The sequence below is a fragment of the Hordeum vulgare genome, chromosome 5H (genome assembly GCF_904849725.1).
Source record: "Hordeum vulgare subsp. vulgare chromosome 5H, MorexV3_pseudomolecules_assembly, whole genome shotgun sequence".
Lineage (NCBI taxonomy): Eukaryota > Viridiplantae > Streptophyta > Magnoliopsida > Poales > Poaceae > Hordeum > Hordeum vulgare.
The window spans coordinates 395,701,038-395,772,402 of record NC_058522.1 but is presented as its reverse complement, the minus strand read 5'-3'; the positions used below and the strand labels follow the sequence as shown (position 1 = coordinate 395,772,402).

General features: G+C 45.0%; 3 protein-coding genes, 1 long non-coding RNA gene and 1 other non-coding gene across 8 annotated transcripts; 1 reads left to right on the top strand and 4 right to left on the bottom strand.

Moving 5' to 3' along the window:
- Positions 1-26,611: 26,611 nt before the first annotated feature.
- Positions 26,612-29,850, top strand: LOC123398058 (ubiquitin domain-containing protein 2-like). The gene is made up of 4 exons (XM_045092569.1): positions 26,612-26,778; positions 28,943-29,065; positions 29,221-29,340; positions 29,423-29,850. Exons 1-4 carry the CDS (start codon positions 26,730-26,732, stop codon positions 29,485-29,487), a joined length of 357 nt encoding a protein of 118 aa, XP_044948504.1. The 5' UTR covers positions 26,612-26,729; the 3' UTR covers positions 29,488-29,850.
- A 1,585-nt stretch (positions 29,851-31,435) lies between these two features.
- On the bottom strand, positions 31,436-36,780 carry LOC123395537 (sulfite exporter TauE/SafE family protein 3). 2 transcript variants are annotated; one of them, XM_045090551.1, is made up of 13 exons: positions 36,519-36,780; positions 36,142-36,401; positions 35,673-35,832; positions 34,522-34,722; positions 34,365-34,429; positions 34,226-34,253; positions 34,070-34,146; positions 33,892-33,978; positions 33,015-33,065; positions 32,353-32,574; positions 32,167-32,260; positions 31,945-32,085; positions 31,436-31,851 (listed from the first exon to the last, which is right to left on the bottom strand). In XM_045090551.1, exons 2-13 carry the CDS (start codon positions 36,343-36,345, stop codon positions 31,766-31,768), a joined length of 1,416 nt encoding a protein of 471 aa, XP_044946486.1. In that variant the 5' UTR covers positions 36,346-36,401; positions 36,519-36,780; the 3' UTR covers positions 31,436-31,765. The 2 variants fall into 2 exon arrangements, with proteins under 2 accessions (XP_044946486.1, XP_044946485.1); XM_045090550.1 differs by having other exon boundaries at positions 36,142-36,398.
- Positions 36,781-41,255: 4,475 nt separating this feature from the next.
- LOC123395365 lies at positions 41,256-46,129 on the bottom strand. Of its 3 annotated transcripts, XR_006609713.1 has the most exons (5): positions 45,757-46,129; positions 42,248-42,306; positions 42,048-42,168; positions 41,814-41,886; positions 41,256-41,695 (listed from the first exon to the last, which is right to left on the bottom strand). It is a non-coding gene; the product is annotated as an uncharacterized LOC123395365 (long non-coding RNA). The 3 variants fall into 3 exon arrangements; XR_006609714.1 differs by lacking the exon at positions 42,248-42,306 and having other exon boundaries at positions 41,256-41,701; XR_006609712.1 differs by lacking the exon at positions 42,248-42,306.
- A 1,888-nt stretch (positions 46,130-48,017) lies between these two features.
- On the bottom strand, positions 48,018-48,804 carry LOC123395364. Its single transcript, XM_045090354.1, has one exon. It carries the CDS (start codon positions 48,761-48,763, stop codon positions 48,248-48,250), a length of 516 nt encoding a protein of 171 aa, XP_044946289.1. The 5' UTR covers positions 48,764-48,804; the 3' UTR covers positions 48,018-48,247.
- Positions 48,805-50,044: 1,240 nt separating this feature from the next.
- TRNAD-GUC lies at positions 50,045-50,116 on the bottom strand. The gene has a single exon. It is a non-coding gene; the product is annotated as a tRNA-Asp (tRNA).
- Between the last annotated feature and the right edge of the window lie 21,249 nt (positions 50,117-71,365).

The window sequence follows — 71,365 nt, the reverse complement described above, 5'->3', positions numbered from 1 at the left end:
CTGTTCTTTTCTATCTTATCTGTTGATTCATCGTGAAGATTCTCAGGAGATTCGTGTCATATTTGTTCATTCTTGTCATCCGTACTGGTGAATTTAATTCAGTTGTCCGTGTTCATCATATTCCTTTCGTCCTTGTAATTCTTTCGTGTGTTGGAAATTCTTATCTAGTCTTCTGTTGGCATTTATCTATATTCTTTCCGGAGCGTTGAAGATATCCCAGTAGTTTCTTGTTATCAATTCTTCCAATTATTTTGAGGTGCTCTACCTCATCTAGTTTTTATTTGTACCGGCGCAATATCTCCCTTTCTGAGCAATCTTTTCAACGGTGGTTTCTTTGAGTGGGCCCATAACCCACAGGTTTTCCCAGGATCTTATCTGACTCTTGTAATCTTTCCCGGAGATCTCTAATTCTTTCAACTATGACGTAAGTATGAATTTCATCAGTCTTATTCCTTCTTCAAAATCAATGTGAGTTAATTCTCATATTTGGCTCAACCTTGCATTCTTCTTTATTCCGGAGTGTCTACGTTATTCGTGGTGTTGTTTCTCGTCATCATTCTCAGCTTGGAAATCTGAAGGAGTGTTTCACTCAAATCTTGGTCCATTCTCTAGTAGATTCATCATTTCCGCCTTGTGCCATAATTTTAATTGTTTCTATCGTGAGTAATCCCTTTCTTGCTATCCGGTGCATTTCTGAGTTGTTTTTATTTCTCGTTCCTCCGAAGGCCATCATTTCAGAAGATTCTTCGTTCTCAGCTTTCAGCTTTCATCCTCAATTGCTGTCTCTTCGTTCGTCTCTCGATTATTCCGGTGCCTTATTCATGTTTTTTGTTAGGCGGATCATGATCTCTTCATTCTCATGTGTTTCCATGTATTCTTGGAATTCCCATTCAGTTGTGAATTCTTACTGGTGCGTCCTTCAATCATGCCTCAAGTGGTGCTTATCTCTCTGCCTCTTCAAGATTCATTTCTAGTAGAATAAGTGATATGCTAAATCCGTTGCTTGTCATCAATTAAACTTGATGAAGGATAAGTATAACGTAATTCTTATTCTTGTTCGTAGTAATCTGAATTCTTCTTCCGGAGTGACTCATGATATCAATTCTTTTCGCAAGTGCTTATCTTTCTTTTCCGAAGTTCCAAGTCTATAAAGTATCTCTTTGTGAGGCTTCATCTAAATCTTGGCAAGGTCATAATCTTATTCTTTTCTACCTTCATATCTTTGCATCATTCATTTGTATACGGTGGTCCTTCATGGTGGTTCATCAAGGTTTCAATTCATTCTCAAGTGTTCTTCAAGAATCTTATTGGAGAACCTCAAGTATTCTTTCACTTGCATTTCCAGTGCATTTGTTATTCCTTTATCATTTGAGATGGTATTATAGCATTCTTGTTAGTGTAGGAGCCTCGAAGAAAATTCCTTTCAAGAATGAGATAATTAAACCCACCAATTCTATGATCATGAGATATTTGCAACCCATGATTTCTTCATTGAGCTATATTGGTTTGGATTTCACCTAAAGCTTTTCCTATGGATGGTTGCTATCATGGTGTTTGTCATTAATCCAAGTTCTCAATGTATCCTCTTGGTGTAAGTAATTGTCCATATCTTGTTTCTCCCAATCAATCCTTGTTTCTGTTGGTGGCTGGTTGTCACTTCATTAGTTTGAAAAGGTTTCCATAAGCCCACTACTGTATTGTTCTTTTCGTTGTTGTTTTTCCAACAACTCCGTTCAATTCTTCTCGCAAGGATGCTTGCCAAGTTCATTTGAGATAGTAGTTGTCATTCTTTTCTTCATTCTCTTCTTCCGTATGAGCTAGTTCCTATTCTATTGTTCCGGAGGGATTGTGATGTTGCTCTTTTGGGTCTATTATGTTGTTCTACCAAGATCATGGTGCTCCCTTGTTATATTTAGTTGTTTGTTATGAATATTGTCTATTTCTTCCATCTTATCGAATTTTTTGTCCCATTTTCCTACCGAAGTGCTGCCGAAATTTTTCGTGAATTCTTGCTTCTTTCTCATATCATTCCTCATCGCCTTGCAACCTTCAAGGATCGTTGGTTTCACTCTTTTGTCAAAGAAGCTACTAAGTCTTTACCTCATGCTCTTTCTCATCCTCTGCCCCTTACATTCTTGGATCTCGGGGCGAGATCCTCTTGTAGTGTAAGAGAGCTGTGACAGCCCGATGCCGACGTTCCAGAAGATTCCCCCTTTATCCGTTTTCGTCGTGTGTCTATTTTGTTTTGTCGCATCATCATCGCATCATTCGCATCATCTGCATTGCATCGGCATTCCGTTGCCGCCAGTTTTCAAAAAGTGCATCCGTTGTTAGTTGCCGGTTCTCGTCGTTGTCCGTTCTGAGCCCGACCGCACACGCACGCGCCCGCGGCATCGTCAAATCCCTGTTTTTAAAAGTGTGCGTAAAACTTTCTCTGATCGGGGTGAAACTTGGCATGCGGTCGTGATTAGTTATAGCTAGGCCGCCTGTCGAATTTCGTCGCGATCGGAGTTCCTCTGGTACCCGAACGGTCGACCGTAGCGGCACCGTATTCGGTCTATCGTCGGACGTTTGTCGGTGTTTTAAAATGCATTGCCGCGCCGCCCGTTTTCCCTCTCGTCTCCGGTAAACCACCCTACACGGCCACTTACCCATTCCCGCGTTCGGAATTATCCGAATCCGACAGCATGGTTGGATCCGGAACGGAATTCCGGTTAACCTAGCCCCCCATATGTCTATATATAGACCCCGTGCTTATTTTAGACAGCCCCCTCTCCCCTACCTCGAAATCCGTGCCTACCCCCAAACCCTAGCCACTCTCTCTCCTCTCTCTCCTCGACCCCAGCCGTCGCGGGTCCCGTGAGCCCAGATCTGGCCCGCCGAGCCCACATCACCCGAGCCGCCGCCGCCGCCTCGCAGCGCCCTGCAGCCTTCGAGCCGCAGCTCCGAGGTGCCCCGTCGTGCCTCCCCGCCGCCTTCTGGAACCTCGCCCCGCCGCCTTCTGGAACCTCGCCCCGCCGCAGTTGAGCCTCGCTGGAGCCACGCGCCGCTTGCACTATCCTGCTCCCCGCCGCCAGCAGCTAGTCCCCAGCAGGCCGGAGGCCGCCGCCCTCGGGTGCCCGTACCCGTCGGATCCCGTCGTCGGGACCTGCCTCGCCGGATCCCGCTGCTTGGAGTTCAACCTTGTCGGATCCCGGTCAGATCTCGTGCTCCTCGACCGCCGCCGGCCGCCTCTGCTCGTGCGGGAGGGAGACGAGGCGAGCAGCTCGACCGGCTCCCCGTGACCCCAGCTAGGCCTCGCCAGGAGGCTCCCCAGCCGGCCCAGCACCGCGTGGGCTTCTCCAGCGCTAGGCAGGCCGGCCTCCTTCCCCAGCGCGAGGCTCGCCCCACGCCCAGCTCGGAGCCCACCTCCAGCACCTCTTCTCCAGGGCCCAAGGTGAGCAGCCCCGAGACCTTCTATTTTCGCCCGTGCGCCGTTTAGCTATCCAACGCCCACTGTTAGGCCCGTTGGTTAATAGGAATTTTTCGGGATTTAATTAAATTCCAGATTATAGATGATATTTAGAACCCCTGTAACTTTTAATCCATTAATCGGATCGCGATGTGTAGTATATAGTTTTGGCATAGCATTTCGCGTAGAATCTGTTTTTGCAACATGCATAATTGTTTGACGTCGTTTAGCGTGCCTAACGCTTAGTTTAGTGTGATGTCTCAATAGGTTTATTGTCGTAGTTATTTTTCGCGCAAGACCGGATAGCCCGAATGCCGTAGTAGAAATGTTCATGTTTTAGGAAACACTTTTCCATGTATTTTAGAGAAGACGTTGGTATTTTTGTGTGTAGGGATTGCCGCTAGTTTAGTTTTCCGTGTATAGGGTTTTATCTCGCATTTTCGTGTGGTAATAATTTTGAGTTGCAACCCCACATATTTTATATGTTTTCGGGGTAGGATTTTTCTGTGCAATTAGTTTTAGCATTAGAGCAAATTAGTTCGCACGATATTTTGCCATGTTGCCCTCTTGTCTATTTCGTATGATTTATTTCGTGCTTCGTTTGTAGGAGTTGTCAACTAGGTAGATGTTCTTTGATGTTTACTCTAGCCCCTGGTATTTTTGGTTGCAATAGAAATGCATGTTTAGGTGTGGTTTGCTTGCTCTCAAGTTGCTAGAAATAGTGCTGATTTGGAGGTGCTGAAATATTTCTAAGTCTGAGATCTGTTATATTTTGTTGTTGTCTTAGCTTGCTTCTATCTTGTGATCTGTAGCTCTTTTGAGGTTGGTCCAATGGAGTTAGTTGTAGCCCTTGTGATTCTCTAGCATGCTATGAATTTTCATGCCATTTGGAGTCCTGTAGCTTATGGTTTTGCTGCTGTCAATATGCCTTCAGATCGAAAACTGCAGCTTCATAGACTGCTATTTTCACTAAGTCTGAAATTGTGTGTGAGAAGCCATTTTGTGACTTCTTTCCCTAGTGATCCATGATGCCATGCTAGTTGTTGTTAGTTGTTTGTTGTAGTGCTTCTTGCCCTCTGTCGTGTCATGCCTTGCTTGAGCATATCGGAGTTGTGTAGCTTGTAGTTGTGGGGTGTAGAAAATGCTATGTGGCTGATTTTGGCAGATTGTAGTGATATCTTGTTGTTGCTCGTAGTTTTTGATCCGTAGCTCTGATTTGATTGTATCCTACATGAAACTTGCTTACAATCTCGTGTAGTTTCATTTTCTCTTGCTGGTTGTATGTTTTGAAGTGCTCCTGACCGTCGTCGCACACATTTTTCATTCATGCCATCATATCTTGCGGTGCTTGTATCTTTTGAACCGTAGCTCCGTTGGAGATGATCTCTATGTGTAAATTGCTTGTCTCGGCGCGTACAATCACGTGAACCTATTTGTTTTGATGTTTAACAACTAATTAAATGTGTTAGTTCAGATCTGGACAGAATTGTAAATTAACATGTGAGGTCGTCTAGGAGGTGCTATATGACATTTCCGACATCATTTAAAATGCCTAGATAGGTAGATTACTTGCGCTTCACCTCTTGCCATGTTTAACAACATTTAATATTGTTGTGTATCTAATCGGAATAGAACTAAATAATTAAACGTGGAGTTTCGTCAATATGCAACTCGTTGCATATTGAACTTCACTTAACGTGTAGTGTTTGATTGTGTGAATTGTCATGTCGTGACTTGCATGTATTCAGCTGCTCATGCATCATATGTGTTGTGCATCATGTGATGAATTCCGTGTGTTGATTTGTGTTTCCGATTTGCTTCGTCTCGATAGAGTTCCGCAGCGTGTCGGATTGTGAGGACCCGTTCGACTACGTCGGTTCGTCTGCTTCACGGAGGCATTCTTCTTCCAAGCGGGATCTCAGGCAAGATGACCATTTCCCCAGATACCATTACTATCATTGCCATGCTAGTTTATCACTTCTATCGATTATGTCTCGTTGCCTACCACATGTTAAATATCAGCCTCTCAACAATGCCATGAAACCTTCAACATGTTCAACCTAGCAAACCACTGATTGGCTATGTTATCGCTTGCTTAACCCTGTGTTAGCGTTGCTAGTTGCAGGTGCAGGTGCTTCCATGTGAAAACATGGGTTCCTTGTTATATCACCCTATTAATGTTATTTATTTAATGCACCTATATACTTGGTAAAAGGTGGAAGGCTCGGCCTTTCTAGCCTGGTGTTTTGTTCCACCTTTGCCCCCTTAGTTTCGGCTACCGGTGCTATGTTCCATAATTGAGCGCTCCTAACACGATCGGGGTTGTTATGGGGACCCCCTTGATAATTCGTTTTAGATTAAAGCTGGTCTGGCAAGGCCGAACATTGGTACTACATTTTCCCAACATAATAATTATGTTAAATTGAAATGCATAGGGAGTTAGCGCTACCCGAGGAGTAATTCTACATAATACAGGGAGGGCCAGTGCTAATGGTGCTGGTCCAACACAGAGCACCGTGCGGGGCCAACCCGGGGCAACTCGGGAGATTTCTATCAGGCCACCGTACACTTTGCTTATCCGTCGTGTCCTGAGAACGAGATACGCGGCTCCTATGGGGATCGTCGACACGTCAGGCGGCCTTGCTGGATTAGTTTTACCTTTAACGAGATATCTTGTGCATCGGGATTCCGGTGATGCTTTGGGTAATCTCAGAGTTGAGGTTTTCCACTAAGGAATCCGACGAGATCGCGAGTGTCGTGATCGAGGATTTCTATGCGGCTTGTGGTAATTTGTGATGGACTAGTTGGAGCACCCCTGCAGGGTTAAATCTTTCGGAAAGCCATGCCCGCGGTTATGTGGCAACGTGGAAACTTTGTTTAACACTGGTTCTAGATAACTTGAAGTTAACTTAACTAAAACTTGCCAACTGTGTGCGTAACTGTGACTGTCTCTTTCTTGAGTTCCTTCTCCGATCGAGGACACAGTGGGGTTATATCTGACGTAGGTAGGTGTTCAGGATCATTCATTTGATCATCAGTAGTCACGTCCGCTATGCGTAGACCTTCCCCCTCTTATTTCTTGTACTTGTAAGTGTAGCCTCCAAATAAATGCTTAGCCGCCGGTGCAACCTCACCACTTAACCATGCCTCACCCAGTAAGCTTTGCTAGTCTTGATATATTTAGAAATGAGATTGTTGAGTCCCATGTGGCTCACAGATTACTACAACGCCAGTTGCAGGTACAGGTAAAGGTTATTTGACGCGAGCGCGTTGATTGTTCATTTGGAGTTGCTTCTTCTTCTTCTTCTTCATCGATCTAGGATGGGTTCCAGGCCGGCAGCCTGGGATAGCAAGGATGGACGTCGTTCTTCTTTTCTCGTTTGTTTTCGTCCGTAGCCGGACCCTGCTCTTACTCGACGCACAAGTATAGGGTATCAATCATAGTCCTTTCGATAAGTAAGAGTGTCGAACCCAACGAGGAGCAGAAGGCTCTGATAAACGGATTTCAGCAAGGTAATAACTACAAGCACTGAAAGTAGCGGTAACAAGTGATTGTGTAGCAAGGTGAAACGTAGCGAGCAAAAAGTAACAAGTAACAAGTAGTAGCAACGGTGCAGCAAGTGGCCCAATCCCTTTTGTAGCAAGGGACAAACCTGAACAAAGTCGTGTAGGAGGAAAAACGCTCCCGAGGACACACGGGAATTTCTACCATGCTAGTTTCATCATGTTCATATGATTCACGTTCGTTACTTTGATAGTTTGATATGTGGGTGGACCGGCGCTTGGGTACTGCCCTTACTTGGACAAGCATCCCACTTATGATTAACCTCTCTCGCAAGCATCCGCAACTACAAAAGAAGAATTAAGACAAAGTCTAACCATAGCATTAAACTAGTGGATCCAAATCAGCCCCTCACGAAGCAACGCATAGACTGGGGTTTAAGCTTCTATCACTCCAGCAACCCATCATCTACTTACTACTTCCCAATGCCTTCCTCTAGGCCCAAATATGGTGAAGTGTTATGTAGTCGACGTTGACATAACACCACTAGAGGAAAAGACAACATACAGCATATCAAAATACCGAACGAATATCAAATTCACATGACTATTATTAACATGACTTATCCCATGTCCTCAGGAACAAAAGTAACTACTCACAAAACATAATCATAATCATGATCAGAGGTGTAATGAATAGCATCAAGGATCTGAACATAAACTGTTCCACCAAGTAATCCAACTAGCATCAACTACAAAGAGTAATCAACACTACTAGCAACCTTACAAGTACCAATTGGAGTTGTGAGACGAAGATTGGTTACAAGAGATGAACTAGGGATTGGAGAGGAGATGGTGCTGATGAAAATGTTGATGAAGATGCCTCCCCTCCGACGAGAGGAGTGTTGGTGATGACGATGGCGACGATTCCCCCCTCCGGGAGGGAAGTTTCCCCGGTAGGATCGTCCTGCCGGAGCTCTAGATTGGATCTGCTCAAGTTCCGCCTCGTGGCGGCAGTGAAACCACGAAAAAGCTCCCTCTTGATTTTTTTTCTGGACCAAAACACTTCATATAGAAAAAGGGGGGGAGCTAGTGGGCCGTCAGGCAGCCCACAAGCTTGCCCTGCGCCACCAGGGGGTGGTGGTGGTGGCAGGGCTTGTGGAGCCGTGGTGGCCCCCCTCCGGTAGTTCTTTCGCCCAGTATTTTTATATAATCCAGAAAAAATCCACGTAACTTTTCATGGCATTTGGAGATGTGCAGAATAGTGTACTAGGATTTGCTCCTTTTCCAGTCCAGAATTCCAGCTGCCTGAATTCTCCCTCTTCAAATAAACCTTGCAAAATAAGAGAGAAAAGGCATAAATATGGTACCACAAGTAATATAACAGCCCAAAAAGCAATAAATATCAACATGAAAGCATGATGCAAAATGAACGTATCAACTCCCCCAAGCTTAGACCTCGCTTGTCCTCAAGCGAAAACCAAGTTCCATAAACATGTCCACATGTTGAGGGACGAAGGTGTCGATAAAACATAATACGGACATGAGGGCATCATGATCACACATAGAACAGCAATACATCATAAAGATTCTTATGGGAAAGTAACAATTCATTCACAAAGCAAAGCATGAAGCAAAAACCTTACCGAGAAGTAACCAACAATAGTCCATAGTCATTGAAGCAATTGCAATTTATCACAACATCAGAAAGAGTCAAATAAGAGCTTGTAAGGCAAACCCGCATACTCAATCATCTATTTTGTTTTCCACAATTGTTACAACTCATGTGGTACCCATGGTGTCAAAGTTTCAGCTGGACACAGAGGAAGATAGGGGCTTATAGTTTTGCCTCCCAATGGTTTACCTCAAGGGTAAAGTCAACAACAATAAAGCATAAGTACTCAACTCCAAGTTGATATATGAATATAGATCTTTCCCAAGCATGTGACGGTATCCAAGACAAAGGCAAAAAGGGAATTGGTGAAGATCACCATGACTCTTACAAGGGCAAAAAGTAAAGGTACAAGATAGGCCCTTCGTAGAGGGAATCAGAGGTTGTCATGCGCTTTTGAGGTTTGAATGTGTGTCCTCTTAGTGCGGAGGAACGTCACTTTATATTGCCTCCTGTGATAAAGAACTTTATTATGCAGTCTGTCGCTTTTATGTCTTCCTCATCACAGGTTCGTACAAAGCTTATTTTCCACACACTAATAGACCATACATATTAGAGAGCAATTTGTATTGCTTGCACCGATGACAACTTACTTGAAGGATCTTATTTAATCCATAGGTAGGTATGGTGGACTCTCATGGCAAAACTAGGTTGGAGGTTTATGGATGCACAAGTAGTATCTCTACTTGGTGCGGGAGTTTTGGCTAATATGAGGTGGAAGCAATCGTCACATGCTAAGGGATCTCTAATCATATAACATTGTTTGTAACCAAGCAAACACAATTCATTATGTTGTCTTCCTTGTCCAACATCTACTCCTAGGCATGTAATAGTTTGGTGAGTGCTCACAATTGTAAAAAGTGTCTAAGATGATATATTTATATGTGAACCTATCTTTCCTTATTACTTCTTATTAATTGCAACAATGAGTGAGGTCTATGTTGATTTATTCTCAACAAGTTTCAATCATCATACGTGTCATAAGTGAAGTTATCGCTTTCCATAAGATCGTCTCATGATCTTTCATGCTATCGTCCTTTTCATACTTTTGATCAAGGCACAAAGCAAAGACCTTGACTAAGACACTCTTTATTATATAGCTCGTGAGCTCGAATACATCGGGGGAGAGACAAAAGCAAAAGACTCAAACTAAAAACTAAAGACTTATTCCTCTAAAAGAAGAAATAAAAATTGAAAAGGAAAGAACTAAAACAAAGGTAAAAACAAAAGATATAAAGGTGATACGATACCAGGGCAACTCCCCCAATCTTGGCAGAAGCCAAGGGGATTGCCCATACCAATGCTTAGTTGTCTTCCTTTGGTGGTGATGGTGGTGTTGTTGGAGCAGTCTTGAGCTTGTCTAATTTCCACTTGAACAAGAAGTTTTTCTCCCTTAGATCATCATTTTCCTCCTCAAGTTTCAAAACTCTATGGCAAAGCTCCTGCTTACTCTCCTGCAAGAAACGAGAAGGGATAAACAAGGTCTTAGGCTTCTTCCTTTGGTCGGGGAGGCTTGACTTCTTGAACTCCACATGGGTGTTTGCAGGTTGCGGTAAAGGAGCCTCCTCTTCATCGGAACTTGTTTTCTCCTTCCCTTTGGGTTCATAGTCCTCTTCCTCATCAGTGGTCCAGCCATAAGGTTCCAAGTCCCCATAGACCTTTGGGTTAGCAAGGTAGTCAGCCACATAACTCTCTCCCTCTGAATCTTGAGAAGACATCTTGACCTAAATCTGCGGCAGACAACAAGCTCGAAACAAAAACAGAGGAAAACTACGCGATACGGAGATCAAAACCTTCGGGCGACTATATATTGATTTTTTTTCTTGGCCAGAAGGAGTCCTCCGCAAGAAAACGGAGTCCGGGAGGCACACGAGGTGCCCACAAGCTTGCCCTCCGCCACCAGGGGGTAGGGGGCGGTGGCAGGGCTTGTGGCCGCCTCGTTCGCTCTCCGGACTGCTTTTTATTTTTCTAATTTTCCAAAAATTCCAAAACGGAAGAAAATTCCTATTGGAAAAGTATCGGAGTCCAATTTCTTACCGAAACAGATACATCTTCGTTTTCAAGGTCTGAAACAGGCTGATAAACATCCCTTATGTACTCCTCTGGAGTTATGACATTGATGATATTGGTCTCAATGTTTATGGGAGTACCAGAGATGTAATGCTTGATTCTTTTCCCATTTACCACTCTAGGAAAATTTCCTTCCGTCTTATTGATTTTGATGGCACCGAAACGATATACTTCCTCGACAACATAGGGACCTTCCCATTTAGGGAGAAGCTTGCCTGCAAAGAATCTCAAACGAGAATTGTATAGCAAGACATAATCACCTACATTGAACTCTCGTTTCTGTATTCGTTTGTCGTGCCATCTCTTAACCTTTTCCTTGAACAACCTGGCATTCTCGTATGCCTGGGCTCTCCATTCATCTAACGAGCTGATATCAAACAACCGCTTCTCACCAGCAAGTTTGAAATCAAAGTTGAGCTCTTTGATTGCCCAATAAGCTTTGTGTTCCAGCTCAAGAGGTAAATGACAGGCCTTACCGTAAACCATTTTATACGGTGACATGCCCATGGGATTCTTATAAGCAGTCCTATAAGCCCATAGTGCATCGTCAAGTTTGCTAGACCAGTTCTTTCGAGATCTATTGACGGTCTTTTGTAAGATCAACTTGATCTCCCTATTACTCAACTCAACTTGACCACTAGACTGAGGATGATAAGGAGATGCAACTCTATGGTTGACATCATACTTAGCTAGCATCTTGCGTAAAACACCATGAATGAAGTGTGAACCGCCATCAGTCATCAAGTATCTAGGGACTCCAAATCTTGGGAATATGACTTCTTTAAGCATCTTAATAGAGGTGTGGTGATCAACATTTTTAGTGGGGATAGCTTCTACCCACTTAGTAACGTAATCCACAGCAACTAAGATGTGAGTGTACCCATTGGAACTCGGTAAGGGTCCCATATAATCAAAGCCCCAGACATCAAATGGTTCAATGACAAGTGAATAGTTCATAGGAATTTCTTGACGCTTACTGATGTTCCCTATCCTTTGGCATTCGTCACAAGACAAGACAAACTTACGGGCATCCTTGAAGAGAGTGGGCCAATAGAAACCTGATTGCAATACCTTATGGGCAGTTCTATCTCCAGCATGGTGTCCTCCGTAGGCTTCGGAATGACACTTCTACAAGATCTGTCCCTGTTCATGTTCAGGCACACAACATATAATAACACCATCTACTTCTTCCTTATAAAGGTGAGGATCATCCCAAAAGTAGTGTCTCAAATCAAAGAAGAATTTCTACTTTTGCTGATAGGTGAAACTGGGTGGTATGTATTTGGCTACGATATAGTTTACATAATCGGCATACCACGGTGCACTATGTGAAGTGCGGATGACACTTAGTTGCTCATCAGGAAAGCTATCATCAATAGGTAGTGGGTCATAAAGGACATTCTCTAGCCTAGACAAGTTATTTGCTACAGGGTTATCAGCACCCTTTCGGTCAACGACGTGCAAATCAAATTCCTGTAGCAGGAGAACCCATCTGATCAGCCTAGGCTTAGCGTCCTTCTTCTCCATGAGGTACTTAATAGAAGCATGATCAGAGTGAATAGTGACTTTGGAGTCAACTATGTAAGATCTGAACTTTTCACATGCAAACATGACTGCTAAAAATTCCTTCTCCGTAGTGGCATAGTTTCTTTGGGCACTGTCTAGAGTTTTACTAGCGTAGTGAATGACATTCAACTTCTTGTCAACTCTTTGTCCTAGAACAGCACCAATAGCATAATCACTAGCGTCACACATGATTTCAAAGGGCAAGTTCCAGTCAGGTGGTTGAACAATAGGTGCGGTTATCAAAGCCTTCTTAAGTATTTCGAAAGCTTCCTCACAATCCTCATAAAAAACAAAAGGAACATCCTTCTGCAAGAGGTTGGTAAGAGGCCTAGAAATCTTAGAGAAGTCTTTAATGAACCTTCTATAGAAACCAACATGACCTAGGAAACTTCGTATACCTCTGATATCTGTGGGGCAAGGCATTTTCTCAATTGCATCAACCTTAGCCTTATCAACTTCAATGCCTCTTTCACAGATTTTGTGTCCTAAGATGATACCTTCATTAACCATAAAGTGGCACTTCTCCCAATTCAAGACGAGGTTGGTTTCTTCGCATCTCTGTAAGACTCGATCAAGGTTGCTGAGGCAATCATCAAAGGAAGACCCGTAAATGGAGAAGTCATCCATGAAAACCTCGACAATATTTTCACAAAATTCAGAGAATATAGCCATCATACATCTTTGGAAGGTGGCAGGTGCATTACATAAGCCAAAAGGCATACGTCTATAGGCAAAGGTACCGAAAGGGCAGGTGAAAGTGGTTTTCTCTTGATCAGATTGTGCAACAGGTATTTGCGAGAAACCTGAATAACCGTCTAGAAAGCAGAAGTGTGTGTGTTTTGATAGCCTTTCTAGCATTTGGTCGATAAACGGCAAAGGATAATGATCTTTCCTGGTTGCCTTGTTCAGTTTCCGGAAGTCTATCACCATTCTATAGCCGGTAATAATCCTTTGTGGGATTAGTTCATCCTTATCATTAGGAACGATGGTGATACCTCCCTTCTTAGGTACGCAATGTACTGGACTTACCCAATCACTATGAGCAACAGGATAAATGATTCCTGCTTCCAGAAGCTTTAATATTTCTTTTCTAATGACCTCTTTCATCTTAGGATTTAATCTCCTTTGATGATCAGCAACTGGTTTAAAGTCAGGATCAGTTTTAATCTTGTGCTGACATAGAGTAGGACTAATACCCTTAAGATCATCAAGAGTATATCCAATAGCAGCGCGGTGCTTCCTCGGAGTTTTTAGTAACTTCTTCTCTTCGCGCTCTGAGAGGAGAGCACTAATAATGACAGGATATATCTCCTTCTCATCAAGATAGGCATACTTAAGAGTATCAGGCAACTGTTTAAGCTCGAACACAGGATCACCCTTTAGTGGGGGAGGATCCCCAAGCAGTTCAACAGGCAGATTATTCTTGAGAATAGGATATTGTTCTAAGACAATTTTATCTATCTCATCTCTCTCCTCCATATGCATATCATTTTCATGCTCAAGCAGATACTGCTCTAAAGGATCCGTAGGAGGTACGGCAATAGAGGCAAGAGCAATGATTTCATCTCTACCAGACGACTCTCTTTCATGGGGTTGTCTTCTAAACTTGGAGAAGTTAAATCGATGAGACACACCCTCGAAACTTATTGTGATAGTCTGCTTAATGCAATCAATGTGAGCATTGACAGTGTTGAGAAAGGGTCTACCAAATATGATGGGACAAAAGCTATCTTATGCAGTACCAAGGACGAGGGAATCAGTAGGATACTTCGTCTTACCACACACGACTTCTACGTCTCTCACAATTCCAAGAGGGCAGATAGTGTCTCTATTAGCTAGCATAATAGTGACATCAATGGGTTCTAACTCAGCACGTGCAATCTCACCTTTGATTTCATCATATAGAGAACGGTGTATTGCACTAACACTAGCTCCCATATCACATAAACCATGGTAATAGTGATCTCCTATCTTAACAGAAACAATGGGTAGGCCAACTACAGGTCCGTGTTTGTCTTTCACGTGAGGTTTAGCAATTCTAGCGGAGTCCTCACAGAATTTGATAACATGCCCATCTATGTCTTCGACTAAGAGATCTTTGATAATAGCAACACTAGGTTTAACTCTAATCTCCTCATGGGGTGCAAGTGATCTAATGTAACCCCTACGTATCATAGTTGGAGCTTTAGAATAATCCTTTATCCTAGCAGGGTATGGTGGTTTCTCAGTGTAAGCACAAGGAACAACAGGATCACTAAAAGCAATGACTTTCTCCTAAACTAGATTGGTTTTGGCTATGTTGCTTTATACATGAGGATGATATTTAAATCACTTCTCTTTGGGAAGATCAACATGAGCAACAAAAGATTCACATAGAGAAGCTGCTATCTCAGAGTCAAGTCCATACTTAGCGCTAAAATCTCTAGAAGTGTTTGTCTCAACAAAAGATTTAACGCAGTCAAACTGGAAATTCATACCTGACTCCTTACCTTCCTCCAGCTCCCAATCTTCAGAGTTGCGTTTGATTCTCTCCAATAAATTCCACTTGTGATCAATATCCTTCTTCATAGAAGAACCGGCACAAGAAGTGTCAAGCATGGTACGATCTTCATGAGAAAGCCGAGCATAAAAGTTTTGAGTGATGAATTCTCTCGAGAGCTCATGATTGGGGCATGAATATAGAATTGATTTAAGCCTCCCCCAAGCTTGAGCTATGCTTTCCCTATCACGAGGCCAAAAGTTAGAAATAAAGTTCCGATCACGATGTACTAAATGCATAAGATAGAACTTTTGATGAAATTTCAATTTCAACCGATTGTAGCCCCATGATCCAGTATCATCACATAGCCTATACCATGTCAACGCCTTATCATGCAAAGATAAAGGAAAGAATTTCTTCTTTACCTCATCCTCAGGCAAACCTGCAAGCTTAAATAAACCACAAACTTCATCTACAAAGATCACATGCAAGTTTGGATGTGAAGATCCATCTCCTGTGAAAGGATTAGCCAGCAGTTTCTCAAGCATACCCGAAGGAATTTCATAAAAGATATTTTCAGTAGGTACCTCAGGTTGAGGATCAACTCCTCGTGCTTCCGTTCGTGGTGAAGATACCCCGAACAAACTCCTCAAAGGAACAGTTTCCATAGTGACAAGTGACAATATATTTCAGCACAGTATAAAAATGTTTCCTTACCAATTTCCACTTACCAAAGGCGCTTCACTCCCCGGCAACGGCGCCAGAAAAGAGTCTTGATGACCCACAAGTATAGGGGATCAATCGTAGTCCTTTCGATAAGTAAGAGTGTCGAACGCAACGAGGAGCAGAAGGCTGTGATAAACGGATTTCAGCAAGGTAATAACTACAAGCATTGAAAGTAGCGGTAACAAGTGATTGTGTAGTGAGGTGAAACGTAGCGAGCAAAAAGTAACAAGTAACAAGTAGTAGCAATGGTGCAGCAAGTGGCCCAATCCCTTTTGTAGCAAGGGACAAGCCTGAACAAAGTCTTATAGGAGGAAAAACGCTCCCGAGGACACACGAGAATTTCTGTCATGCTAGTTTCATCATGTTCATATGATTCGCGTTCGTTACTTTGATAGTTTGATATGTGGGTGGACCGGCGCTTGGGTACTGCCCTTACTTGGACAAGCATCCCACTTATGATTAACCTCTCTCGCAAGCATCCGCAACTACAAAAGAAGAATTAAGACAAAGTCTAACCATAGCATTAAACTAGTGGATCCAAATCAGCCCCTCACGAAGCAATGCATAGACTGGGGTTTAAGCTTCTGTCACTCCAGCAACCCATCATCTACTTACTACTTCCCAATGCCTTCCTCTAGGCCCAAATATGGTGAAGTGTTATGTAGTCGACGTTGACATAACACCACTAGAGGAAAAGACAACATACAACATATCAAAATACCGAACGAATATCAAATTCACATGACTATTATTAACATGACTTATCCCATGTCCTCAGGAACAAAAGTAACTACTCACAAAACATAATCATAATCATGATCAGAGGTGTGATGAATAGCATCAAGGATCTGAACATAAACTCTTCCACCAAGTAATCCAACTAGTATCAACTACAAAGAGTAATCAACACTACTAGCAACCTTACAAGTACCAATCGGAGTTGCGAGACGAAGATTGGTTACAAGAGATGAACTAGGGATTGGAGAGGAGATGGTGCTGATGAAGATGTTGATGAAGATGCCTACCCTCCGACGAGAGGAGTGTTGGTGATGACGATGGCGATGATTCCCCCCTCCGGGAGGGAAGTTTCCCCGGCAGGATCGTCCTGTCGGAGCTCTAGATTGGATCTGCTCAAGTTCCGCCTCGTGGCAGCGGCGAAACCATGAAAAAGCTCCCTCTTGATTTTTTTTCTGGACCAAAACCCTTCATATAGCAAAAGGGGGTAGCTAGTGGGCCGTCAGGCATCCCACAAGCTTGCCCTGCGCCACCAGGGGGTGGTGGCGGTGGCAGGGCTTGTGGAGCCCTGGTGGCCCCCCTCCGTTAGTTCTTTCGCCCAGTATTTTTTATATAATCCAGAAAAAATCCACGTAACTTTTCAGGGCATTTGGAGATGTGCAGAATTCCAACTGCCTGAATTCTCCCTCTTCAAACAAACCTTGCAAAATAAGAGAGAAAAGGCATAAATATGGTACCACAAGTAATATAACAGCCCAAAAAGCAATAAATATCAACATGAAAGCATGATGCAAAATGGACGTATCAAGTACGTTGGCCGAGTGTCCTAGTCCCGATAGCTCGGATGCTTATTAATCCATAACTTGTCTCGTACGCCTCGTCCTCGGCTGTGGCCACCAAACACACTTGAACTTCTCAAGCTGAACCGAAAACTCAAGGGTTCCGATGAAGAGCTCAGCCGACTTAATAGTCGGCTCGATGAGAAGCAGGGTAAGCTTGATACGTGCCGCTAAGACTCTTGTTGTCCTTGATAGCTTAGAATCATCTTGCTTTTGTATATGACATCTTGATTCCAATTATGTCAGCAGCTATGGATGTAGAGTTTGAGAAACTCAAGGCCAAATTGGAGAAGGCCAAGCACGAGCCCGCCACTCATAAGATGGTGGCCGAACAGGCAGCCGCCGAGCTAAGCTCGCTGCAGGTTGAGAGCGGCAGGTACGAGGCTAGAGTGGCCGAGCTAAAATAGGAGCTTCAAGATGGGAGCGCTAAGAGCGAGGCCTTGGAACAAAAATCCAAAAAACAAGTGACTGAGCTATCCAAGCTATCATCCGAGCTCAAATCGGAGCGGGTAGACAGGCGATTTTTCGAAGAAGTGTGTCAAGCCAAGAAGATTGCAGATGGTAAGCCATACTTACTGCAATATGCCTTTGGTGGAAACAGGTTTGCCTTTCTTACACGGCTATGGTGTTCCCCACGCGCCTTCACGGACCTCCCATGGAGTGTAGCAGATGCGGCCAAGCACCGCGCGGCCCAAGACGGGGACGCCGAGCAGAGGCTTTTCTGGGCACAGTTTCACACTCCCGAGATCAACCCCCCACTCATCTACCAGATGAAACAACTAATGGAATTGCACTCGGTGGTGGAGCCAACAATGAAGGACCTTTGCATCCGGCTGTGGCCTGTCGAGCCTCTTCTGAGCAGTTACTTGGACTTAGTGCGGAAGTTGTACAACGTCGTGCCTCAAATCGAGGTTCTGAAGCACTCTATTGGCATAGAAGGAGCTCGGATGGCTTTTGCGAGGACCATGATGCACTGGCTAGGGGTGAAGCCCCTTACGATGGCAACCGCACCTGCGCCTCTTGGAAACGAGCACACGCGTCCAGAGCTTTATTTCTCTACCGCAACGAAGGGTACTCGGCCATAGAATCCTGGTGTTCCAAAGATGTAATTTATGAGTGAGGGTATTGTCGTGTGCCCTGGAACAATTTCTTTTAGTGATGCTTGTCCCAAGTGTAATGCGCTTTATATTATTTTGACTTGTGTTCGGTTATTTAATCTGAACGTTTCCAGTCATCTGCTTCAGTCCCCATGTAGAGACTACAAGGGGTGTTTCGACATCCACACTGTGACCCTTAGTCGATATATCGGTGCCCAGAGGCGGCAGTGTGTGAAGGAAAGAAGGCAATTGGACTATGCGGCTTTAGTGCCTTCACTTAACCTTGGGAGCTTGAATTCGAGGGATGGTTAAGAGCACCCAGTTTTTTGTGATACTCGGATAAACCGGATTTTGAAATTGTTACCACAAGGTTTGCAAAGGTACAAACCCCTCGTATGACACGAAATAACCTCCATCGATTTTTTGTACTTATGCTCAGATTGCAGACCACTTCTCGCTTATTATGACACACAGTTTTCGGCTTTATCCACTCAGGTGTTTTAGCCAGGCCAGCTGGGAATACAATCACAGTGTTTCTCCCTTTACCCCTTTAGCTGAATTAGCGGAACGTAAGGGGGTAAGCACAGGAGCGGGGCAACCCAACTATTAACCCAAGACATAATTCAAAACCGATGCATATAAAGCAATATTTGAGAAACCGTACACTTAAAAAAAGTAGTGATGAGGTAGTGCTCGAGGGAGGTGGTATTTTCATCCAAGCCCTCGGTCTATTAGTCGGTCGCACTTGATATGTATTGAACAAATTTACCTTTGGGCGCCAATGAGCAAGAAACATATATATATATATATATATATATATATATATATATATAACTACTATAAAAGAGTATATAAATAATATTTGCTAGGAATTTTTATGATTTGTGGCGCCAAGGCAGCTGTTACAGGTAACTATTGTTTTTCAACAACATATTTCAAAGCAACTTTTTCCCCACGAAATTCCACGGGTGACTTGACGTCCACCCTGTTTCTATCTGCGCAATTTCTCCTATGCTTTTTAGAAGTGAGGGGTAGTATCCTTTAGAGGTGGTTGCTGTTGGCAGACGGACCTTCAGTAGAGGGTCTTGACAAGTTGTCGTGGTGGGGGTGAGCTGGACGCTTGGGAGATCCTTAATGGTATCTCGTTTTTGTCTGTGAAGACGTTTGGACCATAGTTTGGTCGAACCAAACATATGGTCCTTGGTGGTGGATCCCCACAGCTGCCCATGGTATTTTATGAGAAAAGTTGTGTCTACCAGGGACATACCTTAAGGGTGACCGGGCCATGTGGTCCCAAACGTATCTATAATTTCTGCTTGTTCCATGATCTTTTGGGTGACCTTGTTATATGTTTTGCTACACTTTTATATCTTTTTACACATATTTGGACTAACCTACTAACTCAGTGCACCTAGTGCCAATTTCTGTCTGTTGATGTCTTTTTTGCAGGGACTTATACCCAAATTTCCATAGTCCCAAAAATCCTGAGAAAAATATATAAAAATCAGCGTGACGGAAACTTCCGGAGCACCAAAGATGGGCCAGAGGGGAGCCAGGGGCTGCCCAGGCGGCCTCCCTGCGTGGCCTGGCCCCTGGCCGCGCCCACAGGTCACCTGGGTGAGTCCCACATCCTCTGACGCCCTCCTTTGGCCTATATTTACCCCTCCGATCGGAAACCCTTCCATCATATCCAGAATCGCGAATTTCTCCATTGTTCCGCCGCTGCAGCGCTTCCGAGTTTGGGAGCGTCAGGAGACCTCTTCCCGGCACCCTGCCGAAAGGAGGATTGACCTCCGGGAGCTTCTCCACCGCCATGGACGCTTCCCAGACATGCCGTGAGTAGTCCTCCTTGGACCATGAGTCCATGATCAGTAGCTATGTGATGTCTTCTCTCCAATCTTTTGCTTCAATGATTAGCCCTTGTGAGCTGCCCTACATGATCAAGGCACCTATGTAATTTTCCTGCTATTGCTATGCTTGGTTTGTTGGGATCCGATGGATTATGAGATTATGTTCAGATTGTGATGAGTTATATATTTGATTATCCTTTTATATTATGTTCTGTAGTGATTCATGCATGTTCTCTGTTGCTCTTTATTGCTTTGGCCGAGTAGTAGATTGTAACTCCAAGAGGGAGCGTTATGCATGATTGTGGGTTCATGCCCCCTGATGTCTAGCTTGAGTGACAGAAACATGAGACTAGGGGATGTGTTGTTGCCACCAGGGAGAAAACAATGGTGCTTGTGACCGCGGTTGCAAGGATTGTTTACCTTACGCAAAGTTCGTTAATGCAGTTGTCCGTTGCTTTGAGTTTACACTTTGGGTGGAGCTCGCAACTTAATACCAGTGAGATGTTCTGGATAGATATCTCAAGTGGATGATTAGTAAGTAGATGTTGATGAATAAACGGTCTACTTGTCTTGGCATACTGCCCATTACTATTGAGCCTCTAACTTTCAAGTAGCATAATTAGCATTGCGGTGCGTTTATAATTCTGTCAATTTCCTAGCTGTAATTTGTTTACCCATGCATAGTTGTTTATCGTCTTTTGGGAGAGAGACATCACTAGTGAACATCATGTGACTCAGGTCCATATTACCACCATTGCTTACACCTCCATCATTTACTACTTTTATTTACTTTTCCATTGCAATCACTATCACTTTCCCCGCTTGTGTTTTGATCCTTTGCAAACTACAAGGTCGGAGAGATTGACAACCTCTTTGTACTCGTTGGGAGCAAAGCTATTTGTTATGTGTGCGGGTCCACGTCTTCTGCTAGCGCCAGAGCAACGGACACCTACTTGTTGATCCTTAGAGTCCTCCTAGTTCGATAAACCTTACAGTCCCCGTGTAATGGAAATTTGATGCTGACTACATCTCCACCTTCCACTTGGGGTAACCAACGAGGGGCGAGAAGTATATCCATCAATTCATCATCAACAATGTCGTGGGGAGCGTATCCCTATTTTCTTTGAGCCGGAGATGTCTCTGGGGGATCCGGTTGAGCTCAGGATCACTTGCCCACCTGTCTCGCCTTGATGGCTAGCTTGTGGCTTGATGCTTCGATGTCATATCCGGAGGGAGCGTTTTATGTTGTCATTGACGACGATAACTCCCCTGGGTCCGGGCATCTTGAGCTTTAGGTAGGCGTAATGAGGCACAAAGTTGAAGCGGGCGAATGTTGTGCGGCCGAGTAGTGCGTGATTCCCGCTGCGGAAGGGGACTATGTCGAAGATTAAGTCTTCACTGCGGAAGTTGTTGAGTGAGCCGAACACGACCTCCAGCGTTACCGTGCTGGAGCAGCAGGCTTCAACGCCTGGGATCACTCCTTTAAAGTTAGTGTTGCTCGGTTTGATCCTTGATGGGTCTATGCCCATCTTTTTCACTATATCTGAGTAAATCAGGTTAAGGCTACTTCCTCCATCCATAAGAACTCTAGTGAGGTGGTACCCATCTATGATGGGTTCTAGGACAAGGGCGATTGAACCTCCATGATGGATACTAGTCGGATGATCCCTACAGTCGAAGGTGATCGGACAAGCCGACCATGGGTTGCACTTCGGGGCTATGGGCTCTACTGCGTATACCCCCCGAAGGGCTCGCTTCCTCTCCTTCTTTGGTATGTGAGTAACATATATCATATTAACAGTTTTTACCTCTGGGAGGAACTGTTTCTGGCCCCCGGTGTTCGGACCGCGGGGCACGTCGTCGTCTTCGCTTCATGGGCCATTCCCTTGTTACTCGGCTGCTAGTTTGTCGGCCTGTTTAAACACCCAACAGTTACGGTTGGTGTGGGTGGCGGCCTTGTCTTGGGTCCCATGGACCTGGCACGACCCTTCCATAATTTTATCTAATGGGGTCGGTCCATCCCTGTTCCCTTTAAGGGGTTTCTTCCGCTGTCCAAGCTTTGAGCTGCGGAAGCCAGCATTTACGGTTGTGTCATCGGTGTCACTGTTATGGTGGTGGCGTTTGTTCTTGTTTCGTCTTGGCTTGCCATTTCCACCCCAAAATTCAGAGGTACCGGGGTCGTCCGCATTATGGCCGCGCCGAGCTAGCCAATTGTCCTCGCCCATGCAAAAGCGGGTCATGAGGGAAGTGAGAGCGGACATTGTTCTCAACCTATCCTGGCCGAGCTGGCGAGCCATCCATTCATCCCGGATATTATGCCTGAAGGAGGCTATCGCCTCGGCATCCGGACAGTCCATGATCTGGTTCTTCTTGGTTAGGAACCTACTCCGTAATTCTTTGACCGATTTGCCCGCCTTTTGGACGATGTTGCGCAGGTCGGAGGAATCCAGCGGGTGGACATAAGTTCCCTGGAAATTAGACATGAAGGGTTTTTCGAGCTCTTCCCACCTTCCGATGGAATTTTCGAGTAAGCTGTTTAGCCAGTGCCGCATTGGTCCTTTCAGCTTTAGGGGTAGTACTCAATGGCGTGGAGGTCACCTCCCCTAGCCATATGGATGTGGGGAAGGAAATCTTCTATCCAGATGGCGGGGTCCATAGTCCCGTCGTATTGTTCTATGTTCATGGGTTTAAACCCTTCCGGGAATTGGTGTTGCATGACCTCATCTATAAAGCACAGTGGGTGTGCGGATCCTCTGACCCGGGCTATATTGTGCCAGAGATCGGTTGTTGGTTGTGCCCGGTACGATTCCCGATATCTGGTATTGTGGGTAAACCAAGGTTGGTCTACATCCCATTGAGTGGGAAATTACCTTCTAGATCCATAGATGGATGTGTTGCAACCTGTTCTGTTGTCCAAGGCATGTCGTAGGTCGTGTCTACCCCTGGGTTGCGCATGTTCCTTTCCTTTCCTGCGGGGAGGCTCAGGTCTATACTCAGCTTCTCCGACTGCTCTGTCGCGCCCTCGGGGTGGGTGATCGGGCTGATCGTACTATGTGCGCCTAGGGGACACGGGCTCTGGGGCCTCGTCATCGAACTGAGGCAGCAAGCACCGGCTTGGGTAACTTTTTTTTGATCTGGCCATTCGGTGTCATATCCTTCTTCGGTTCTGAGTACTTTCGTTCATCTATTGGTGATGGTATCTTGTTCGTCTTAGAGCCGTTGTTGCCTCGCTTGGAGGCTGCGGGCGGCAGCTATGAGCTGCCGCCTAAACCATTCCTGGCCCTCAAGGTCCTGGAGAACTGTGTCTTCAGCCTCTAGACTGTCTCCGCCGATAGGGGGAACATAGTTTTCTTCGCCTGAATCGTCGGGGTCGTCGGGATTGAACTAGCCCTCACGCTTGTTCGGGTCCTTCGATGGCTGCTCGGGAGCTCTGAGATTGCCACGGTCCTCCGGGGTTGTATTTTCCTCGGTGCCCTGTATGGTCCCCTTCCCTTGTTCGCCTTGGCTTGTTTATGTGACTTCGGCGCTTTGATGGCTTCTCCCCGGACTTATCGCCATTTTGTTTGGGGGTATGATCGCCATTGTCGTCGGGTGTGTCCACCATGTAGACCTCGTAAGTGGAGGTGGCAGCCCACCGCCCGGTATTTACAAGGGCGGGGTCATCGGCCTCGTCATCCATGTCTTCATCCTCCTTGGAGGCATAATTCAACATGTCAGTTAAGTCTTCGACGGTCGCTACCAAGTGGGTGGTGGGTGGGCCGTAAAAGTCCTCATAATCCACATCCGTACCAATCCGAGTATAGGTTGGGCTCGGGCCATCCGCGACCTTCAACGGTTGGATCTAATCGAGCGTCTCGTTTAACATCAAGAGGTTGTCCTGATCGATCTCTTGATGGTTTTTGGAGTTGACCTTCATGGCTTCTGTGAGGGATGCATGTTCGGCAATGGTCGTTTGCTATTACTCGGGCACTGAGGTCGGGTCCGGGCTCAAAGCCAACTCTCCGATAATGAGGGAACCGAGGTCATGGTCGGGAAAGAGACCTGAAGTCAAGGCTTCAAGATTTTGAAGCTCATCAGACGAAACCATGATCTTAGCAGGGAAAAGATCACCCTAGGAGTCGGCGGAGAATTCAAGATTCTCGAGCCTTATCTCCTGACCGGGGACGAAGCCTCTGACTCGGCCAAGGCGGCCGATCGGGTCGGCGTGCAGCGTGAAGTTGCCGAACGCAAGAACCTGCCCGGGAACAAAGATGCCCTTGTTGCTGATTTGATCGCTGATGATTAAGCAAGCCATCAATCCTTCTGGTGATCTCACAGCGGAACTCTCAATGAAACCACCAATGTTGATGTCAAAACCGGCGGATCTCAGGTAGGGGTACCGAGCTGTGGACCTTGGATTGATGGGTTACAGGGGACGAAGGAGACAATATTTACCCAGGTTCAGGCCCTATTGAGGAGGTAAAACCCTACGTCCTGCTTGATTATATTGATGTGGATGAGGATTACAGAGTTGATCTACCCCGAGATCGTATGAGCTAAAACCCTAGATGAGTCAACTTGCCTACATGGATGAAACCCTCTGGTTTATATAGACACCACGGGTTCCTAGGGTTACATACAACCGACCTCCAGCCAGGGAAAGATGCGTCGATCTAGCCTACTTAACTTGGATGACACGCCAGTCTTTGAAGCTTTCCTTCTTGAATACGAGGTCGTCATGCAATCCGGTCTTCAACAACACGACCCATTAGGTCGGCCTGTAAGAGATGGGCCGACCGTCCGAGGACCCCTTAGTCCCGGACTCCCTCACCTGATATGTCGATTATCTTTGAGGATGATTTCTTTTTTCACGTGAGCACTAACGGTTCTGAGGTTACCCTCATAGCCGATTACCCTAGGATACCTCCTCCCTCGGGCAAGGGTAAAAAGAAAACTTCTCCCCGAAAAGGGCGCCCGCCTGCTATGGTGGCAACTCCTACCCCAACAGGTCGTCGCTCCACGCGCCGAACACCTGTTAACACAGAGTTTGCCGAGCCCGTGCCAAACAATGGCGGGTCCTCTAAACGTGGAGCATCCACACGAGCCACTTCGACCGCTCCCCCCGCCAAGAGGTAATGAATTCATGTTCATGACTACATGCATTGTTTTTCCGATCAGCGGCATGTATTTACACGTGTTGCCATATTTCATAGGACCGAACACAACCACCCTCATCGACAATAGGGGGTAATGCGAAGGTTCCTTCTGCAAACCAGCCTCCTAAGGATCACGACGAGGTTTCGGTTACTAACTCTGAAGTTGGGAGCGTAATGAACCACCGTCGTCGGAAAGAATCACTGCGCCATCCTAAATTTTCCGAACATGAGTTTAATGCCTTGAGTTTAGTGGATGCGCACCTCGGAGCTGCCCGAGCAGGACTTGAGGGAGTTGCCAATCGTATGTCGACAAGTCTTAAGGTATGTATTTAGATTTTGGCAATCGTGTACAAATCTCAAGACACTAGCCCCCGGTCCTTAGTCGGTCTGTATGGCTGAATTGAGGGTCTAAACAACCTTGTCGATATGACATTTAGACCACGAGGGATGAAAATAAAAAGTTGTCCGAAGACCTTGAGATGCACCGAACACAACTCAAGGCTGTGAAGGCCGAACTGGAGCAAGTATAAAAGTTTCACACGAGAAGCACATGGTGAGAAATTTACTTTCAAAAATGTTCACAATTGCCCTCTTATCCTTCTAAACGAAAGTGTACTTTATAGCAGCCGGGTATATAGGTCAGTTGCTAAGAGACCTGGAAGCGGCCTGGTCTATAGGTCAGTTGCCGAATCACAGAAAGATGCCAGTTGTCGTTCATTATTCTGAAGTATTGATGAAAACAAAAGACTTGAGGCGGAAAAACAAGAACAAATTAGCCAAATTTAGAGTTTAAAGACTCAGCTGACACACGCCACCGAAGAGAACAAAAGATTAAAGGATGGTATGTTCGGTAAGTAATATTACGAACTTGTAAGTACGTGAGGGTATGGTCTTGGATTGGCAAATATACCACTTCTCTTTATAGCACTCCTTTGAGGCGGTGGGCTTGTCATGCCGCTGAGTTGATTTTCAAGGCGGGCACCTTCTTCACATCCTTCACCTCCATTGGCTTCAATAACTTTTTGGATGGGTCCATGCGAGGCGGAAAAAGAAAAGCACAGAATGGGTGGATGGCGATAGTGCTGTGAGCGAAGAGAAGGAGGTTGTTTTTTGACACCGAAATAATGCGGACCGTTCTGAATACTTAGGCTCTATTTCAGTTTTCGATAGACCGAGGGTGTTAGGGTCCTACATGACGACGTTCCGTACCCCCGCAAAGCTCCTTAATTTGCTTCTAGTTTACGAAAAAACGAACAGACAAATACAAAGCCGTATTGGATATCTTGCGGCGTTCTTACCGAGCAAGAATTTCGAGTCATATTGCAAGCTCTGTTTTTCTAGGGTCATTTTTGTGTTAATGGGTTTAGTTACTCTATTATTGTGGTGTTGTATCCGATGTTCTCTCCTCTGATATAAGCAAGGTGTGATTTAATAAAGTAAAATCATACTCCTGTATAAACGAAGACAGGAGAGCTTAGGAAAGGGGATATATACAGTAAACCACCGGTGCTTTCTGTTCCTTTCTTCCGTAGAAGCTCGGAAGCCAGGGCTGCCTCCCCCAAAGCCCTCCAGTCCACCACGGCTTCACCACCGAGAAGCAGGATTCTCATGGGCTGCGTAGGATCCACCCCCAAGGGCGCCGGAGCCGCCGGAGGCGGTAAGATTCCACGATCCAAGCACCCAAACCCTCAGATTTCCCTTCCTGTTCTTCGCTTTCTGCTTGATCCGCCCGGTTAGGATCGGGCTCTTGCGACAAGATTTCTGTGCGACTCGTGGAATTGGGTTCTTGGAGTTTGAAGATTTGTTGGTCCCTTTAGAAGGCGTGCGTTGTGATGGTGTAGGTGTCGTCAGTTGTGTGATGGGAATGGATTCCTGGTCGAGCCGTGCTTGGCAGGAACTGAATTCTTGGTTCCAAATCGAGCTAGGTCATCCAAGTCGAGCTACTGGTGTGTGGGTAGTTGCTCAAGGGCTCGGCAGGGATTTGAGTGGCGCCTTGATGGAAAGGGATTATTGGTCAAGTTGTGATTTGGGTTTGAGTTTAGCCGGTAAAAACTGCAGGAGTGAAACTTATGCACACCGGGGAAGTGAATGAGATCATTTGTTGTGCGGATTTCCTTGTTGAATGATTAGTTTGCGAGGATGGGATTCTTGGGGAAGATGGAGTTGCTTCCCCTTGTGTAACTAGGGAGTGCTGTTGCTGAATTCGATTGTGCTATTGAGTGGCGACAGGAGTGTAGATTGCTTTCCTTTCTTATACATTGTGTTTCCCAGTGTGCATAACGTGTGGAAGATGTTATAGGACACACACTTTCTGACTTCGTTAATCATAGTTTGGTGAAGAGGAGGTCATGATCAGTGAGTTTGCCAACATGAAGATGTAACTGGATTTGGATCTTCCAAAGTTGTTGGCAGTGTGCCAACATGAAGATGTAACTGGATTTGGATCTTCCAAAGTTGTTAGCTGTGACAGACTTGTTGAACTTGTGGGTAGTCCAAATTAAGCATGGATGGCCAAACTGTCTTTTGTCTTTTCTGAAGAGAATTTTTTGTTGTCTCCAGTTTCCTGTGTGTGACAAATGTTTCTTGATCCGACAGCATGCACAATTATGCTTTGCTACATGACGCAAAATTTTTATGTCCATATAATTGTACTGAACAGAACGAATTGGTTAGAATAGCAGTCAGGAAGACATAGTTTTAACATTTGTTGCATTCTTGGGGTGAGATTGACATTCTTTCTGTATCTTTGAAGGTTTCTGCTTTACTTTTGTGATATGTAGTGGTTGTTTATTATGACAATGCATGAGGGAATGCTATATATTTTATCCTGTTCTATTGTCCTGAATCCTGAAACGAGAGGCATGCCTTTGTGCAAGTTTGGATACTAAAAGCTGTAACTATACAGGATTTGTTTCCTTGTTCATTACAGTTGAGTAGAGTTGCATTTTATGTATTCAGCTAGAAGTAATAGCTTAGTGTCTGGTAAACTCATAATGGTGTCAACGTTTATTGAAGAATATGGGTGGTTATTTAGTTAGCCTAATCAGCTTGGAGCCTGACAAAATGTATCCACAAGGACTAGGTTGTGCAAAACTGCTAAGAGTACTATTATGTTTTGAACAATTCTGTGGGGCTTGGTATTTGATAAAGAAGAAGCAAGTGACGTTTGGAACATGATGGTAGTATTATATAAGTCCTGGTGCATCATATTGTGTCTGTTGAAAATGGTACACAGTAATTTGTGGAATTTTTAGTTCTTGCCACTTGCCAGTATTTTAGATAGTTGATGACCTCACATAGATCTATTAAATACATGCCTGACTACTCATTGACAATGTCTAATCTTGAATAATTAGATGAAATAACATAATTATATACATATGTGTGTTTTAGTCATCTCATGTACATAGCATGGATCAAATATTGTGTCCACTCAATATTTGATTAATTGCAACTGTGAGTTGTTGGCACAGATTAATTTTGATTTATGTTATTTACTTATTTAGTCCCTATAAGTTAGTTTGTTGGTGGTAAAAATATTCTACTCGCCATATGTAATGTGTATATTTGTGGTAGACACATAAGGCAATGAGAAAAAGGCTAGGAAAGATGCCTTAAAATTTAAAGGTAAACTTTTCATCGAATGGTAAGTTGTACAAGGATGTTCCTGTTACATAGAGATGAGTTTTTGAGAGCGAAAAAACTGGCGCTGTTTGTCTTTTGTCTTGCACTGAATTTACTCTAATATCTTTTAACTGTGAATACGTATTCAGGCTTCACTGGTCATCTCATACAATGTGGCTTATTTTTCAATTATGCAGAAGCTACGAAGAAAGTCAGGAAGCCTAAGCCCTGGAAGCACCCCCAGCCGATCACAATTGCCCAGCTCAGGCAGATGCGTGATGAGTTTTGGGACACAGCTCCTCACTATGGTGGTCGGAAGGGTACTTCTCGCTCTTCTGCTTCTGTCGTGTGTCTTTACATAATTTTGCTTCCTTTTAGATTATTATTTGATCTACACTTTCTTTTTGTGCTATGTATAGTACTCTTAGCTGCTCATTTGCACAATCCTTGCACTAACCATTTAAGCCTTCTACAGAAATTTGGGATGCCCTTCGTGCTGCGTCAGAGGCTGATGTAGCCCTTGCACAGGCAATTGTGGAAAGTGCGGGCGTGATTGTTTCAAATGCTGACCTGACTCTATGCTATGATGAAAGAGGTTGATTTTTCATCTGATTCCCTTTTTTTCCCACTCTTTCAACTTTGGTTCAGGTAGTTTACCATAGCTATTAACATTTCAGGTGCTAAATATGAACTGCCCAAGTATGTTTTGAGTGAGCCAACCAACCTGGTCCAAGACAGTTGAAGGGCAGCCGCACAATGATCTATTCATGTAAAAAACTGTAAATCACTTCAGATGCTAAAAACAACGCCTTGCTCGAGTGTCATGGTAACAGGAGCATGGTTGATTAATGATTTCAAGCATGCTTCTAGTAACTGTCAGCTTACAGTTTCCCCTCTATCTTTAGCATACGATGTTCTCTTCTATCTCGACTGTCTTCCGACGATTTAGATAAAGTTGTTCATAGCATCCCCTAAATTGGTGCTACTGTAAACATGAGTCTTCTTAGAAATCTTCGGTATGGGTTAGAAACTTCAGAATGGTGCGTTGATGTTTTGTTACAAGGATATAAGTTGAAGTATGGCAATACATTTCAGAAAGGAAAAAGGAGAATGTAACATCTGTTAGTTACAATGATATCTGTTTGAGTTTCCTATAATGCATCAAATTGGCACTCTTTGCCGTGTTGCCATGCCCATGCATTGCCTCCTTTGAGAATGCAAATTGAGAAATGTGATATGTAGGAAATCATGACCAAAAGATCTTAGGGCGGCAGTAGTTACATTATTACAAGATATCTGATGATGCTGAAATGTTCTGGAAGGATGTAAGCGCAACCATGCCAAATTAAGAGAGGAGTACAGGGGGGTGTTTGGTTCCCCGCACTGCATGTTTCCTGCAAAAATCAGATGTTTGGTACACTGCATGGTCTTTTGAGCCTGGTCCGCTGGATGCAAAAGTAGGCCTCTCAGCCAGGCTGAGGGAAACGTAAGTTTCTTGCGTAGCTCGCATGCAGGTCGTTGCCTCGTTCTTTCCTTCCTTTTCCATCGAGCTCCACCGCCGTCCTTGTTCCTCCTCCATCGAGCTCCACCGCCGTCCTCCATCGAGCCCCGTTGCCGTCCTCCACCGAGCTCCGTCGCCGCCCTCCTCATTCATCCTCGACGAAGCTTCGTCGCCACCATCAAGCGCCGCCGCCGCCGTTCTTGATCAAACGGCGTCGTCCTCGACCATGCGCCGCCGCCGTCCTCGACCAAGCACCGCCGCCGCCCTCGTCAAGCCGCCCCACGCCAGATCCGGCCGCCTAGCGCCGTCGTCCTCGACCATGCGCCGCCGCCGTCCTCGACCAAGCACCGCCGCCGCCCTCGTCAAGCCGCCCCACGCCAGATTCGGCCGCCTAGCGCTGCCGCACGTCGGATTTCGCCGTCTGGAGCCGTCTTCGTCACCTCGATTTCAGCAAAATTCAGAAAAATATGTAGGAGCTGCAGCCATCTGATGCAACTGAACCAAACACCCATCTACCCATCTCTACTCCTGCTTGCATCAGCCCAACCAGGCCATGCTCATCCAGGACCCCTGATGCAATGCAGCCTGTAGCTACCCAAGGAACCAAACACGCCCTGTTCTTTTATCAGAATCTGAATATTCTTCCAAAATCTGATCCCTCCCCAGCTTTTTCCAGAATCTTTGAGCCTCATTTGTTTTACAAGCTAGATAGGATTGTAAAACAAATGAGGCTCAAAGATTCTGGAAGAAGCAACCATGCCAAATTAAGAGAGGAGTACAGAGGCCAAGTGTTTTCAGCAGCACTCAGACCCAGTTCTTTTGCCAGAATCTGGGAATTCTTCCAAAATATGATCCCTCCCCAGCTTTTCCCAGAATCTTTGAGCCTCATTTGTTTTACAATCTATCTAGTTAGGGTCTAATTAGTTAGGATTGTAAAACAAATGGGGGTCAAAGATTCTGGGAGAAGCTGGAGAGGGTTCAGATTGTGAGAGAACCCCTAGATTCTCGCAAAAGAATTGGGCCTCGGTGTTATTGGTGATGAGTGGCGCTTTAATATTTCGTCTGGTGATGTGGATTGTGGGTATGAATGATATACTTATGTTGAATTCTGAAGAAACGTGCTTCTGCACCCGCTGTGCATCCGAGCGTTTGAGTCTACTTCCAGTATCATGTCATGTAGAGACAACAATTTCTAACAACAAAATGCACATCTAGGATGATATTCTGCAGGGCATAAGAACAAGTTCACTATATCTATTACAAGATTGGTACAATGAGATAGGCACGGTGAATTGACTTTAAACTGAAAATTCAGAAATCAGTTCCAGAAAAAAAGTGCACTCCAACATGTAGCCCAGTTCTAACCCCAAGCTGCGACCTCCGATTTTTAGCGCGCTAGATTACCTTCTGATTACATGGCTAAACATTTGAAACCTGAACCACCTATGAGTCGAATCTTCAATCTAATTCTGGTTTCCTTCTGGAATGACTGCACATGAACTTTAAGCCTGCTTGCATCCTATGCATCATACTTGCAGAGGTTCTCAAACCCCATGTACTCATGTTGCTCAATCTTGTGAATCATGTTCGAGATACCAACCCCACCTGAAGATTGCAAAGCAGGTTATGTTAACATTGTTCAGAGTTCAAAAACAGTGGACATTTTATCAGGGCACACTTAGATGTTGGAAAATGTACCGAGAGAAATTGCGCTGACGAAGATCATGAAAGCCAGTATGAAGATGATGAGCGATGCCCGCCCTAACCAACTGATCAACCTCCTTACGACGTGCTGCCCGATAATGGCAGCAACGAACGCCACGGCGACAAAGTAAGCAGCTGAAGAAGAGGCCAAGAAATTGATTCAGTATATGTCCAGCACTACCAAGAAACAGTTGTTAACCAGAGTGATAGTGTTACCATAAGGAACTGGAAACCGGTTCAAGAGGTAGTATTCCACGACGGACATGGAAGCAGAGAACATCATCGCGAATGTGGCGGTAGCACTTGAAACCTATCATGATTTCAGTTAAGGAGGCATTCTTTATGGCCAAAGCATAGCTTGTTGACATGCATAAACGTGAAAACTGGGGGCGAGGAGTGTACCTGGGGAGGGATGCCAAGCTCCAAAAACAGTGGCCCCATGATGAAACCACCTCCCAAACCTAGCAGACCGCCGACAAGCCCAGCAGTGACACCGAAGAAGCAGTATATGCAGAGCTGATGAAATTTCAGGGTAGTTTGCTCATCTCCCTTTGATGACAGCACCCTCTTCCCGTTCATCAGACCCAGTGCTTCGTACATAGTCACTCCTACAGAGACCGGGATCTGCAGCAAATGGGTAGAAAGATTTATGACAGTGTATGGTCAATATTGTTACAATACAGCAACCCCTCTTCCGTTACCTATAATAACAGAATTAGTGAAGTAGATCTATAGTGAAAATCGGTCCATATAGGTGGTACAAAATTATAACTTTGTAAAAATTGGTAAAGAAAATTGGGAGCTTAAATCACATGTTAATCAGTAGGAAAAAATACATATACTGAGCTCACAGATCTAGTGACAATGTAAGGCTTTGAATCTCTAAGTTTAAGTAGTCACATTTTTTTGGAGTTCAATAAAGACATATGAGGTAATTCATAAATCTGATCATAAAATTGATATTTAGAACACAAATTCCAGTGGTCAAGTGTTTTAGAGGATCTACGTTAATCAGCATGGATTTTTGTATAGCTGGGATAAAACAGGTGCAGAAATATAAGTACCTGGAGAAAGTTCAAGACCCAGTACCACGTGGAGCAAGTAGGAGCGTAATTCTGCAAATATGAGAAAAATAGCATAGCATTGAAGTGTTACTGTCAAATATAGAAAGCTAGTACTCCCTCCGTTCCTAAATATAAGTCTTTTAAGAGATTTCATTAGGTGTCTACATACGGAGCAAAATAAGTGAATCTATACTCTAAAGTATGTCTATATACATCCGTATGTAGTCCACTAGTGGAACCTCTAAAAAGACTTATATTTAGGAACGAAGGGAGTATAAGTTTAGTTCAAGCACAGTAGTTTCTAAACAATAAAGTGATAGCATTTGTATGTGTTTCTTTTTCAAATTAACTGAAAAGAGAAGATGTTCCTGAAATGTCTTGCCAAAAATGACTTGATGGATCGGCTGTACATATTGACTTGATCCCTATTGTTTCTGAATGAGTTGGTCATAAAGGATGCTCGTCCATCACAAAGATTTTGTGAGACTACACGAAAGAAACATTATCGTGCGTTTTAAGACAAAAGCAAAATCAAGAAAGAGAAAATGCTTGCTAGAAAGACACACAAAAAAAAAGCAACAGAAATAACATAAATAACCAAACAAATGTGGGCAGTGTTAAAAAATACTCCCTCCGTTCCAAAATATAAGACCTTTTAGGGATTTCACAATAAGACTACATACGGAGCAAAATGAGTGAATCTATACTTAAAATATGTCTATGTACATCCGTATGTGGTTTATAGTGCAATCTCTAAAAGGTCTTATATTTAGGAACGGAGGGAGTAGCTAATAGTGACTTGGTAAGAAACTGGAATTAGATGAGGCTGGCATTTTTATGACCATTTAAATTTGTAATTTTGTATCACAACCCTCACCTTTGTTATCTGAATAGCAAGGAATGCTAGCCACACAAACGTGAGAAGACCAAACTCCTTCCAGTAAATGTTCTTCATAAGTGATGGCTGAAATATTGGGAACTTCTAGGTTCAAATTCTTGAGAATGACGTCTCCAACAAATACAATGGATCATGTATATTGTCATGAGATGTTTACCGCTTCATCTGATTGGGGTTTTACATCAGCTACGGCACCTGGTCCTGTAGGAAGTGGTGCATACTCTGGTTCCTCGCCTGAAAGGTTGAAAAATATAAGCATTAATATTGTGATTTGGTGACAGATGAACAGCACTTCGTTTTCTAGCCTTCTTACTGGTTTGCTCCAATCGTTTTGCAGCTTCCTGGAAGAAATGAAAATAGTTCCATTAGCATACAAGAGGGGCAAACAAAAGAAGGAGAGATAAATAAAAATCACTTTCTATAAACATGATCAGATAATTTTGAAAGATTACCCTTTTGATTATTGTCTCTTTTTTCCATGTCTCGACACCCTTTAGAAAAGCTTTGGTTGATGTGCCTACAATTTCATTTGGAGAAGCAAAGAAAGGTCATTCATGAGAACTAGATAACCAAAGTACTAAATGCAGCAGTTTAGGGGTTAATCAGCACCTAGGAAAAGGACTATCAAGAGAACTGTAACCAGCCAGTCAGGGAATATAACATTGAAAATAACACCGATGCTAATCCCGAGCATTAGCATGGGCTGGATGAGCAGCGCCAGGTCATAGTCGATCACTGGCATGTCCAAAGTCGGATGTTTCAGCTTGAGATTGTAGTACACAGTTGAAACAGCTGCACCAGTGATCATACCTGTCCAAATGAATGCAAAATATTAATTAAACTTGCTGAACAAATATTGTACCGGCAATTAAATACTTATAATTACAACATTATATTTTTGCAAGACTCGCATAGCAAGTCAGCAACCAGACATTTCTTTGAACTGCACTAAACTACTATAACGATGTCAACCAACAATTCTAAGTAGAGAGAGGTAATTATGTGTAAACATAAATGAATTCCTAAACAACAGAGATGTACACTGACAGTAAGGACACAGACCAGATAACTGGTATAAAAAAAATCTGAGAAATGAAGGAGCACTTCAACCTGTATATCAATTATCTGCTTAGGTCACGAGTTCCAAACCAAATAGCCAGATAGTGTCCCGGACTTAAAGCTCGGTTTGGTAGCTGGAGACTACATTGCTGGTCTTACCGGTTAATGGGATAGAATGTATTCCATCTAAAAAACACAGTTACACCCTAATGCAGGAGCATTCGCACTGATCTTCCATATTTCAGATTTGCATGTTAATGCTTTGATTATTGTATAACCTTCACATCTTTGTAGCTACTTCTTTTTTAATGGAAAAAAAGCATAGGCTTGGCTTATAATTAAGTAGAAGTAGGCCAGACAAAGGCAAAAAGGCGTAATCTGTTGCACATGGATGTATAATTAGCAACATCACAAGTTGCCTGCCTGACACAAACAAAAAAGTATAGCATTAATTATTCCTTTATAGGACACTTAAATACGTATTATAATTCCTAATTGATTTGCCCGTCTAACTTTCCAACAGCAACATGACAAGCAAGATACCTCAAAAAGAGGTAAACTAAATGCACACATGAACCAATCATTCCAGCACCGCACACTGAAGAAAGCTTTAGAAATGAATGCTTAGGTACAGCAAGAACTGTTGCTTTCACAGCAGGAACAGAAGAAGAAAATCCCGAAGGAAAGAGTTGGATCCTCACACTTGGATATGGCAGTTGAAGACTTGGGATCAAAACCTATGATCAACGTCAACATCGGCACAAAGATCCCGCCGCCACCAACACCTCCGACGCTCCCAAATGACGCGCCGAAGAATCCGATCAGAGACCCCAGCACCATTTTCCATCCAAATTCCATTGGCTACCACACCCACAAAATCCACCAAATTAGCACCACACATCCGGGAAAAAAAAGTAGAGATATAGTGAAGAAGCATCACATAGATGTGTCTTGGAGTTTGAGCAACATAATTAATAAATTAAATCAAGAGAATTCAGTTCCCTCGTGCATGGGTCATACTGTACTGAATTCCAGGATAACCACCAACCGAGCAGGTAATAAAGTGCAGAGCTAATAAAATACTAGGTGAAAGCAAACTACAGTAGAAGCTAGAACAGATGCGCTGGTTAAAGAAATGGTGAGAAAGCTGGGGTTTGTTTTGTGTGTTACCGGCCAGACGTGCTGGTACGAGTTCCCGTCGGTCTGCCACATGAAATTGGCAATTTTGTTGAGGAGGCTGATCTCGTCCGGCGCCGCCACCACGGCGCGGTGGGCGCGCAGCGAGAGCCCACGGTCGGCGGCGGCGGCGACGGCGAACACGGCGGCGCACGCGACGCCCAGCGCGGCAATGGCTTGCCGCATCCTCATCCCCATTCCTCGGACCCAACCAAACCAAACCAAGAAAGGCAACTTCCTGCACCGCTTTCCTACTTTTTTTCCCAAGAAAAGAAAGAAAGAGGATAATCAGAGCTGGAGGGCATGCTCAGCCTGAGAAATCACGGAATTTAGAAGGCCTTGTTTGCGGCTTGGGATTGGGGGAAACGTACCAAGGCCGGCAAGGCGCTCCTTGCCTGGACGATACGATTGATTCTCCCGGGTGCACAAGGCGTACGTACGGGAAAGAGAAAAGACAGTGGCAGCCGCGGTCTGCGAGGGTTCGGATTGGGAAAGGAGGCGGAGGAAACTCGCCGGCGCCGGACGCAATGCGGGGGCGACGGGAGGAACTGGGATTCGGATTGCGGAGAGGGAGGGAGGGACGGAGGAGGGAGAAGAGACACGTGACGTGAGAAGGGGGGAGGCTACGAACGAACGAACTCGGGCCAAATTTAGAGGGACAGCGTGGCGGTTTGCAGTATGCCCACCGCACAATGCCGGAATTACCAAGCGGTGCGTACTGAGATTCACGTGTCGGAAACCTTCTGTTGTGAGCTCCTTTTACTGGCCTGGCCAGGAGTATTCTCCATTTTTTGAGCATAATGCATATGCATATAAAGTTGTTACAGACACATTTTTAATCGACGCCTTCTTTGGAAGGACACTCACGGAAAAGCCTAAAATCAATCCTGAAAAATATGACTATTAGTTGAATCTTTTGGTTTTCGGAGGGTTGGAAAAAATCGATGGAAGTACGTGAGGGACGACTTTTAGCGTAGGAGGGGATCGCTGGAGGTCGAACTATCACGAGAGACGGCAGATCCCTTTAATAGTATAGATTTTTCATATATTTATATAAAGGATCATGGACACGAGTATTTTTATTTTTTTGGTGTGTGCAGTTTTCGTTGTCAGTTTGCAGTGTAAACCAAAGACATTTTGGCCTAAGAAACAATAAGAAACTGCTGTTGTAAGAAGAGAGAGCTTCGATCTTGTACATGACTGTACAGTGAAGGCGCAAGTTGGTGAAACACTGAAACCGATGCTGGCAGATTTATACTTTATGTATAGTATACTACTCCCTCCGTTCCAAAATATAAGACCTTAAAATATTTCACTAAGAGACTACATACAAAATAAAATGAGTGAATCTATACTTTAAAATATGTCTATGTACATCCATATGTACTTTATAGTGCAATCTTTGAAAGGTATTATATTTATGAACGGAGGGAGTAGTATACTCGGACGTGCAAAAGACGAGATCGCGTCCACGTGACAGCTTCTTTCTCTCTTCCTCCCTACACCAGCTCCCATGACCGTGCTGTGGACCCCACTCAACGGTGACACCAACGCCAGCATTGTTATTCTCTGCGAGGGCAACGGTGTTAGTCCTCCACAAGATCACAAAGATTGGCATGCATGTCTTCATCCTACGTGCTCCGTTCCAAAACGACGTTGGATCAACAAGAACAACGCGTCGTGTGACGCATTTCCGTTTTGGAAAGGGAAAAAAAGGCAACATGGATCTTCCGGGGGAGCCACTGGCTTCTTTATTCTGTTCATTTGCTCTTCCTCTTTTTTGCTGAAAAAAGGTCTGGCGTTTCCACTAGGAAAGTCCATGTGCTTGGCTGTTATTACTTGTCACCATGCAAAGAAACGGAGTTGTTTGGGATATCGACAATCCAACTAAACAAACTGAATAACGGACGATGAAGAAGCAAAAAAAAAAAAAAGTAAAAGTAAAAGCTCCGGAAACGGAAGTGCGGTTTGGCACGTCCGTTCATAGCTACTCTATCGACTCCACCAGGCCGTACGTAGGGAGAGTGCCACAACAGCGCTCCATCCATTGCCCCTTGCCTGCCTGGACCCCGCTCGTGAAGGGAACAAAGGGCTTTTTCTCATGCGCGCACGTGGTTTTGGTCGCATCGTCTTATTTTTTCTGCAAATTGTTCACGGTACAAGTTTAATTTAAGAAAAAAAAATAAACACAATACAATACAGACGCAAGCTCTTTCATATATACGCGTAATACACTAATTCATATGAACGCGCACACGTGCATTCTATCCTTATGAACATCTTTAAATGACTGAACCGATATATCATTTTAAAATTTATGAAGTTATCGAATGCAGAAATGATGCGAAACTTGAACTTTGATGGGCTAGAGATATCTTAAAGAATACACATATGGTCGATCACGGTTCAAGCAGTACGTAGAAGGTAAAGTACCCCTCATACACATTTTCTTAACAAATATATCCGGATACACTTGGTTCTATGTGCACCTCATAAAGTAAAATTTGCGAAAAAATTAGCAATTCATGAATAGGTAAAAATCTTTGGTTTTTTTTGACAACAAACTTGAGGGTTGGGCAAATGCATGAAGGCATAATGCACAAGCGTATAAATTTTCAGGACAAAATACATTGAAATGGAGGTTGGGCAAAAAAAAAACTAGGTCTTTTTAACAGATGATACTATTCAGTTTTCAAGATCATAATTTATCTTTTTTATACAGATCGCATGTCAATGTATTTCATCCTGAAAATTTACACACATACACCTAACATCCTTGTTTACTTGTATATGTTTTTAGATATTTTTTAAATTGGAATTTTGAATTTTGAATTTTTTTAAATTTCAGCCTCCATGAAAGCTGAGCTCCAAAACGTCATACTCACTACAATGATCATATCTACTCAAATAGAGTTGTTTTTCAAGTTCCCGATTTCACTAGCCATTCTAGGCTTCTACGATCCACTTTATAATTAATACTATCAGGAAAAAAAGTTTGTTTAGTACCGGGCTTGCATCGATAAGTAACCTTAAAAACATAACCACATGAAGTAAGTGTACTACTTTAATGTTATACTCCCTCCGTCCCAAAATTCTTGTCTTAGGTTTGTGTAGAAATGAATGTATCTAAATACAAGACAAGAATTTTGGGACGGAGGGAGTATGTTTTAAAGCCTCCCATTACGTGTGTATGTCTCTCGTGACTCTCAAAAGATCTAGGGTTTTTACGCTGCCAGCCCTCCTCCGTTGGTAGATCACTTGCATCCTCCGTGCCGCCTTTTGTTGGCTGCCTAACTCCAGTGCTTGGTGAAACGTCTTTAATGTATCGATAATTTGTAAAGTATTCATGTTATATTTATCCATGTTTACAATATTGTATGATTTTGATGCACTTTATATGATTCAAATGAAACTAATCTGGACTGACATTGTTTTTAGTAAAATTACCGTTTTTGCAAAAAAAAATGAAAGTTCTTAAAATAAAACAAAACTTTTCGGTGATTTTTATGGATCAAAAGAGGCCCACGGAGCTAGGTGGCTCCTGCTGGTTTGATAAAAATTTGTTCTCTAACCTAGGGAAATATTTAGTGCTAGGTTTTATCACCCTTACACTTGGAAGATCCCAACCACTCTTATGAGAGAGCACGCCACTAGGATTAACAACATTTCGGCTGATAGTTAGACTAATGATGTATTGGGATGGGCACCTATGTCCCGCTATTCTAGGTAGAGCGTAATTCCTCATTTGCATACGTGACGTCAAATGTACCCCACTTTGTATCTTTCTAACTTCTTCTATCAATGGAAAGAGCGTGCATATTTGAAAAAAGAGAACAAGCTAGCTCGGCTTGACTCATTAACATAATGTGCTCAGATTCAAATTAGGTTCGACTAGTGTAATTCACAAGCTAGATCATTGTATATCTTTATGCTTGTTACAGACATGAAAAAACAAAATATACATATTATGTACGCAATTAATATACATAATATGTTTATAGGACACACTATTCTTCACAAATCAAAATAGATCATCAAACTGCATCCATGAAACACTTGGTACATTCTATAGATGACAACAATGAAAAGGGTATTTATCGTAAGTGCACCAACATTCGAGAGGCAGAGTTACACTCTCGACGCCCCGGAGGGTGCACTAGTGCGGGCGCCCCAACCGTGTCGTGGTGGATGTCGGCTCCTTCCAGAAAGGATCCGTCATCGACCTCACGTCCACTGGCACAATCCGGGTTACGGGCTCCGACGAGGAAGAGTAGGGCATGGGAGACGGGGAGAGATCGAGTCCCGTGAGTCGGCTAGTGTTTCATGTCTTATTAGATTTACGTTGCATGTAATAATATGGATCCGAGGTTTCTAATTAAAGGTATCCGAATGTAGAATCCATTATTTGAGACGTGATCGGTCAGTGTCCACGGAGGCGTTCGGGCATGTCCGGGGGCGTTTGAGGGGCGTTGTAGATACTCCAACACGCGCACAAAAGTTTCACGCACAAAAAAAATTTAGCATATAGTATAGCACTTTTAATGCGTCGGGACCAACATTGATTTTGGAGATGCTCAAAAACACACGTCCAAAAAACAGAGTGCAACTTATGAAGCGTGTGGGATGCGACGTCCTAAATTTGCTACGCACGATAACATTCTTTAATGCGTGTCTAAAATTATTTTGCACGCATACAATTTTGCAAAAGCTGTCCAACGTTAAAAAAAATAATTAAACACGCAGAGCAGTTTTTGAACGACTTGTTGAAGATGCTCTTGGCTTGCGAGTTTCGATTCAAAATTCCAGCCCTAGACGGCTACACACACCATTATTTGTGCTCATCGTGAGCTGGACGACTCCCGGAGATGGACAAGATTGCACCGCTAAGGCGCCGTAGGAGTGGGACCACCAGAAACTTTGTCCATTCCCACGTGGTGCTCGGCAATTTTGTCAAATTCTCGGCCGTTGTCCAGCATGGCAGCATCACCGGCTTGTTTGTACTGTATTTTGAAGGTAGGACCTTACTGCCACCCGACTATCACGAGGGGGCCCTTGCCATGCTAGCCTAACATTTGCATCCACGCCAAATCCGCAGCACGGCAGATATATTTATGGAAACACCATCTACGTCTAGTGCCAAAAAGCGCCAAGAACATAGCAGTCGTATAATTTGTAATCACTCCCACAAAGAAGAAAGCCGAAAGAAAAAACAACCTATAATTCGAGGCTCCTCGCCCACAAACTACCACTGGCAAAGCCGGAGTGAGGCCAGCTGACTGAACTGAGCGACAGGAGGATCTCTGCGGCCGGACCATGTGAGTTCCTGTCAAATCACCCGTACTAGTACATCACATGTGGAGCTACAGAGACAAGGGAATTAAGAGGAGGTTCCCAGCAGAGCTTCATCGTCATGCTTGCCTCCGCACATCAGATCAAGGGAATTAGATGGACGGCCCAGATGGAGCGAATCTCGATCGCCGGAACCCAGATGCAGAGCTTCATTCCCCGGGGATCCAGATCGGGTTCTCTCGTACGCGCGCATGCAGACCTGCGACTGGGTGGAGTAAAATCACGTGCTGCGAGCAAAGCGGGCAAGTGCTACCGGCTCGAACCTGGACCTGGATCAAGTAATCATCAAGACAGTTCTGGCAAATACTAAGATATACCTGTGTCTGTCTGCCAGTCAGTCTTCAGTTGCTCGGCCACTTCTCACGATCATCTCCATTTATTACACACATTCTGCAGAAAACTGAGAGTTCATTGAATGCGAGATCCGATCCGGCCACAGAGAAGATGAAGAGCTTTAATGCACGAGGAGAGTAATGTGTGCTAGCAGTTAAATTCACAACATTGTCCCCTCGCAAAAAATAAAAATAAAAAAAATCACGACACTGTCTTACCAATGAGACCGCCAGAATTGACAAATATGACCCTTCTTTTTCATACTCGGAAGCACAAAAAAAAGAAACTCTGTTCAGACTGCGACCACACACAATGGAAGTGCTCCAGAGAAGATCATGCCTGCAGCAGGACAAAGAGTGAGTCAGCTTCATGCTGGCGATCTGCACCAACCAAACGATATACGTATTACGTGTTCTACCCAATCAATACGGCGTTCTGCAGATCAGATAACCGGTGCATGCTCACAGTCACAGAGGTCTGAAATATGAGAATTTCAAGTGAAAACATAAGAGTTACTATCAAGGATTCACAGTTTTACGTGTTGACCCAGAAAATCATGAATCCTTATCGCCAGAACAAGCAAACCCCAATCAACCATCTCAGCTTTCCTGGAAAGGGACATGCACATCTGGCCATGTAGTAGTGCGTAGTAGTAAAAGTGAGCAGAGGCCAGGGAGATCTGGCATCTCCGTTATTAAAAGGGCAGCACGGTAGCAACTAGGCAGCCGTATTTAAGGTACACGCATGGTCTTTGGCTTTCGTTTGGAACGAACTTGGGAGTAGATCTCCACTCCAGCCGCTAAACCCGCCATGAATGATGCAACAACATGACCATGACCAGAGTTGCAACTACATCTTTTTAAATTTTGAATCTGGGAGAATGAAAGATGGCATGCTTTGATCAAGCCTGGTGGTGGACTGGATCCGATCTCGGGGGTGCTCCTTGTAGGGTTACCTTATCGCTACCATACACTGGCATAATTATCTTTCCAGGATGCAGAATCATTCATAAGCATGCTCTTGTCCATGGCACTAAGAATATTCTATGCCTTTTGTGCTGGCCATGGCATTGCATTCTCTTTCCATGCTCTTGAGTGTCGTGGAGATGTCTGCTCCCTCCCTGTCACCCTCAAGCATGGAGCAGGAAATACATGCCTGCAAGGGAAAAGCTTCACGAGATGCGTACCAAAATTTTGCACCACAAACTGTGCAACACTTCCCTACCATATTTTCGACATATCTATTATCTTTGTTCACATGCCCTTGCAGATTGAGATGACAAGACCACCTCACATCAGACAAACCTTCGCGACAATAATGGCTACAGCTCGCAACTGTTGCAGGATGGCTAGACACTGCATTTCCTTCTGCGGTTCTCCACCACCCGTGGGTGACAATGCTATCCGTCCATGCTATCAACATTGGCCATGAACAGACCATATACACTCCAGTGCATGTAAAATAAAAGCAACTGCAACGGGGCGTTTAGCCTAAACGAACGGCCATTTTATCCGTTTTTTGTTCGTTCTAATCGATCCGGCGGACGCCAATGTCCGTTTCAACGTTTGGATCGACGCGTCCGTCCAACACTGATTCGATTCATTTTTACCGGCGTGTGAAAAAGTAAATAAAACCAGAACGAAAATAACAAACAAGCATAATTAAACATTAAAAGCGAGTCACGAAGGCGACGAGAGTCCACGCGTCCCCATTACATTAATTCAACATAAAAAAACTAAACTAGGAGACAGCCCTAGGCGACGGCAGCGGCGGCGGGGCCAGTGAGGTCGACCAGCGTAGGCACAAGGCCAGCCCAAGGGAACGCCGTGTTCCAGAGCGTAGCTGCCTGCGCCTCAGTCGTCTGACCTGCCGGCGTGGGCTGTGCTGGTGGCGATGGCAGCACAGCACGGGCGCGCTCATCCTCCTCCATCTCCCGTCGTTCCTCCTCCGCCTCCTTCTCCAGCTCCATCAGCCGACGGCCTTCGACACGCTCCGCCCGCACGTGCTCCGTCTTCCAGTGCAGGAGGTGCTTCCGGTGTCACCATGCTTGGTGCATCGGGACGTCGACACGCTGGCGAGGACGGCGGGAAGACGACGCCGGGGAGATGGCGCGGGGGGATAGAGGGGGCCTTGCCCTTGTTTTGGAAGGAGCCAGCCATGGCACGCGGGTAGGGTTTGGTCACCGACGAGGTGGCGAGATGGGGGCGGGTGGGTTCTGAAAGCAGATGAGGCGCAACCCACCGCACGCTCGAATTAAAAAAAACCTGACCGCGGACGTTGATGCGTGGGCCTAAGGAGGGCGGCCGTCATAAATAATGTTGACCGTGGTGGTTAGGACGGACACCGAGATGGCGCGCGCGTCCGCGCCTACGCATTTCAGTCCCACGTTTGGGTCGGAAATGGGCCGGTGCGAACGCGTTTTGAAAATGGATCGACGCGTTTGGCCATCATTTTTGTCGCGCGGCTCGAGACGGACGGCGTTGGACAAAATGGATCTTCTAAAGACCAGCTACTCCCACATAACTTCGCTAGTCGACGCACCATCCACCCTCAATGCCGAAGAGGAGGTGGAAGGTAAATGGCAGGACTTGCTCCAAAAAATACACCATTTTGAATGCACCAACGAGACCTTACATAGCGCCATCGGAAATCAGAATAGGACCACGTCAAACACCAAAGGAGAGCAGTGAGGAACGAGGCCGTGTCTCGAAACACGATGCTCCCAACAGAGGAGCGACGTCGAGAACGCCACCATCGTGCCAATCTGACTGAATCAAGGCTTTCGCCCGAAGACAACAACCAACTCCACACAAGCGAGGGAAATGATGAATTCACCTCGACGACGCCTCCAAGGAGGGATACGACACCCACGGGCGCCATAGCCGCCGACCCGGCAAGAGCCATGCAAGATTTTCATCCGATCATCGCACATCTCCACACCTCAAAGGAATTGGGCAGCGTCGTCCAAGACGAATCGCATCGCCGCCACCACAACGCCTCGCCATTGTAGCTGCATAGCCAAGGACCGCCGACAGGCCGCACAGTAAGGAAAAACGCCACCCACCAAACACCTACAACCTGGCCGAGGAACCGCAACCACCCAACTCCTTCAGCAAGGGCCAAAACCGCCATCGAATGCTATCATCTACTCCAAAGTAACAGCCTTTCGACGATCCAACACCTAGCCGCAGGCAACTACCACACTGGCACCATCGGGAGGCCACCGCCGCTCGCCACATAGACCAGAGGTGGCCCGGGCGCTCGCTGCTCGCCAGGAACACCATCCTAGCTCCGCCACCAATCTGGACGGTAGTTCGCGCCGCCGCCTTCAATAGCGCCGCCACCAGCCCGCCTCACGACACCGCCGCCGTCCCCGCCAATACCGTCGCATCTCCACGTCTCATGTTGTGCTCTGTCGTTGGCCGCCACCACACCGAGCCCCCAACGCAAGCGCCAGCACTACCGCATTGCCCAACGGTCCTGGAGACCCGGCGTCACCACGCCTGCCAGCAGCCATGCCCGGGTCCCGACCGGTCAGATCCAGATCCAGGGAGGGGGATCGGGACAAACCGAGACCTCTGGCCGTCACACCCGCAAGCAACACCTCGGACGGAGCTCACAACAGCCCCGTAGCCACCGCGCCATGGCTATGGAGCAGGGAGCCGGGCCGAGTAGAGGCCCCGCCGCCGCCGGCCCTGCCTGGCAGTGGCCCTCGGCGGCGGCGAGGGGGGCGGAGGGAAGAGGGTCGGCCGGCGGCGGGGATCTGGGGTTCCTCCGTGTCGCCTGAGGAGGGACGCCGGGGTCGGGGTCTCGGGATGTTTTACTTTTAAGAAGCACATATTCAAAAATATAATGATGGTGAAAAATGTCATGTGCGAATAACAGAGGAATCCAATAGGTACGGGCAACACAGAGGCCAGTACGTACCTTGTAGCAGGAGGAGCATCGGCCAAAACTGATTGAAGTTGAACACACACCTGGAACGCAAGGACAATAATGCAGCCTACACAGCAGCACAACTTAAGCTGGGCTTCTTGGCCTCATTAGCAGGCAGTACCACTCGTGATCCTGGCCAATAATGCTCCACGCTAAGCCTGCGGTGGATATAGTGCACAGATTGATCAAAGCAGCTACAGTGATGTACTGATGAGGGACTCGTTTCTCTGCACAGTTGTATTTCGAACTCGATCGACTTATTTTGTACTGTATCTTTGTTCTTCCCATCGCATGGGTTACTACTCCCTCTGTTCCTAAATATAAGTCTTTTTAAAGATTTCACTAAAAGACTACATACGAAACAAAATAAACAAATCAACACTTTAAAGTATGTCTACATATATCTGTATGTAGTCTTCTAGTGAAACATCTAAAAAGACTTATATTTAAGAATGAAGGGAGTATGTTGCATGTGCTAGCTCCACTATCTGATAAGCACCTGGGAGCAATGTTTTTTGGCATTTCTGATGCAAGAAAGCTCAACGAGCAACTTCTCAAGCCTGTATGCCTGCCAACAAGGTGGAGATTCTGTTTGTAGTCTCAATGGTTTCACAAGCATCTAACAAAATCCAATTCAGGGGTGTCAGTTCTCCCCGTGACTGCACTAGAGACTGTCCACAAGATGGTCTGTGCAATGAGGCAAAAGCTTCACTTAACATGGTCTAATTATATGCCGTCTATAAGCTGGAGGCTAAGAGGTGTGGAATGTTCCCAGCAGGCCAGCACCCCTTGCATGCTACTCATGAAGTTTCAGTTCATGGAACAAGGAAATCCCCGGTAACCAATTAGCTCATCTTAAGCACCTTATCCATATCCACAATCCAAATATCAGCTCATCTTAAGCACCTAATGTCCATATCCACGATCCACATATCAGCACTGCTGCTATGTGGAAGGTGAGTGACTCTGTGAGACTGTGACAGACACATACATTCATTTCAGGTAAGAACATATTTGATCTTGTCCAAATTTTATTGCTTTTTTATTATCAACAAAATAAGAAACACATTATAAGCACGGTATGAAGAATATCCAGTGTTTTGTATGACCAGATGAATTAATACTACGCAAATGTTAGAAGAAGCCACTGGATCTGACATGGCATCAAATAAGAAACACATTATAAGCACGGTATGAAGGATATTCGCGATTAAACATTCTTCTGCAGGGTGCTTACAGAGGGACATTATAGCCATATCATCATGTACCCAAGTAAGAAGCATAGGTGCTTCGGTAGTTGTATTTTCTATTAGTTAGGTAGTTATACACACAAATACTCCCTCCATCTCATAATATAAGAATGTTTTTCAACCTGCTTTAGCTTCAAAAACGTTCTTATATTATGAGACGGAGGGAGTATCTGTTAAACGCTAGTGCGCACCAGTGTCGATGCTACAATAATAACTTAGCATCTGTCCTGGATGGCAAGAAAAGATGGGCATCATTTGTTAAGCACCTCTCCAAACATCTGCATCACAGATGCTTTAAGCACTTGAGATCACATAAATGAATCGCTCATTCCCACTTAATGCGAGTTGGTCACCAGTAATCAGGTCAAGGACTTAACTTGGAAGTTGGAACACTGAAGCAAATGGATGTAGAGCTCATAAACCTCATAAACAGGACTAGATGGACATATGATTATATTTCAAATATATTAACAATTGCAAATAGTGGTAGTTTTGTGAATCTCTGACCCAATCAAAATTTATATATCGATGTTTGAGAAACAGGCTAATCCTACCAGGAAGCGTGATGGTCAATCAAAAGCGCCAGTTGCAAAACACACACACACACACACACAATCTATGTTGCACAGGTTGTTAGATGACTTAGCTGAAATCATTTATCATTACTTGAACCATTAAGTTCATCTTGTTGTAGAGAAGACGATTGAGCATGAAAGCTACCTGCAGGGCTGCAAAGTTATAGGCACAACAATGAAATGAAATGACTCAGTGACTTATCTTCCAGCATGTTATACAATGAAAAATCCTTCAAGCTATTTAACTATTTACTCAGCTATATGTATGTACTCGTACACCCTTTCCCCTGCACACTAACCACACTCTAACCTGCTAGTGAACTTAGCACGTTTCCCCTTAGGACAGCCAATAATGTCAGTTGCATTCACAGCTTATCACCAACTTCTTTGAACAATCGAACAGGAAAACAGCAACAATCATCAGCGGTGCACTAAATCGAATACCATTGATGCTAAGTAGCTTGCCACAAGAGACTAACATACTGTCATTCGACCTTAAATTCAAACACTACATTAGTAATGATCTTACAATCAAACACTACATCTGAGATAAATCCAGTCTTGCCTTCCTCATAGGGAGATTCACTACATTACAGGTTAAACGAACAACAAAGTACGAGGGAAATAACATCAGGCTAAAGGAAAAGCTCACAAAGCTCACGCGAAATCTTCCATCAAGATGGCCTTCTCCACCATCTCCTCCTCTTCCTCCTCCTCCTTCCGCCGCTCTCCTTCTCTGGTTCCCTTGCCGCAACGCTTCTCCTGCCCCAGCTCTTCTCCGACCACAACGACCCTATCTTCCTCATCTCCGCGCCTGACGACTACCACCTCGTCGCTGCCTCCTCCGCCACCGCCGCCGACGACCACGACCTCGTCGGCGCCGCCCTCGCTGCCGCCCACTGCGCCAGAAAGGGCGTCAGGGACGGCCCCGCATGTGGGTCCCGCGTCCTCCACGCAGCCTCCACGAGGCGCAAGGGGGGCATCTCCCCCGTCCTCGTCCTCGTCGTCGGAGAGGGAGAGGCGGGAGGAGACGGCCAACGCCGCAAGGGAGAAAGCCTCGGCGATGGACTCCGGCGGGAGCGCGCAGTCCTCCAGGCCCGCATCCTCCAGCCGCGGCGGCCGGATGGGGTCACCGGCGGCGATGTGCCTGCCTAGGCTGCCTTCCTCGGCCATTTTTGGTGCACGGCACGTGCGCTGGCTAGCTAGTCTGAACGTGGGCTTCCAGTATGCTCTCTCTGCGCGTAAAGCATATGCGGGTCACTATGGTGGGCCGTAATTTTTTTTAGCTCTCGCGTAAATAGCATGTTTTTATGGGACCTCCTATGTGGCGCTTCAGGCGCCACTAGGGGAACGGGCGCCTGCAGCGCCCCTCTTCGTGGGCCAGCCCATGTAAAGTGCGTTGGTTATTAAAAAACCGAAAAAAGTTCACAGAATTTTCAAAAAGCTCAGATTTGCGGGAAAAAAAAATCAATGATTTGGAAAACAAGTTCACCGATTTTTTTAAATATGTTCATCATTTTTAAAAAAGTTCATAGAATTCGAAAAAAATATCATCGATTTTGAAAAATATTTCACTGATTTTGAAAAAAGTTCATGGATTTTAAATTATGTTCATCGATCTTAAAAAAAACCAAAGATTTAAAAACAAATCGTCGATTTTCAAAAAAGTTCACCGATTTTTTAAAAAAATCACGGAAGCTAAAAATGTTCATGAAGAGTTTCTAGATGGGACGGCCTATTGTGGAGCGCTGCAGGCGCCAGTTAGCACATTTTGCGTGTAACCGGCGCCTATGGCGCTAAATAGGGTTTGCCTGTTTTTATTACGTCCAGCCCTCTTGTGGGCCAGATTGTCTGTCACGTATTGAGCTGGCCCATGCGGAAGAGGGCTCCAGTTATAGTTTTTCAATAATTGCCCCACATCTTGAAAAGGAAAAGAAGAGTGCTCAAAAAAAGGGTGAAAAGAAGAGTGTGTGAGGGGAAACAAAGAGAGACAAAAAATAAAGGAAAAACACATGCCGCTTAAAAATAAACTACTCCCTCTGTGTCAGTTTCCGCGGGTACGCAGTGGCGCATACGTGCACCTGCAGGCAAGTCGGCGCCCATCTCTACGATCCTGACAGACAGTAAGTTGGCATGGAGGTGGAGCGTGTTCCACGGCCACGGTGCGATGAAATTAGGCCGTAGTGCTCGACGCACCGTGCGACGTCAGGTTCGCCGTTCACGAGTGGCCACGAAGCTGAGAAGCAGATGGCACGATTGATCATTTTGGCGTCGTGCACAGGCGGTCGATATCGCGATGCGGAGATGGCCAGATCAAAGAGTCGCCGGGGATGCTTTTCTTCAGACAGAGGCATCAGGCATGTGCCATGCAGCATCCGCGAGAACAATACTAAACTAAATAAAAATAAAATGAAGGAGCACGCACGACGACACGATTCAGTGACAGAAAAAAATCGCCGTTGCCGGGGATCGAACCCGGGTCACCCGCGTGACAGGCGGGAATACTTACCACTATACTACAACGACTTTGATGAACAAATTTGTTATTATATGTATTAGTTTCTTACATTTATCTTGGCCCGCCAGCACACGGTGGCACACAGTCGGGAACACATCGACATCGATCGGCGTTGCCCCAGACAACGTGTGCCCCTCAAGCATCACCGATTTGTATGTACATGTTCGGTGCTGATTGCGGTCAAATCAAACTAACAGTCATTGGTTCACCATGTGATGATCTTTGCACCCGTGCACAGCTACATGCATCGTGCTGCCTGCCTGCGTGCCCAGCCACGACTTTTGTGCACACATTTCATCCATGTCTACAGCTGGTTTAAACAGTAGTCCAACATAATTTATTATTTGAAAAGGACACAAGCTTTACCATATTCATGAATTAAGGAAGAGGTTGTAAATCCTACAAGCCCTAAGGCCGCCCCACCCGAGAAAAAAAAGCCTACTCTCGAGACATCAAATTACTCAAACGTACAACATCCGTTTTAAACCAAATATGAGCCTCCTCACATGTCCTACGAAAGATGTATTCCGTAGTTGCGGATTTATTGTTGAAGATCCTCATGTTATCCTCGTTCCAATTTTTTTAAACGAGTAGCATTGCTAGTGCCTCACGAGGCCATATCCTTGCGATTATCGCGATCTCCATCCATTAAGTGGTCCCATCAAGCAGAGACAATGTTGGTGCCCGCCCAAGAGCTAGCATGGATCTCGTATGGAGCCCTAGACTCTTAGGGAGAAATGGCACTCGAACAACAAATGGGTGGCCGACTCCATGGTGGTGGTACACGGAGGGCATAACCTATAGTTGGGCCACCTCGGCTTGGCCAACCGGTCCCCCGTCCACACCACACCTTGTTTAGAATTGTTTTAAATGATGAGCCATGCGAAGAATCTGCATGGGGGATGCCCACACCTTCGAAATGGTGGTCTTTAAGCTTGTTGCGGTTGGCCCCAAGAATTAGGCCTTGTAAGCCGATGCTCCGGAGTAGCATCCACACAACGTTAGCTTCAACGCAATAGAGTCCAGCCTATCTTCGACGAGTTGCATGTGGGAGGTGAAGGACCAAAGATGAATGAACCTGTGCAGGTTGTGAGTAGTACGACCTTCAAACAAGTTGATACCTGATGACGAGTTGATGGATACACTTCTCGCCCCTCGTTGGTTACCCCAAGCGGAAGGTGAAGATGTAGTCAGCAGCAGATTTCTCTTACACAGGGACTGTAAGGTTTATCGAACTAGGATGACTCCTAGGCTCAACAAGTAGGTGTCTTCCACCCTGGCTCTAGCAGAAGATGTGGACCTGCACACACAACAAATAACTTTGCTCCCAACGAGTACAGAGAGGTTGTCAATCTCTCCAACCTTGTAGTTTGCAAAAGATCAAAACACAAGCGGGAAAGTAATAGTGATTGCAACGGAAAAGTAAATGAAAGCGGTAAATGATGGAGGTGTAAACAATGATGGTGATATGGACCGGAGTCACATGATGTTCACTAGTGATGTCTCTCTCCCAAAAGACGATAAACAACTATGCAAGGGTAAACAAATCATAGTTGGGCAATTGACAGAATTATGATCGCACCGCAATGCTAATTATGCTACTTGATAGTTAGAGGTTCAATAGTAATGGGCAGTACGCCAAGACAAGTAGACCGTTTATTCATCAGCATCTAGTTACTAATCATCCAACTTAAGATATCTATCCAGAACATCTCGCCGGTATTAAGTTGCGAGCCCCACTCAAAGTGTAAACTCAAAGCAACGGACAACTGTATTAACGAACTATGCGTATGGTAAACAATCCTTGCAACCCTGGTCACAAGCACCGGTGTTTTCTCCCCGGTGGCAACAAGCACATCCCCTAGTCTCATGTTTCTGTCACTCAAGCTAGACATCGAGGGGCATGAACCCACAATCATGCATAACGCTCCCTCTTGGAGTTACAATCTACTACACGGCCAACGCAATAAATAGCAACGGAGAACATGCATGAATCACTAAGGAACATAATATAAAAGGATAATCAAATATATAACTCATAACAATCTGAACATAATCTCATAATCCATCGGATCCCAACAAACCGAGCATAGCAATAACAAGAGAATTACATATATGCCTTGATCATGTAGGGCAGCTCGCAAGGACTAACCATTGAAGCACAAGATTGGAGAGAAGACATCACATAGCTACTAGTCATGGACTCATGGTCCAAGGAGGACTACTCACGGCACGTCCGGGAAGCGTCCATGGCGGTGGAGAAGCTCCTGGAGGTCAATCCTCCCTCTAGCAGGGTGCCGAGAAGAGGTCTCCTGACGCTCCCGATCTCGGAAGCGCTGCGGCGGCGGAACGATGGAGAAATTCGCGATTCCATAAGCTCTGGAAGAGTTTCCTCTCGGGACTCTAAATATAGGCCAAAGGAGGGCACCGGAGGAGATGGGGCCCACCCAGGCGGCCTCCTAGCGCGGCCTAGGGCCTGGCCGCGCCAGCGGGTCGCCTGCGTAGCCCGTGGCCCCCCTTTGGCCCATCTTCGGTGATCCGGAAGCTTCTGTTTCGCTGATCTTTTTATATATTTTTTCTGGAATTTTTCAGGCTTCGGAAAATCACGTAAAACCCCCTGCAAAATAGACATCAGCAGACAGAAACTGGCACTTGGTGCACTGAGTTAGTAGGTTAGTCCAAATATGTGTAAAATGATATAAAAGTTTAGCAAAACATATAACAATGTCAGCCAAAAGATCATGGAACAAGCAGAAATTATAGATACTTTTGGGACGTATCAATACCCTCCACCCATGCATCGTAGTTGAGAGCCTTTTTGACGTTGTAGTTTTTCCTCTTGGAGACGTCCAAAATGGAGGGGGAGATTTGCCTAGGCCGCAACCCGTTGACCCAAGACGAGTTCCAAAACCTCATCTTGGCCATGTTGCCGATCGTGATAATAGTGAGCGCGTGGAAAAGAAACATATCTATCAGGGTTTTGTCATGACAGATGTCCTCGAAAAAGGACAAAGCCTAGAGGTCATCGCAACTAGGTGGTTGCTTGAGAGGGGTTGATCAGGAACAAAGAACATAAAGTTTATGCAGGTTTGGCCCCCCACGGTTGAGGTAAATACATACTCCTGCTTTATTGATATTGCTTGAGATGCCAATGACAAGGGTGCATATTCGCTAACCTGGCTCTCGATTGATTATTTATTAGTCTTTCTGCCTCAGGGCCCCCCTTTATATATAGGTTGAGGCCCTGAGGTCACAATAGAATCGAGGTCGTAGTATAACCCCTGTCTTAGTCTACTTCCTCCTTATCTTGTCTCTCAAGTAAGGGAACTTGCTCATAGCTTCCTCCTTAAGCCGGCCTGTCAGATACTGGGCCACGAGCCGGTCTTCTCTTTAAGCCGCCTCATCGGCCTCGAACTTCACGGTTAACCAGGTCATGTCCTCATCGGGTCATACCGTGGGGTATATCCCCAACATTAGCCCCTGGTTAACTTGGATTTATCCACGTTAAGCTTCACGTTAAAATTAACTCTGGGTCATCTTGAGTGAAGCAGAATTCTCTTTTGTCCATTCTACTCATTTTATCGTCGGCTCATTGGGTACTACCGGCTTGTGATATTTCCTCACCTTAGCATTCCGCGCCCCTTCTTAATGCGTATGACGTCATCTTGCTGAACCCCCTTTATTTGCGCATGACATCATCACAAATCTTAAGTGGATCTAAGAGGACTAAAATCGAGGCGCCTTTCTGTCCAAAATTTACTACATCGCCCATCCTTTCGCAGTTGACGTTTCATATTCTCACCATGCTATAAATATGCACTAAGGGCCATGAGGTTTACTCTTTACCCCTCTGTTCCATCGTCTTCTTCCCCTGTCCGCTGTCGTCATCATGCCCGAGCTCCCTGCCTCCAGCGATGCCCACGAGGACGAGCGCCAGCTTTGCCGAATTCGCATAGGAAGAGCTCCGACCACTCCTACCCATGCTCCACAGTGCTCGTCCGAGATTTGTAAGTTCTCCCATTGCTCTTCTGTAGTTCTTCAATAGTTCATCAACACTCATCGCCACTTGATACGTCCCCATCGTATCTACTTTTCCGAACTCTTTTGCCCTTGTTTTGGACTCTAATTTGCATGATTTGAATGGAACTAACCCGGACTAACGCTGTTTTCAGCAGAATTGCCATGGTGTTGTTTTTGTGCAGAAACAAAAGTTCTCGGAATGTCGTGAAAATTTACGAAGATTTTTTCTGGAATTAAAGAAAAATACCTGCGCAAAGATCCACCAGAGGGGGTGTGCGAGTGGGCCACAAGCCCCTGGATTGCGACCACCCCCTAGGCCACGCCATGAGGGGTTGTGGGGCCCACGTGGCACCACCGCCCCCAAACTCAGCTCTATTTATTCCGTCTTGTCCGGGAAAAAAATCAGAGAGAAGGATTCATCGCGTTTTACGATACGGAGGCGCCGCCACCTCCTGTTCTTCATCTGGAGGGCAGATCTGGAGTCCGTTCCGGGCTCCGAAGAGGGGAAATCGTCGCCATCGTCATAATCAACCTTCCTGCATCGACAATTCCATGATGCTCTTCACCGTTCGTGAGTAATCTCATTGTAGGCTTGCTGGACGGTGATGATTTGGATGAGATCTATCATGTAATCGAGTTAGTTTTGACGGGGATTGATCCCTAGTATCCACTATATTCTGAGATTGATGTTGCTACTACTTTGCCATGCTTAATGCTTGTCACTAGGGCCCGAGTGCCATGATTTCAGATCTGAACCTATTATGTTGTCGCCAATATATGTGTGTTTTAGACCCTATCTTGCAAGTTGTAGTCACCTACTATGTGTTATGATCCGGCAACCCCGGAGTGATAATAGCCGGAACCACTCCCGGAGATGACCATAGTATGAGGAGTTCATGTATTCACCAAGTGTTAATGCGTTGGTCCGGTTCTTTATTAAAAGGAGAACCTTAATATCTTGTAGTTTCCATTAGGACCCCGCTGCCACGGGAGGGATGGACAATAGATGTCATGCAAGTTCTTTTCCCTAAGTACATATGACTACATACGAAATACATGCCTACATTAGATTGACGAACGGGAGCTAGTTACTTATCTCTCCGTGTTATAGCTGTTACATGATGAATCACGTCCTCATACTCATCCATCACCGATCCACTGCCTATGACTCTTTTACTACTGGTCCTTGCTACGTTACTTTGCTGCTACTGCTCTTGCTACTGCTGTCACTACTGCTGTTACTTGCTACTTCTGTCACTACTGCTGTTACTTGCTACTTTGCTGTTACTTGTTGCAAGACTTTTCTGGAGCCGTAGGCGGGGAAGCATTATTCCCAAGAATAGTTCCCCGTCCACATGCTATTTACTGGCGCCACTGATACAATAGTTAGGAATAGTCTGCCGTCAACAAATCTTTTTCTGACACCGTTGCTATCATACCACTTTGCTACTGATACTTTGCTTGCAGACACTAATCTTTCAGGTGTGGTTGAACTTGACAAACTCAGCTGCTAATACTTGAGAATATTCTTTCGCTTCCCCTTGCGTCGAATCAATAAATTTGGATTGAATACTCTACCCTCGAAAACTGTTGCGATCCCCTACACTTGTGGGTTATCAAGACTATTTTCTGGCGCCGTTGCCGGGGAAGCACAACTATATTCTCTAAGTCACTTGGGATTTTCGTCTACTGATCACTATGAGGAATCCGAAAGATCCAAGAACTAAAATCTTGCCTTCCACTACGAGGAGAGGTAAGGAACTGCCATCTAGCTCTGCACTTGATTCACCTTCAGTTATGAGTAAGTTTGCGACATCACCTCCTCCTAGAAATCTTGATATGTCGCCTATGCTTGATGATGCTACTTCTGCTGCCCATGATGCTTATGATGATGCTATGCTTGATACTATGCATGATGATGCTATGCTTGATACTATGCTTGATGATGCTGTGCTTGATACTGCTTTGCCACTTGGTGCCCTTGATGCACATATTGCTAGAGTTGCTGCTAGATGTGATGATACTTCTGAAACTGCTGATGCCATTGAAGTAGAACCTGCTATTTTTCCTGCTAGAATTAGCTCTCCTAGACCTGATTTGCCTGATACGCGTTATGTTATGGAGGGAGAGATAGCTGAGGATTTTCTTGCGTGTAAGGATAGCTATGATGTTGAGAATTTACTGCGCAAGTGGAAAGAAAAATCTCTGAACGCTAGGATGAAATACGACCCGAAGTTTGCTACTTCGCCTATCTTTGTGACCGATAAGGATTATGAATTCTCTGTCGACCCTGCGTTAATCACTCTGGTCGAATCTGATCCTTTTCACGGTTATGAGTCTGAAACGGTTGTAGCCCATCTTACCAAACTGCACGATATAGCCACCCTATTCACTACCGAGGAAAAGATCCGCCACTACTATATCCTCAAGTTGTTTCCTTTCTCGCTAAAGGATGATGCTAAGACTTGGTTCACTTCTCTTGCTCCTAGTTGTGTGCGTAGCCCCCAGGATATGGTCTACTACTTCTCTGAAAAATATTTCCCTGCCCATAAGAAGCAAGATGCCTTGTAGGAAATATACAACTCTGCTCAAGCTGAAGAAGAGAGGCTCCCACAAGCTTGGGGGAGGCTCATCCAGCTGCTGAATGCTTTGCCTCATCACCCTCTTGAGAAGAATGAAATACTTGATATCTTCTATAATGGACTTACCGATGCTTCCAAAGACCACCTAGATAGTTGTGCCGGTTGTGTTTTTAGGGAACGAACCGTAGAACAAGCTGAGATTCTACTGAATAGCATCTTGTGCAATGAGAATGCTTGGACTATTCCCGAACCACCTCCTAAGCCAACTCCGAGGAAAAGAGGTATTCTATTCCTCAGTCCCGAAGATATGCAAGAAGCTAAGAAATCTATGCGAGAGAAAGGCATTAAATCTGAAGATGTCAAAAATCTACCACCTATCAAAGAGATCCATGGTTTCGATACCTGATACAGGTAGTAGAAGTAAATTATGTGCGTAGGTTTGATGAGAGTGATATTCCTTTTGATAAACCTGCTAGCTTATGCATGGATGAATTTGATAACTTCGTTGCCAAACAACAGCGTTTCAATGATTATGTTAGCAGATAATTGGAACAGAATGCTCGTATGCTTAGTCATTTAAGTGCTTGTGTGGATAGAAATGTCAATGATCTTAAGCTTCTGAGTAAACATGCCTCTATGGTTACTACTCAGGTAGAACAAGTACTTAAAGCTCAGAATGACTTGCTCAATGAGTTGAATGCCAATTCCGTTAGAGTCGTTACTAGAGGCGGTAGAATGATCCAGGAACTTTTGTATCCTGAGGGTCATCCAAAGAGAATTGAACAAGATTCTCAAGGAGTTAGCACTGATGCACCTAGTCATCCTAGAAAGAAGAAGAATGATGATAGGAACCTGCACGCTAGCAACCCTGTTGCTGCTACACCTGAGAGTCCAAACGATGCCTCTGTCTCTGATGCTGAAACACAATCTGGTGATGAACATGAGCCTAATGATAATATCAATAGTGATGTTCATGAAGATGCTCAACCTAGCAACGATAAGGATGTGGAGATTGAACCTGTTGATCTTGATAACCCACAACCTAAGAATAAGAGATACGATAAGAATGACTTCGCTGCTAGGAAGCATGGTAAAGAAAGGGAACCATGGGTTCGGAAACCCATGCCCTTTCCTCCCAAACCATCCAAGAAAAAGGATGATGAGGATTTTGAGCGCTTCGTTGAAATGATCAGACCTGTATTTCTGCAAATGTGTTTGACATATATGCTCAAAATGTCTTCGTATGCTAAGTACATGAAAGATATTGTGACTAATAAGAGGAGGATACCTGAGGTTGAGATTTCCACCATGCTCGCTAACTATACCTTCAAGGGTGGAACTCCTAAGAAACTAGGTGATCCCGGTGTGCCCACTATACCTTGCTCCATTAAAGGCAACTACATTAGAACTGGGTTATGCGATCTTGGAGCCGGTGTTAGTGTTATGCCTCTCTCTCTTTATCGTGGACTTGAACTGGATAAGTTGACATCCACTGAAATCTCTCCGCAAATGGCCAACAAATCAACTGCTTTCCCTATCGGCATTTGCGAGGATGTGCCTGTTGTGGTTGCTAACGTCACTATCTTAACAGACTTTGTTATCTTGGATATTCCTCAGGACGATGCCATGGCGGTCATCCTCGGAAGACCCTTTTTAAACACTGCAGGGGCTGTTATAGATTGCAACAAAGGCAATGCCACTTTCCATGTCAACGGTAATGAGCATATGGTGCACTTTCCAAAGAAACAATATCGAGTACATTGCATCAATGCTATCGAAAAACTTCATCGATTGTTATTGGGAGCTTTGACTTGATCAACCTCATTGGCGGATTTTCTTTCGATGACCATGAGATGGATGAATCGAGGAGTCACAAACCTGTGTTCCAAGCTTTCACCTTCGGTTGCTTAGAAGAAAAATGATAGATTTAGTTTAGTTTTCCCTGTTTTATGTTTTTGCGTCTGGTTGAAAAGTACCCTGAAAATAAAAGTTCTCCGAACGTCCTGAAAATCAAGTATGATTTTTTCTGGAATTTTTGAAAAATTCTGAGACAAAGAGCTTGTCTGGGGGCTGCACCAGTGGGCCACAAGCCCTTGGGGCGCGGGCACCCCCCTGGCCGCGCCACCCAGGTTTGTGGGGCACACAGGCACCCCCTCCACTCATCCTTGCTCTCATCTGGTTCTCCTACCTCCAGAAAAAATTGTTTCGCAGCTCAAACCCGTGTTCTTGCTCCTCTTGCTAGGATTTTCGATCTCTTTGCTCAAATCACCATTCTACGAACTGTTTTGGGGAAATTACTCCTTGGTAAGTGACTCCTCCATTGGTCCAATTAGTTTTTTGCTCTAGTGCCTTATACTCCGCGTATTTTTGCTGCCTTGGTGACCATGTTCTTGAGCTTTGCACGCTGATTCTAGCTGGTCCCAAGTAGTTTTGATGCGTAATATGGCCTCTAGGCCCTTGTTGGAGTAGTTGCTAAGAGTTTAGTTGAGCCTTGTTCACCTTTCCTTAGAATCACTAAAAATTTCAGAAATTTTCAGAGATAGAAAAGGGAAAAGATGAGGAGGTTCTTAAGAGGCTCTTCAAGCCGTGACCCCAAGGATGATGGGAGTGAGAAGAAGCCCAAGTATCTGGTCCCTCGAGTCGCAGAAGTTCGAGCGTGCGAGTGGCCAAGCGACGTGTTCTTACGCGCCGCTGGAATTTATGAGGACTTTTATCACTTGGTGGAGAACGCAGGCCTTACCGCCTTCGTTGAAGATAAGTGTTCGCAATACCTCCTCCTCACTAATATCTTCGTACAAAGCTTTAACTTCTATCCGAGGAAGAATCCTCCCATGGTTGAGTTTAAACTTTATGATATCCCCCAGCGCATGTCACTCCAGGATTTTTGCAATGTTTACAAATTACCTTATGTTGGGGATATTCATGAACCTCGTCCACGGGACTTGGAAGCTTTCATCGGTACTATTGTTGTAGGAGAGGAGAGAGGAGAGTCTTGCGCTAGAGCTGCTAGCATTCATTTTCCCGTGCTTTGGTACTTCTCATTATTTGTGGGAAAATGTTTGATTGGCCGTGGGAAAGCTGGGTCACTTAGTTCCCCAGATCTTGCGGTCTTGCGTGAAGCCCTTTATAACGATAAAACTTATAGCTTGGGCGTTATAGTAGTTCAACGGTTGAACCTGAACCGTTCTAAAGGTGTTGTCTATGGAGGTATCTATGCTACCCGTCTTGCCAGACACTTTGAGATACCCATTAGACTGGAGGAGGAAGAAGAGGTTCTTCTTCCCGAGAGATATCTAGATTATGATAGCATGGTTCACCATGACTTTCTTGATAGAGATATGAATAGAAGGATGATTTATAACCTGGTATTTAGTCAGGGTACTCGTGAGACTATTACTTTGCCTGCTCCTTCTTTGTTCAATCTTCATGCAGGCAGGTAAACAATTATTCCCTCGGACATCTACGCATATTGGGGTCTAGCCCAACCACAGGTGCCCGTGCCCGAGCCACCAGTCGAGTACCAAACGCCGGTTTATCAGTGGGAGCCAAAGGAGCTCACACAGAAGTGGCATCCTCAGTCCACTCCGGAGTACCCCGGAGCTGGTTATTTCCCTCCATGGGAGTAGACCAACTTAGGCCAAAAGCCTAAGCTTGGGGGAGTACGTGTACTCACCGACTTTACATTCTTGCTTATGCTTTCACTTTTTCTCGTTTTCTTTTCGTGTGTCTGTCTAGTTTGAGAAAACCCAAAAAGATTTTCTTTTTCTTCTTTTGCTTGTTGGGAGCTTTCCCGTGTAAATAGTTTTCTTTTTCTTTGGGTCAAGGTAGAAGATATAGGTTACAATGTTTAGTGGCTCTTGCATGCATACCTGTTTAGCTTTCAAAGAGCCATATTACTTTGTCTTCTCCTTTGTGTTTGTGTGCAGATTCTAGCGTAGTCTAATGCACGAGCACGCTTATTATTGTTCACATTGTCCGGTCGTGCAAGTGAAAGGCAATAATGACGAAATATGATGAAGTGACTGAGCCTGGAAAAGCTGGTACGAACTCGATCTATTTTGTTTTTGTAAATATGACTAGCTCACTGTTCCTAGTTCAACTTTGTTGTGAGAGAAACATGTTTGCAATGAGAACTTAGAGATCATAGTTGCTGATGCCATGCTTACTTAGCTAGGAGCTTATAATGGTCTGTCTTGGTTGCCAACATGAATGTTGAGATGACTATGATGTAGTATGATAGGATGGTATCCTCCTTTGAATGATTCAAGTGGCTTGACTTGGCGCATGTTCACGCATGTAGTTGAAACAAAATCAACATAGCCTCTATGATATTCATGTTCATGGTGATTTATGTCCTACTCATGCTTGCACTCAATGTTAGTTAATCTCAATGCATTTTGATGACCGTTGTCGCTCTCTAGTTGGTCGCTTCCCAGTCTTTTGCTAGCCTTCACTTGTACTAAGCGGGAATACTGCTTGTGCATCCACTTCCATAAACCCAAAGTTGTTCCATATGAGTCCACCATACCTACCTATGTGCGGTATCTACCTGCCGTTCCAAGTAAATTTGCATGTGCCACTCTCTAAACTTTCAAGAAATAATCTGTTTTGCATGCCCGAACCGCTCATGTGGTGACAGGGGGCTATTGGTATCTTCCGTGCTAGGCGTGTTATCCTCGATATGTGTTTATTCACTATCATTTACGAGAAAGGGTCTGGTAATTGGAATTCCCACTTCTATGCTCAAATCGAAAAGATAATTGCAAACAAAACTTCCCCAGGATTGATGTTGGTATGGACGGTACCCGAGGATTCGGCTAGCCGTGGAGTGTGATTGATTGGTGGTGGGGGAGTCAAAACCTTACTTTTATGTTTGGGAACCGCATATAGCATGTGTAGCGTGGAAGATGTTGAGATCTCTTAGTCATTGCGTTGACAATGAAAGCATGCCACCCAAACTTATTATCTCCGTTTTCAAAGCTTGAGGTCTGGCACCTCTGCAAATCAATGCTTCCCTCTGCGAAGGGCCTCTCTATTTATGTTCCTGTTGAGTCATCCTCCTGTTACAAAAGCACCAATTAGAGAGCACCTCTGTCATTTTTATGCTTTGCTTTTAACTATGTTGAGTATGACTGTGACTGGATCTTCATTGCCTTGAATTACAATGTTTAGTCTGCCCTTGGTCTTTGAAGGTGCTCTGCATTTATGTTTTGCGGTCTCAGAAAGAGCTAGCGAGATACCATCTGTTCGTACTGCTTCATGTTGTTTTGATTGAAGTGTTGACCTTTGAGACTTGTTATTATTTGCTCACTAGTTGATTATGCCATTGATATGATTTTACCGTAAGACCTAGATGTCATTTGCTTATGTGGTTTGCTTGTGATCTTGCTGAAACTATGGATATGAGTTAGACATAGTTGCAACAACAAGATCAAACAGAGTTCGTCAAATTTTTTCTTTTGTCTCTTTCAGTTTGTCAACTGAATTGCTTGACGACAAGCAAGGCTTTAAGCTTGGGGAGTTGATACGTCTCCGTCGTATCTACTTTTCCGGACTCTTTTTCCCTTGGTTTGGACTCTAATTTGCATGATTTGAATGGAACTAACCCGGACTAACGCTGTTTTCACCAGAATTGCCATAGTGTTGTTTTTGTGCAGAAATAAAAGTTCTCGGAATGTCCTGAAAATTTACGGAGAATTTTTCTGAAACTAAAGAAAAATACCTGCGCAAAGATCCACCAGAGGGGGTGTGCCACTGGGCCACAAGCCCCTGGGCCGCGACCACCCCCCTAGGTCCCGCCATGAGGGCTTGTGGGGCCCACGTGGCACCACCGCCCCCAAACTCAGCTCTATTTATTCCGTCTCGCCCGGAAAAAAAATCAGAGAGAATGATTCATCGCGTTTGACAATACGGAGGCGCCGCCACCTCCTGTTCTTCATCTGGAGGGCAGATCTGGAGTCCGTTCCGGGCTCCGGAGAGGGGAAATCGTCGTCATCATCAACCTTCCTCCATCGACAATTCCATGATGCTCTTCACCGTTCGTGAGTAATCTCATCATAGGCTTGCTGGACGGTGATGAGTTGGATGAGATCTATCATGTAATCGAGGTAGTTTTGACGGGGATTGATCCCTAGTATCCACTATGTTCCGAGATTGATGTTGCTACTACTTTGCCATGCTTAATGCTTGTCACTAGGGCCCGAGTGCCATGATTTCAGATCTGAACCTATTTTTTTGTCGCCAATATACGTGTGTTTTAGATCCTATCTTGCAAGTTATAGTCACCTACTATGTGTTATGACCCGGCAACCCCGGAGTGACAATAGCCGGAACCACTCCCGGAGATGACCATAGTATGAGGAGTTCATGTATTCACCAAGTGTTATTGCGTTGGTCCGGTTCTTTATTAAAAGGAGAACTTTAATATCCTGTAGTTTCCATTAGGACCCCGCTGCCACGGGAGGGATGGACAATAGATGTCATGCAAGTTCTTTTCCCTAAGAACGTATGACTACATACGGAATACATGCCTACATTAGATTGACGAATGGGAGCTAGTTACTTATATCTCCGTGTTATAGCTGTTCAATGATGAACCATGTCCGTCATACTCATCCATCACCGATCCACTGCCTACGAGTCTTTTACTACTGGTCCTTGCTACGTTACTTTGCTGCTACTACTGTTGCTACTGCTGTCACTACTGCTGTTACTTGCTAGTGCTGTCACTACTGCTGTTACTTGCTACTTTGCTGTTACTTGTTGCAAGACTTTTCTGGAGCCGTAGCCGGGGAAGCATTATTCCCAAGAATAGTTCCCCGTCCACGCGCTATTTACTGGCGCCATTGATACAACAGTTAGGAATAGTCTGCCGTCAACAGATCTTTTTCTGACACCGTTGCTATCATACCACTTTGCTACTGATACTTTGCTTGCAGACACTAATCTTTCAGGTGTGGTTGAACTTGACAAACTCAACTGCTAATACTTGAGAATATTCTTGCGCTTCCCCTTGTGTCGAATCAATAAATTTGGGTTGAATACTCTACCCTCGAAAACTGTTGCGATCCCCTACACTTGTGGTTATCACCACTCCTTTGCTATAGATCAGCACCCATTCAACAAGCTTGAGTACACTCGTCGATTACTCATAATGATGTTGTTTTATCCAATCTAGGATCCTTATAATGCTTGAATAGTTTCCCATTAACAGATTAGCTCGTTCTGGTGCGCCCTATTTAGTGCTTTTTATTTTTCTTTTCGGGACATTTTCTAGATCTGTAGCCGTGGTTACTTTCCAAAATTTCTATTTGCAATAGACTCAGATTGTTAGGCCTTTCAACACTGCGCAACTTTCTGGAATTTCCATTAAATACCGGCTCAATATGGCCGGCTCATAGAACTATCTTAGCACATTCGCCAAGGTCCATTTTAGCCTTGATAGTGATGACTCAAACATGTGTATCTCGCTTATTATTTTTCTAGATTATCAATATCATGACCCGGACATCCTTCATGAAAACGCCAACTTATCACATATGGGCGTACTTCGCCGGCTTATTTACTTCTATTTTCACCCTGCAACTGACCTTTGTGAGAACCTTGATGGCCCCCAAAACCAACAAGGTTGTTGGCTGGGTCAGGTCCCAAGTAGTAGTGCTCACGTTCAACATTTGGTTCCGGCTCAACAAGAGATCAGCTGGCGAGCGCCCGAGGAAAAAACTCCCCCAACCTCAACGACAGGAAGTTGTTATATTTAAGATCACTTGTAGAGAGGTTTTCGACCACTTGGGTCAAACAAATTCAGACATGCTCAATTTCTTTAATCTCGGTGCGCAAGATCTCGGCCCCAACTCAATTACCAATCTCTACCAGTTTCAAGTGTTTTGTGAAGTATATCTCCAGACAGAACCAACTGTTAGTCTCTTTTGGGAATTCTTCTATATCAACCATTAGGCTGAGTTCAAAGATGGACCCCGTGTCGAACTCGGTGGAATCTATATCTAAAAGAAGAAAAATAGTTGTTTCCTTGAAGCAAAATTGGCGAGTCATCCCAAAGGTCGGAATAGGACTTGGTTTTACTGTAAAAATACCGCTCCACAAGACAAAAATGCCCTGCCGGGTTATAGACTAGAACGACTCAACGCTAGTGTCGCCTTTCTGGGTCGGTCACACGACAAAGAAAGGAAACAAATAGCACCTTATTACTCTAAGTTAAGAGCTTTGACGGCTCATGGCCTCACCAGGATCGATCTAATCCGGTGCTGGATAAGCTCGCGAATTCAACGCCTTAGCTAGAGGGGTGAATTAATGTGCAATTATACCGATGACTTGGCAGACATGCAACACTTTAGCCAAGTCAATATGTCTGAAGATGAAGTCACTAAAGCCACAAACAACTTGTTGGGTGACTCCAAGGATATATGCAATATGCATGGGCTAGCTCCCTTTTGCTTGACTAATCTCGTTCCTCCAGTAACTATTCTTAGACTTGCTCATATTTGTGTTCCATAATTTGCCTTATTTTTGTACTTAATTTCCAGCTTACCATACATGTAGGAAAATTCTAACTCGTGGAAAGTCATGCCCTGGAATCCGGCTCCTCCCCAAGTTGAGAAATTAAATGAGCTGTCTGTTGGAGAAGAGTTAGAGGTAGAGCTCGACTCACTTGGACGTATTTTTATTGAACTTGCGGATGCTCCTTATTCTCATGATAACACCGAGACCAGCCGAGTCGACAATGTTGTGGTAATTTCAATCTCATCCAGCTTAGAAACATATGTACCGAAGAGAACAAGACAAGCCATCAGACATGTTTCGTTTTTGAATCCCAGCCCTCATTTAGACCCAAAATTTCTTTCGAAGAAAATTCAACAAGCCATTCCAGGGAGTTATCTTCGTGCTTATTGCACGAACCGGTCGCCCACAAGCAACGAATTGAGGTGCCTCATAGTCCAACTCCATCTCGTCCACGAGTCGGTCTTATTAGACAACCACTTAATCCTTCTGATTCGAATTATCAAGAAACATTGCCCTCTTCTGGAGAATCGACCGCAACCCAACTCCTGGCTCTCACAATTAAGCATGGGGTGAGTACCTTTGAGCCACACTGTAAGGGCATATTTCCACCCTAGTGGTTTTGGTGATTGATGACAATGTGTTTGTAGACTAATCATGTGCACTAAGGCTTTCAGGTATTTCATCGTTTTGCACAAGACGATTCATGCCCTCGGTGTATTTATATGAATACGGTTTTCTCTCTTATGTTTCGTTGTCGGTGGACTTGAGTCATAGGAAAAGTCATACTATTAAGAGGGGGTCCGCTTCGAAAAGGTTTGGGTGGAACCATCACGTACACATTTCTTTGCACCCTATTTCCCACCTCAAAGGAGAATCCTTCCTTGCCCTCTCGTACCTAGAAAGATCCAAGCGGTAGTACCGCTCTGGTGAGTCTCTAGTGAGCGGTACTACCTCTTATCAGCGGTAGGACTGCCCCGGCCAGTGGTAGTAACGCTCCAGGGCGGAAGTGGCCTAGATTGTTCCGCTGGCTAGTGCCACTAACCTTGGGTCTCGACACTTTTCGTGTTGGACTGAGCGGTTTCTGGAGCAGTAGTACCGCCCAGCGGGCGATAGTACCTCTTGTTGCTACCGCGCCAGAACCCCTCGGTACTTCTGGGCTTGGTGTGCAGCATATCCTGAGCGGACATAGGAGGTGGTACTACCTCTTATAAGCGGTAGTACCGCTCGTGGCAGCGGTAGTACCACTACGGCCATACTACCAGCTCCCTTCCTCTCTTCTGGTTGCTGCCCTCTGCCCCAGCGGTAGTACCGCTCCTCTCTAGAGCGGCACTACCTCTTATATCATCGCTAGTACAACTTTGATGCGGGCAGAATGAGTGGGTAACAGTTGGATTCGTTTCCCCACTATATAAGGGGGTTCTTTTCCCCCAAGAAGACCACGTTTTCCAACCCGAAGCTCCATTGTTTCTCCAATCTCCATTTTCGCCCGATCTCTTTCCCTAGCCAAAAAAACTTGTTGATACTCTAAGGTTTGCTTGAGAGGGCCTTGATATACCCTTCCACCAAGAGAAATTTTGATTCTCACTAGTAGAAAAGAGGGCTTTGGTCCACTTGATGAAATCCCATTAGTCCCGGTTCACTCACGAACAAGGACCCATGGGGGCATCGGTCCCGATTCGTGAGGCGAGGGCGCCGGCCGGGCCTCGTGGGCCATTAGTCCCGGTTCGTATGACCCCTTTGGTCTTGGTTCCAGACATGAACCGGGACCAATGCTCCTCGCTCCTGGCCCACAACCATTAGTCCCGGTTTGTGGATGGAACCGGGACAAAATGTTGAACTTTAGTCTCGGTTCCAACCACAAAACTGGACAAATGGTTGGCCTATATATACCCCCTGCCCGCGAGCAGAGCAGTGCATTGCTTTGTTTTTTTGGCCGGCCGTGGGAGAGCTTTGTGGTGCTCTAGCTCACCTCCTATGCACATGAGGTATTCGATGAAATGCCCGAGCCACACTTAAGCTTTCTCCTCTCGAATCTCCTTGTCCAAGCTCCATTTTACTCAAGTTTTGTGTAGCTTTGGTGGTCCGTCCTGTCCCGTCCCCGTCCTCACCGCCGTCGATCGTCCGCGCCCATCTCGGCGCCGGCACCACCGTGGTTAGTCTCTTCTTCTTATCTTTTTTCTAAAAGAAAAAAGTTCTTACTTGTATGATTTAGATAGATACTTATGTAATTTTCTTACTTTTATTATTGTTTGTTATTATATAGTGCGATGGTTTTGGTATCCGCCTCCGCCGTCCCTCGTCCTGTCTATGATGCGGATGTGGTATATATTATCTTTTATAACTATTTGTTTTATTTAGTGTTTATGACAGTTATGCCGACCAACGTGACATCGATTTTTTAATCTAGGAGGTATGTGAATCGGAAATTCCAACCGACATATTAATTCTTGTCGAGAAGTTAAATTTGGTTGAAAAAGAAAATAATTACTTGAAAGAAAAATTACAAAGAGTTGAAGAGGAGAATATGATATTGGAGTTGGATGTTGCCGATGCGCGTGACGATCACAAGATCAAGATGGATGCAATGCGCTTGAAGATTAGAAAGATTAGAAAATATGCCATTCATACCGAGGCTTGGTATCATTATGTCGTTGGATCAATTGGTACCTTAGTTGCGGTTATGATCGCCTTTGTTGTTGCATTTAAGTTTTATAGTTTCAATGTATGTTCTAATTAGATGCTCTAGAGAGCTATATGTTGTTCAATAATGAGAACTATGTATGAACGTTATGTATTTGTTTTGGTCACTACTGTACTTTGGCTTTAATGTGATGATGAATTTCTATTAATTTGGTCACTTTTCTATTCATGATATGTTGTAATGGTTTTTAATACACTTTATTATATAACGCACGCAGATGAACCGGCAACGGATGTACGGTGATGGATGCACCTCCGAGTATATTAAGGGCCTGCATAATTTTCTCAAAGCGGCTGAGGCAAAAAGCAGAATGGTTTTATGCATTGTCCATGTACTGTGTGTGGGAATACGAAGGCTTTCTCCGACTATAAAACCCTTCGCTTCCACGTGCTTCATAAGGGTTTTATGCCACACTATAATGTTTGGACCAAGCACGGAGAAAGAGGGTTATGATGGAAGACAACATAGAAGAAGAGGATGATGACAACTACCCGCCCCGTGAAAACGGTGATGCTGCAATGGGGGAAGGTGAAGATCAAGAGGAACCAGACGATGTGCCCGATGATGATCTTCGTCGGGTCATTGTTGATATACATAGAGAATGCGAAAGTGAAAGGGAGAAGTTGAAGTTCGATCGCATGTTAGAGGATCACAAAAAAGGGTTGTACCCAAATTGCGAAGATGACAACACAAAGCTTGGTACCACACTGGAATTGCTACAGTGGAAGGCAGACAATGGTGTATCTGACAAGGGATTTAGTTCGCTACTGAAAATAATGAAGAAGAAGATTCCAAAGGATAACGAATTTCCCGACAATACGTACGAAGCAAAGAAGGTTCTACGCCCTCTAGGATTGGAGGTGCAGAAGATACATGCATTCTCTAATGACCGCATCCTCTACTGCAGTGCGTATGAGGATTCGAACGCATGCCCGGTATGCGACGCATTGCGGTATAAGATCAGAAGAGATGACCCTAGTGATGTTGAGGGCCAGCGCACCGGGAAGATGGTTCCTGCCAAGGTGATGTGGTATGCTCCTATAATACCACGGTTGAGACGTCTGTTCAGAAACAAAAAGCATGCCGAGTTGATGCAATGTGAAAGACCGTAAGAAAGATGGGAAGTTGAGAGCACCCACTGACGGTTTGCAGTGGAGAAAGATCGAGAGAAAGTGGAGCGACTTTACACATGACCCAAGGAACGCACGGTTTGGTTTAAGTGGAGATGGCGTTAATCCTTTTGGGGAGGAGAGCAGCAAGCATAGCACATGGCCTGAGACTCTATGTATGTATAACCTTCCTCCTTGGTTGTGCATGAAGCGGAAGTTCATTATGATGCCAGTGCTCATCCAAGGCCCTAGGCAACCCGACAATGACATTGATGTGTACCTAAAACCATTAATTGATGAAATTTTACAGCTATGGAATGGAAATGGTGTACGCGTGTGGGATGAGAACGATTAAGAGGAATTTGACCTACATGCGTTTCTGTTTGTAACCATCAACGATTGGCCTGCTCTCAGTAACCTTTCAGGACAAACAAACAAGGGATACAATGCATGCACACACTGGTTAGATGACACCGACAATATATATTTGGACAAATGCAGGAAGAATGTGTACCTGGGGCATCGTCGATTTCTTTCGACCAACCATCAATGCCAAAAGAATGGAAAGCATTTCAAAGGTGGGGCAGATCACTGGAAGAAGCCCGCCCTTAGTACAGGTGATCACATACTTGATATGGTCAATGATTTTTTTACAAGTAATCTTTGGAAAGGGTCCTCGCAGACTATGTGTTCCAAATGACGATGCATGATGCGCCCCATGTGGAAGAAGTCTATATTTTGGGACCTACCATATTGGAAAGACCTAGAGGCCTGCTCTGCAATCGACGTGATGCACGTGTGATGACTAGTTGATGGATATACTTCTCGCCCTATGTTGGTTACCCCAAGTGGAAGGTGGAGATGTAGTGAGCAGCAGATTTCCCTTACACGGGGACTGTAAGGTTTATCGAACTAGGAGGACTCCTAGGCTCAACAAGTAGGTGTCTTCCACCCTGGCGCTAGCAAAAGACGTGGACCTAAACACACAACAAATTAATTTGCTCCCAACGAGTACAAAGAGGTTGTCAATCTCTCCGGCCTTGTAGTTTGTAAAGGATCAAAACACAAGCGGGAAAGTAATAGTGATTGCAACGGAAAAGTAAATGAAAGCGGTAAATGATGGAGGTGTAAACAATTATGGTGATATGGACCGGAGTCACATGATGTTCACTAGTGATGTCTCTCTCCCAAAAGACGATAAACAACTATGCTAGGGTAAACAAATCATAGTTGGGCAATTGACAGAATTATGATCGCACCGCAATGCTAATTATGCTACTTGATAGTTAGAGGTTCAATAGTAATGGGCATTACGCCAAGACAAGTAGACCGTTTATTCATCATCATCTTCTTACTAATCATCCACCTTGATATATCTAGCCAGAACATCTCGCCGGTATTAAGTTGCGAGCCCCACCCAAAGTGTAAACTGAAAGCAACGGACAACTGCATCAATGAACTATGCGTAAGGTAAACAATCCTTGCAACCGTGGTCACAAGCACCGTTGTTTTCTCCCTGGTGGCAATAAGCACATCCCCTATTCTCATGTTTCTGTCACTCAAGCTAGACATCGAGGGGCATGAACCCACAATTATGCATAACGCTCCATCTTGGAGTTACAATCTACTACTCGGCCAAAGCAATAAATAGCAACGGAGAACATGCATGAATCACTAAGGAATATAATATAAGGGATTTTTATACCCATGCCCCTGGTTCCTTAGCTCTACTCATTCATCCCCACTCTGTTAACTTTTGCTAACTTTTCCCCAGTCCCTTGCCCGAAACTCTCAGAACAGGTTATAACGGACGTAGCCGTCGGGTCAATGCATTTGACCGCTAGCTGACGAGTGGGGCTGCGTATACGTGGGCGCATGCGAGACCGCGGTCATGGGGTAGCACGTGTCCATGGACATGCCCGAAACGTCCCATCATATAAAGAGGGAACCACCTCCATCGCCCCTACCATTTCCCAAATCCCCTCCCTGCCGCATCGTCTTCCTCTCCCCCACCGGCGTCGTCTCGCTCTCCTCCACTGCCTCCACCGCACCGTCTCGCTCTCCCCTACCGCATCCTCTTCCTCACCTTCATCACCTCCATCTGTAAGATGGCCGACGCTCGTGGCGACGCTGGTGCAGCGGCCGAAGATGCGGTGGAGCTGCAGGATCCAGGCGCGGTGACCGCGGATGTCGGCGGCATCCACGGCGGTGCGGGGAAACTCGCAACCGCTGCGGATGCGGCGGGCTCCGCCTCATCGCTGCAGAAGGTGAAGGCGTCGAGTGGCGCAATCAATCCAGATGCCCCTGTTGCGCCGCCTGCCATGG

Excerpts from the sequence above, each read along its gene's own strand:
- LOC123398058 (XM_045092569.1), top strand. The coding sequence starts at position 26,730 with ATGGGCTGCGTAGGATCCACCCCCAAGGGCGCCGGAGCCGCCGGAGGC. Across the intron at positions 29,066-29,220 it reads TCACTATGGTGGTCGGAAGG|AAATTTGGGATGCCCTTCGT; the intron begins GTACTTCTCGCT and ends AGCCTTCTACAG. Across the intron at positions 29,341-29,422 it reads TCTATGCTATGATGAAAGAG|GTGCTAAATATGAACTGCCC; the intron begins GTTGATTTTTCA and ends TTAACATTTCAG.
- LOC123395537 (XM_045090551.1), bottom strand. The coding sequence starts at position 36,345 with ATGGGGATGAGGATGCGGCAAGCCATTGCCGCGCTGGGCGTCGCGTGC. Across the intron at positions 35,833-36,141 it reads CGTACCAGCACGTCTGGCCG|CCAATGGAATTTGGATGGAA; the intron begins GTAACACACAAA and ends TGGGTGTGGTAG. Across the intron at positions 33,979-34,069 it reads AACCCCAATCAGATGAAGCG|CCATCACTTATGAAGAACAT; the intron begins GTAAACATCTCA and ends CCAATATTTCAG.
- LOC123395364 (XM_045090354.1), bottom strand. The coding sequence starts at position 48,763 with ATGGCCGAGGAAGGCAGCCTAGGCAGGCACATCGCCGCCGGTGACCCC.